This window comes from Zea mays, chromosome 1 (genome assembly GCF_902167145.1).
Source record: "Zea mays cultivar B73 chromosome 1, Zm-B73-REFERENCE-NAM-5.0, whole genome shotgun sequence".
Classification (NCBI taxonomy): Eukaryota; Viridiplantae; Streptophyta; class Magnoliopsida; order Poales; family Poaceae; genus Zea; species Zea mays.
In genome coordinates, this window is record NC_050096.1 from 184043361 (window position 1) to 184113376 (window position 70016).

General features: G+C 49.4%; 6 protein-coding genes and 1 long non-coding RNA gene across 7 annotated transcripts; 3 read left to right on the plus strand and 4 right to left on the minus strand.

The window, feature by feature from the left end:
* Positions 1-7023: 7023 nt before the first annotated feature.
* LOC100285810 (erg28 like protein) lies at positions 7024-10121 on the plus strand. The gene is given in 3 exon segments (NM_001158700.1): positions 7024-7317; positions 8956-9162; positions 9607-10121. Coding segments are annotated over 3 exon segments (429 nt in total). The 5' UTR covers positions 7024-7175; the 3' UTR covers positions 9687-10121.
* A 1043-nt stretch (positions 10122-11164) lies between these two features.
* Positions 11165-21392, plus strand: LOC118476085 (tubulin beta chain-like). The gene is made up of 2 exons (XM_035964156.1): positions 11165-11415; positions 20272-21392. The coding sequence occupies exons 1-2, from the start codon at positions 11398-11400 to the stop codon at positions 20656-20658; spliced, it is 405 nt and encodes a 134-aa protein (XP_035820049.1). The 5' UTR covers positions 11165-11397; the 3' UTR covers positions 20659-21392.
* Positions 21393-21465: 73 nt separating this feature from the next.
* LOC103640917 (uncharacterized) lies at positions 21466-22373 on the plus strand. Its single transcript, XR_559935.3, has 2 exons — positions 21466-21878; positions 22004-22373. It is a non-coding gene; the product is annotated as an uncharacterized lncRNA (long non-coding RNA).
* A 705-nt stretch (positions 22374-23078) lies between these two features.
* Positions 23079-26854, minus strand: LOC103640923 (receptor protein-tyrosine kinase CEPR1). The gene is made up of 2 exons (XM_008664372.4): positions 23986-26854; positions 23079-23890 (listed from the first exon to the last, which is right to left on the minus strand). The coding sequence occupies exons 1-2, from the start codon at positions 26603-26605 to the stop codon at positions 23499-23501; spliced, it is 3012 nt and encodes a 1003-aa protein (XP_008662594.1). The 5' UTR covers positions 26606-26854; the 3' UTR covers positions 23079-23498.
* A 6668-nt stretch (positions 26855-33522) lies between these two features.
* On the minus strand, positions 33523-35113 carry LOC100281378 (uncharacterized). The gene is made up of 4 exons (NM_001154296.2): positions 34743-35113; positions 34444-34620; positions 34055-34293; positions 33523-33966 (listed from the first exon to the last, which is right to left on the minus strand). Exons 1-4 carry the CDS (start codon positions 35052-35054, stop codon positions 33705-33707), a joined length of 990 nt encoding a protein of 329 aa, NP_001147768.1. The 5' UTR covers positions 35055-35113; the 3' UTR covers positions 33523-33704.
* Positions 35114-35929: 816 nt separating this feature from the next.
* Positions 35930-39323, minus strand: LOC111589236 (epoxide hydrolase A). The gene is made up of 4 exons (XM_023301309.2): positions 38705-39323; positions 38391-38567; positions 36404-36642; positions 35930-36315 (listed from the first exon to the last, which is right to left on the minus strand). Exons 1-4 carry the CDS (start codon positions 38987-38989, stop codon positions 36054-36056), a joined length of 963 nt encoding a protein of 320 aa, XP_023157077.1. The 5' UTR covers positions 38990-39323; the 3' UTR covers positions 35930-36053.
* Positions 39324-57439: 18116 nt separating this feature from the next.
* LOC100280549 (ubiquitin-conjugating enzyme E2 W) lies at positions 57440-61938 on the minus strand. Its single transcript, NM_001153468.1, is given in 6 exon segments — positions 57440-57801; positions 57896-57984; positions 61055-61118; positions 61218-61320; positions 61594-61697; positions 61814-61938. Coding segments are annotated over 6 exon segments (486 nt in total). The 5' UTR covers positions 61844-61938; the 3' UTR covers positions 57440-57705.
* Positions 61939-70016: the final 8078 nt, after the last annotated feature.

Sequence of the window (70016 nt, forward strand, 5' to 3'; positions counted from 1 at the left end):
CGTACGACGTGTTGTGAGACCCCCCAGTGCAGCTGGCCACCGTCGCCCGGACAGAGGACGGAATGTTGCACCCTGGCTGGGCAGCAGCAGTTCGCCTTCCCCGGCATGGCTGGAGGACGCCTCCTCCGCAGAGCTGGAGGATGGTTTCCACCCCAAGAAGCCGGAGGAAGAAGTGAGACACCAACCCACGCGAAGGCAGACCCCGGCTCGCCTCACCCTCCTCCCCAGCAAGGATGATGAAGATCCTTGAAGCTGAGGGCGGGGCAGAGGCTGCAGCCCGACTTGCTTCTCCCCACCATCGAGCTGGTGGTCACCGTCCTGGGTGACCACTGGTGAGAGGATGCAGCCGGGCTGCCTGATGAAAATCCTTGAAGTCGAGCGATGGCTGAAAGGTGCCAACCTCCACGAAGTTGCGCCCCTCCAACAGCAGCAAGATGAAAGCGACGCGGACGCTCCCCATCCGGGGGCTCAGAAGGCGGAAGAGCGCGATGCATGAGGGGAGTGCGAAGGCGTGGCTGCCACCCAAGGGGTCGATCCCTTTTTAAAGGCGACTCTCCCCACTCGCGTCCTCAGGCGTCACGGACTAAGTCTTCACCAACGCGCTCCAGGGTCCTCCCCCTACGACACGGGGGCTGGGTCCCACACGACATGCAAGCTGGCCTGGGACAGAAGCAGCCAGACCACCGCGCGCGGAGCGTGTAACCGCCTAGCGGTTACAAGCACTCCTCCATCTTCGCCTAAAACCAGCGGGTGAAAGGGCAGACCGCCATGCAGGTGGCATGCAACTGCACCACGGGGATGCACCCTTTCGACTTCGACGCATCTAGCATGGAGGCCCAGGCCCACACGTCATGTAACCGGTGCGCCGGTTACTACGTGCGAAAAACTGCACCGCCACTTACGCCAATGATGCGCCTCCTCGATTGCAGAACCGGTGCCGCGACTCGAGGCAACCCTGCGCACGGCCCAACAGTGCCAACCAAGCGCATTGGTCACGGGTCAGTCAGCCGCGGGAGAAGGCGCGACGGTCGATATGACCAAAAGTGGGCCGACAGTAATGGCGGAAGCAGCAGTCAAATCGTTTGCAGGCTCACGTCCCCTCCTGGAACAGCAGGGGAGCCCTCTCCCACGGCGTGAAGATGACGCGCCTGTGTTCCGTCCCTCGAACGGCTCGCGCAACAGCTGCCCCACGAACCACCCGCGCCGTCTCATTAACTCCGCGGCAGGGCAAGCGACACCTTTGGCAGGCGAAGCGGGCTACGCTTCACCTCCGCCATGATGACCACGTCAAAAAAGGTGCGCCACATCGTTCAATTTTGTATCCTTTTCCTCTTCCCCTTTCTCTCTCTTGCTACAGGGACCGGGAAAGGGGATACTCCGAAAGGGATCCTTCTCCGCGAAGGAAACGGGCCCCGAGCCCTCCTACTGCTCAGAGGTTCGAAGGCTGGCCCCTCGGAAGGGTTCGACAGCCGCCTCAGAGCACTCGGGCTCCGCGCCCACTACTGGTCAGAGGTTCGAAGGTTGGCCCCTCGGAAGGGTTCGACAGCCGCCTCAGGCCACTCGGGCTCCACACCCACTACTGATCAGGGGTTCGAAGGCTGGCCCCCCGAAGGGTTCGACAGCCGCCTCAGAACACGCAAAGCGAGGGATGACTCTGGGTACGTCCGATACATGGCCGAGGCTCGGGCTACGCTCCCGAGGTACCCTAGGACATTTCCGAGACCAGCAGGAGCGATTCTGTAATGGAATCCCATCAGAGGGAGGCATCGAGCCCTCGGACCCTATCAAACGGGTCCGGGTCCGGCAAATCACCTGCATGTACTTTTGGAGCGCGCCTCTGAGCCACTAGCCGACCTTTATCGAACAGGGCATGAGCGTCCACTCGGATCACCCGTTAGCAACTCGCTGGAGACACCATGTTCGGCGCCCTCCGAGAGCAACATGGCGCTTCCCCCCTCCTTGCGGAAAGGCGACGAAGGGGCGTATGATAAAAGCCGAGTCAGTCCTTGACCATCCTCTCGCTCTGTGCGGAGGCTCGGGGCTGCTCTCGCAAACCCGACTACGGCCAAACCGTTGACAGCGTCAACATACCAGCCCGAGAACTCGGAACCTGACCATGCACCCGGGCTACGATCAGATCGCATGAGGGAATAACCAGACCGGCCGAGGCGTCACGAAAGGCACTAAGACCTCGGAGGAGTCAAACCACTCCTCCGAGGCCTCAGGGGCTACACCCGGCGGGTGCGCTCGCGTGCACCCACCGGAACGAAATGTAACCGAGAAAGGCCGGTCCCCTTGCAAAAAAGTGCGACAAAGCCTCCAAGCGAGTACCAACACTCCCTTTGAGGCTCGGGGGCTACTGTCGGGGACCATAATTAGGGGTACCCCCAAGACTCCTAAACTCGGCTGGTAACCACCATCAGCACAAGCTGCAAAGGCCTGATGGGCGCAATACAGGTCAAAGCTCTGTCCACTCAAGGGACACGATCTCGCCTCACCCGAGCCCCAGCCTCGGGCAGGAACAATAGACCCAGGCGGATTCACGCCTCGCCCGAGGGCCTCCTCAAGCAACGGGCGCACCGTCGACTCGCCCAAGGCCCAACTCGGGCAGGCCTCGCAATGAAGCAACCTTGGCCAGATAGCCTCACCAACCGACCGTATCACAGGAGCATTCAATGCAAGGATCGCCTGACACCTTATCCTGATGCGCGTTCCTCAGTCAGCAGGGCCGAAGTGACCGCAGTCACTTCGCCCCTCCACTGACTGACCTAACAGGAAAAACAGCGCCGCCTGCCCTGCTTCGACTATTGTGCCACCTGCCAGGGTGAGGCTGACAGCCGCTGCGTCCAGCCTCAGGCGCCATAGGAAGCTCCGCCTCGCCCGACCCCGGGGCTCGGCCCCCGCCTCGACCTCGGAAGACGGTCTCCGCCTCGCCCGACCCCAGGGCTCGGCCCCCGCCTCGACCTCTGAAGACGGTCTCCGCCTCGCTCGACCCTAGGGCTCGAACTCAGCCTCGACCTCGGAAGACGGTCTCCGCCTTGCCCGACCCAAGGGCTCGGCCCCCGCCTCGACCTCGGAGGAGTCACCGCCTCGCCCGACCTTGGGCTCGGACCAACCACGTTACAGGGGGCACATCATTACCCTACCCCTAGCTAGCTCAGGCTACGGGGAACAAGACCGGCGTCCCATCTGGCTCGCCCCGGTAAACAAGCAATGATGGCACCCCACGTGCTCCCATGACGACGGCGGTTCTCAGCCCCCTACGGAAGCAAGGAGACGTCAGCAAGGACCGACAGCCCCGACGGTTGTGCTTCTACAGGGCTCAAGCGCTCCTCCGACGGCCACGACATCACATGAACAAGGCACTAACACCTCTCCGACAGCTCGGCATGTACATAGGGCTCTGGCTCCTCTCTGCCGGACACGTTAGCACGTTGCTACACCCTCCATTGTACACCTGGACCCTCTCCTTACATCTATAAAAGGAAGGTCCAGGGCCCTTCGTACAGGAGGTGGTCGCGCGGGAGGACGGGCGGACGGACAGTCTCTCTCTCTCCCTCTCCCTCGCGAACGCTTGTAACCCCCTACTGCAAGTGCATCCGCCCTGGGCGCAGGATAACACGAGCCGCAGTTCCCCCCTTTTTTCCCCCTTGTGTTCCATCTCGCGCCGACCCATCTGGGCTGGGACACGCAGCGACAATTTACTCGTCGGTCCAGGGACCCCCCCGGGGTCGAAACACTGACAAATACAAACTATGGCTATCCTTTACTGAATGAACAACATTGGTATGTAGCTAAAAAGGTCTTGGAGTTCCTTGAGTTGTTCTATGAGTCAACTGTTGTCTTGTCTGGTGTTTATTACCCCACTAGTCCTTTGGTAATCCATCACATACTTGAATTTGCTAGCCATCTGCATGAACATGAACATGATACTAATCTAAGTGCTGCTGTTGTTCCAATGAAAGCTAAGTTCATGAAGTATTGGAAGTCTATACCAATGTTATATTCCTTTGCATTTGTTCTAGATCCTAGAGCTAAAATGAGGGGTTTGTATAATGTTCTTGAACTGCTTTCTCAATCTAACAATTATAATTATAGTACTTATTTAGCTGATGTTAAGACTGAGTTGTATAAGCTATATGGCAAGTATGAAACTAAGTTTGGTGCTGCTAGGCCATCCAGAACCACACATCAATCAGGTATGACAGGTAAAAGGAAACATGCATGGGGTAAAATTTTTGGAGGAATAGGTGCTTCTAGATCCTCAACCGCATCAGGTTCTTCAGGTAGTAGTGGACCTGGTGCAGGTCTTTGTGAGCTAATTGTTTACCTTGACAGTGACAATGTGGCGGCCTATGAGGATGATTTTGATATATTAAATTGGTGGCATGAGCATAAACTAACCTATCCTATTCTTTCAATTATGGCTAGAGACATTATGTCTATTCCTGCCTCAACTACTTCTTCAGAGTCTACTTTCAGTTTGTCTGGCAGGATTCTTGAGGATCGGCGACGGCGCTTAAACGCAGAAACATTGGAGATGTTGGTGTGCATCAAAGATTGGGAGCTAGGCCAACAACGGGCACAACATGCTGCGGTGGACAATGAGTTAGAAGAGTCCTTCAAGGAGCTCTGGCTGGATGAAGAAGGATTACAAGGTGCTGCTGCTGCTGCTTGAGTTTGTATTGATCATGTGACTCTGTGAGGCTGTGAGCCTGTGACTGTGAGTTCGAGAGTGTAAAGTGTTTGTGATAACTTTGGCTTGTAATAACTTTGTACATTTGAATTATAAACTGAGCTGGTCGTACTCTTTTTTCCTTTCTAGGGTTTCTCACGAGGTGTGAGTTTTACCTAGAAAGATTTTTAATGAGGCGGCATTGCACTAACAGCTCAAAATTTGTGTATATTTTGTTGAACTATGTTGAATATTTGAATGTTTAAATTGTGCATACGAAATTCAGTTTGATCTTTGTTTTCTAGTTAAACTGTGGTGAATTCTGAGTTTTCTGTTACCGGGCTTCGGGCTGGCCCGAACCACTTTTGGGCCTGGGCTTTCCGGGCTGGCACATCCCGAAAAACGGCCCGAAGGGCCGTGCCTGGGCCTCTGGTCAGGCACGCAGGACTGTGCAGGCCCGGCCCGGCCGGCCCGTGTGCCTGGTCGTGCCGTGCCTATTTGGGCCGTGCCTGGCACGGGCCCGGGCCATGCCGTGCCGGGCAGCCCATTTGCTCATCTATAGATTCGACTAGAATCGAAGCCAAAACCAGGTGAACCGGTTTCAAGCAGGACCAGGTCTAAAGCCAGCTGAACCAGTATTTTTTAGAGAGCAATTTTTGTGAAGATAAACTTAAAAAAAGGTTGTACTACATATTTTCATTAAGGATTAACAAGGGTAAAATATAAGTTTTGGATCAAAGATTTTGAGCTTTAGTACCAACACCAACCTTATTTTTGGATCACCTTGATAATACAACGATTCCTATACTCAAGTTAAATAAAATTAATTAAGTAAACACTTTGAGTCATTGGTGTCTCATGTGTGATTTCTCTATGGCGTTGCTTCATAAAGATCACAATCATCGTTGTCTCACATTTTGAAGCAAACACAAATCAGGCCTGTGATTTGAACCATTTCACCATATATGAGCTCAACTCATGGCTTCAAGTCAACTTACTCATACATCAACACAATATAACTCTTTATAGCTGATTAGTTCATCGATTTAGTGTAAGTACTCTCTTCTTTACCTTAGCAATGGTACCTCGGTCCACAAGCCGTCGCTTGGCCTTCACCTTCGCTTAGTTCCTCCAAGCCCTTTCATTGCTATCTTCACCCTATCAAGCCATTCTTGAGTCACATCATATTGAGCATCCATTGAGGGATTCATTTATTTAATATTGTGAACCTTGCTTGAATGTCATCTAGATATAAATGTTAAGATCAATCAAGCTCTAGTTTGATTCTCATAGAAGCATATATGGACTAATAGTAATATGGTCAAGTCAATTCACGATTCCTCATATCTTATTCACTTTGGCTTGACCAATTCTCTTAATCATTTCAACCTCTATTCTGATCATATTTGTGCATAGTGATTCCTCAGGTCTTGTCCATAAATTCAAACCAATATAGATACCATATTATATCTATTTGCATTGTCTCACTGGTTATTTAACCTTGTGTTGAACCTTTGTTCACTGATCATTATACACTATTCAAGTATGTTCATCATGCCGAATTTCCTATTCAACACTTAGCAAACTTGTTAGACATTTAAATATGTTGTTATCCAAAAAAACAAAACCCACAAAATAATGAATGCAGTTTCAACGGGACAAGGTGACAGGATAAGGACACCAGAAGATCGAGCAGTACCCAAGAACGGATACGGACTCAAGAAGACCTAGCGTTATCAGCGCTATCCAACATATTATAAACTCTCCTAGGCCCACCTGCGAGGACCTGAACTCCCTTGTAATGTGTCTTCCTTGTACTATAAAAGGAAGAACATTTGCTCCGTAGTAGGGGAGGTCAATTCACACTCAGACTTTCGACTCTCTAGTACTCAAGCAATATAACTCACATTGGATGTATGGTTTTACGCTATGGCGGTCTGAACTACTGTAAACCTTTGTGTTCTTTTGTTCTTGTAATCCATCTAAGGGCTTGTTCGCTTTCCTCTCAATCCATATGGATTGAGTGGAATTGGATGGGTTTAAATCCCAAACAAGTCAAAATCCTTCATATTTTTTTCCAATCCCATCCAATCCATATGCGACAGGAATAACCGAACAAGCCCTAAAAGGTCAAGCAATTATCTGAGTCTACTCCTTATCAGGACGATGCATTTCGTCACCCGACCGGAGGATTCTCGCCTCGGAGACACACTATTCCAAAGAAAGAATACAAGATTGTTTGCGTCAGGACTCGCGAGTAATGTTTTGGGGACGAACCATGTGGCGTGGCTCTGTCGGCCCGTAATCTAGCATGACCCACAAGGCCCATGTCAGGGCCAGGCCCACTTGGATTTGGATCCACTTTGCCATCAGGCGCGCCTCGTTCTTTCTTCTCCGCCGGCTGCATCCACACCAGACACCACACCACGTTGCTCTCACCGGTGGAAGGAAGTGGAAGTAGAAGGCTGGAAGCGGAAGCATTCGATTTCCATCGTGGGGCATGGCGGCGGAGGGGAAGAGGAAGGGCGTCCCGGCGCTAGGGTGGTGGCTGATGCTAGTCGGCTCCCTCCGCCTCGCCTCCGTTTGGTTCGGCTTCTTCGACATCTGGGCGCTCCGCGTTGCCGTCTTCTCGCAGACGGAGAGTGAGTGCCTCCCTCAGTCCCTCACATCCACCTTCTTCCTTCCCTCTGCCTCTTGTGTGCTCCTGGACAGGGTCCATCTGTGTGGGGTACGGAATTACGGATCTCATGCCACCCGGTCACGGTTCTAGCCTGATCTGTGCCGCGCATTTTTTTATGAAGATCGGGAGATCCAACAAGGAGGCTCCTGTGTCTCCTTCCCGCGGGATTCATGAGTTTGAGCTGGACAAAGTCAGTTCGACGAGGACAGAGAATGGCCTGTGCTCTGATTTATACTTACTTGGTGAATTTTTTGTTTGAAGGCAAACAGGAGGGGTTCTATCCTCTGTCGTGCATGATTAAAAGATGCAAATAAAACCGGGTACAAAACTGCAAGAAACAAAAAAAAAGTTACAAAGAAAATGAGAAAGATTACACATAAGCTTCTAGCCATGGATCAATTTGGGGTTGATATTTTCTTTTTGCCCTTAGAATAACTAGAGTGAATTCGGCTTTGAAGATTAATTTGCAGCGACACACTGATGCAGAGTACTTACTTGGTATATCAGCGTAATGTATTGTGCAGCGGCACAACCACAGTGTCAATAACATATTTCGAGCTCGAATTTGACTGGCAGAGAAACTAAGCTGGTGGTTTTTATGCATCTGTGCTCATGAATATATAATATATACTGTTAGTCTGTTACTGGAGCGATACAGGATGACAAGATTAAGATCGCGCTTATTTCTGCCTGTAAGGCTGTAACACGTTTGTTGCATGCTGTCCTTCTGTTCTTATTTTTTACTCCAAGAATTAGTCAATGTTGACGATTTTTCTTTTTCAGTCAGTGAAGCGAGTCATAGAGTAAGGAAGGATTTCAAATCTTTGATTCGGACAGTTGTTAGTAGTCTAATGAGTGGGCTTAGTGATGCAGCTCATTTTGGGTTGAAGCAACACAACCACATTTCTGGATTTCTGAATTCTGATTCGTGAGGCTCAGATGCTTAGTATTTATTACTTATACTGAGTCTTCATGTCCTCAGAGAGTCAGAGGTCAGTCGTTTCTTAAGAGAAACGAAGAATCAAGAATGTTAAATGTTCACTAGGTCATGACTATTTGATTGAGATCACTGATCGCTGCTGAAGCCAGCTGTGGGGCTTTATTATTTTAAAGTTGAGCTCTGCAATCCTTATGCTGACACCATATAAATGAAAAAAGAAGTCTACTATAGAGGCATTGTGATGATCAGTTAATAAGTAGACCTTGGTAGTTTTTAGTTGCCCCTAAGCCCTAACTTTTGAAAGCACCATGTAGCATTATTATATAACCATATATACAAATAATGAACTGCTCATTTTGCTAACATAGGCAAAGAGAAGCAAGTTTGTATCTCGAATTTTACATTCTGCCAGAACAGTATCAGCAAACTTTGCTTATCTTTGCCAGCAGTTGTTCTTCCTAGATTGGTTGCATCAGGAAGTCCTGATACCATAGCTGCACTGTCTTTTGTATAGGCAGCTATAAGCTTCAGTTCATAATGGGTTTTGCTCTTGCAACATCTCTTAGGAAAACCCTCGTGCTAAATTACCAGTTTCTAGTTATGTGCCGTTATTCGTGAAAGAACTTCTAGTGTGATTTAACAAAACATTTTTACATGCAGTGACTGATGTTCATGGCCGTACTTTTGGTGTCTGGACTCTTTTGACCTGCACCCTGTGCTTCCTTTGCGCACTGAACCTGGAAAATAGGCCTCTGTACCTGGCCACCTTCCTATCATTCATCTACGCTCTCGGTCATTTCCTCACGGAATACTTGATATACCACACCATGGCTGCAGCAAATCTGAGCACAGTTGGCTTCTTTGCAGGTACTAAGCTTTCCTAGTGAGTGCACCATTCTTTTCGTTCACCTTTTACAAATTAGTTCTTCAGAACCTAATCAGCCCTTTTACTATCGCACTTGTTACAGTTAGGTTGATTTTCTGGTACTTTAATCGAAATATTCCTTTGATTTAGCTTTAGGAGCTATGCCTTTTTTTCCTTCCTATGCAGGCTTGTCATTTAAACCTTTTCAGGATCTTATCAGTACCTTACTTTTGCACCTTCTGCGATGCAATGCAGCATTTATCAGTTCGAGGCTTCCAGCTTTCAATGTTGCAAAATAGCTTTTTTTTGTAGCTTGACAAATGACAAGAATTGGGGACAGTTAAATCTGAAATTGTGATGGAGTACTTTGTGATAATGCTCCTTTTGTCTTAGTTGTTTGTTTGTTTAGCCACTCTGATCAGCGGCTCTCCAATTTCTTGACATAGGAACGTCGATAATATGGATGCTTCTGCAGTGGAATTCTCATGGGAACCCCCGGGGTTCCTATGCTGGGAAGCAGTCATGACTGATGCTCGGGTTGTTCGCTTGATGTGGTCTGGGCCCGCTAGGGGAAGAAGGATGGTTGAAGAAAGCTCGCTGGAAAGCCGCCTGATGATGGCTCTGCGTCATTTGTACTTCAGTTTTCAACTTTTCATCATGTTATTTCGTTGCATGAGACGTTCGTCCGACTGAGCAGGGAGATTTCCGAACAGTTATGCCACTGGCTGGGAATGAGAATTTTTGAACACTGAACTCCGGCTGAATCATGTAGTCAGGAGCTGTAATAGCATTCAGATAGTCACCGGTTGGGAGCTGAGATGCCAATAAGGCGGCGGGTATAGAAAAGAGGTGGGCGTATCATGTGCTTTCGTTGCAGCCAAAGGGTGTATGTACTCTGAAACTTTTGTTGTACTGATGCTGCATCTTTTGTTCTTGAAATAAACCGTACATTAGTACAGTAGAGTCGATAAAGTTTTTATGTATTGCGATGATTGTTCAATCACTTTATTTTTTTTTACCTCATGTTCAGTTACTTTTTTTATCTCCATGTTATTCGTACTATGCCATCCACTCAACATAAATTTGTTGCAAAATAATGCTTCATTCGTTCGTACTATGCCATGATATACTTTCGGTAATTGGTAGCAGTATTGACGACGAGAACGGGCTATCTTCTATTCTTCTGCACATTTGACGCTTAAAATTGAGTCAGGTGTGCAGTAGCCACATATATTAGGCATCGATCATTACCATTAAAAATTAGGCTACCATTTGCATTTTCATCACTCAAAAGTCAGAATGCTGAGATGACACTGTCATGATCGAAACAGTATCTGTCGATGGCCACCGAATTTGCAAGATCTATGTAGGGAGCTACTACTGCTACTTAGCACAGCAAGCAAGCATGCGCTGCTCCCACTTGTAGACTAGTGATCCTCCTTTCCTATTTGCCACTACACGTCTGCAGCATGGCCACCTTTGATGGCTCACGAAAGAAACGCTCAAGCACACTTAGATACCTATGCCACACTTTCCTTGCAAATTGACAAGCTCACATTTTTTTCCCATTTGTAAACGAAAATTATTGCACTAATTGCGGTTGCTGTTGTTTTCGTATGTCATTTCATATTGCCTTTTCCATTGTATTTTTTTTTCTGTTTTAAGCGCTAAATATTTGCTCCGAGTGAAGTATAATCCATGGTAATCTGAAAGACGAGTATCCACACTGTCAATATATGATGAGCTTGGCTTCAATTCCAGCATCATCAGGGTGTCAACGGTGTTTCATAAAGTTTGAATGTAAAACACATCAGCACGTGGGTTATGTATTCTTTCTTATTAAAACCCGCTGGAGTTTCCAGCCTCCTCCGCGTTTCCGGTCATCCGGTGTACTGAGACGCTCGCGGGTGCGAACACGTGGCCAGTCTCTATAGCCACTCCGGATCTCAAACCTTCATCTAAATTCCCTATGAGCTGACGTTCGATTCCGCTTTGTCTCAGCCTCTCTCTCCCGTACTGCTTCTCCTCTACCTCCGCCGCCAGCCAGCCACTGCCTCGATTCGCTCCCCTCCGGCCCTCCTGTCGCGCGCGCTCTGCCTCGCTGGCGCCACGGTCGCCCGCGCCGGCAGGCTCGCTGATAGGCTCGAGTCCCTCGACGCCATCGCCTAGATTGTCTACTAGCTGGCCCCCGCTCGCCGCGAGGTGGTGCTTGCGGAGGTGGCGGCGATCGTGCCTGCATGGTGCTCGACAAAAAGGTTGAAAGTCGCCTAGGGGGTGAATAGGACGAAACTGAAATTCTCAAAAATAATCACAACTACAAGCCGGGTTAACGTTAGAGATAAAATCGAGTCCACGAGAGAGGGTGCAAAACAAATCGCAAGCGAATAAGGAGTGAGACACGTGAATTTGTTTTACCGAGGTTCGGTTCTCGCAAACCTACTCCCCGTTGAGGTGGTCACAAAGACCGGGTCTCTTTCAACCCTTTCCCTCTCTCAAACGGTCCCTCGGACCGAGTGAGCTTTTCTTCTCAATCACTTGGAACACAAAGTTCCCACAAGGACCACCACAAGATTGGTGTCTCTTGCCTCAATTACAAGTGAGTTTGATCGCAATGAAGAATCAAAGAAAGAAGAAAGCAATCCAAGCGCAAGAGCTCGAAAGAACACAAGCAAATCTCTCTCACTAATCACTAGGGCATTGTGTGGAATTTGGAGAGGATTTGATCACTTGGGTGTGTCTAGAATTGAATGCTAGAGCTCTTGTAAGTAGTTGAAGTGGGAAAACTTGGATGACTTGAATGTGAGGTGGTTGGGGGTATTTATAGCCCCAACCACCAAACTAGCCGTTTGGTGGGGCTGTCTGTCGCATGGTGCACCGGACAGTCCGGTGTACACCGGACATGTCCGGTGCGCCAGCCACGTCACCAAGGCCGTTGGGTTCCGACCGTTGGTGCTCTGTCTTCTGGGCCCGCCTGGATGTCCGGTGGCACACCGGACATGTACTGTAGAGTGTCCGGTGTGCCAGCGCGTGCGTGCCTGACTTCTGCGCGCTTCTGGCGCGCATTAAATGCGCCTGCAGGTGACCGTTGGCGCGAAGTAGTCGTTGCTCCGCTGGTTCACCGGACAGTCTGGTGTACACCGGACAGTCCGGTGAATTATAGCGGAGCGAATTCCCGAGGCTGGCGAGTTCCAGAGCCGCTCTTCGTTGGGGCACCGGACAGTCCGGTGAATTATAGCGGAGCGCCTCTGAATTTTCCCGAAGGTGAGGAGTTCAGCGTGAAGTCCCCTGGTGCACTGGACACTGTCCGGTGGCACACCGGACAGTCCGGTGCGCCAGACCAGGGCACACTTCGGTTATCCCTTTGCTCTTTTGTTGAACCCTGTTCTTGGTCTTTTTATTGGCTAAGTGTGAACCTTTAGCACCTGTATAACTTATACACTAGAGCAAACTAGTTAGTCCAATTTATTTGTGTTGGGCAATTCAACCACCAAAATCATTTAGGAAATAGGTGTAAGCCTAATTCCCTTTCAATCTCCCCCTTTTTGGTGATTGATGCCAACACAAACCAAAGCAAATATAGAAGTGCATAATTGAACTAGCTTGCATAATGTAAGTGCATAATTGAACTAGCTTGCATAATGTAAGTGCAAAGGTTGCTTGGATTTGAGCCAATATAAATACTTATAAGATATGCATGGATTGTTTCTTCAATTTTTGGCATTTTGGACCACGCTTGCACCACATGTTTTGTTTTTGCAAATTCTTTTGTAAATCCTTTTCAAAGTTCTTTTGCAAATAGTCAAAGGTAAATGAATAAGATTTTGCGAAGCATTTTCAAGATTTGAAATTTTCTCCCCTTGTTTCAAATGCTTTTCCTTTGACTAAACAAAATTCCCCCTAAATGAAATTCTCCTCTTAGTGTTCAAGAGGGTTTTGTTATATCAATTTTGAAAAATTACTCTCTCCCCCTGGTGAACACAATGAGATACCAATTTGAAATTTACCAATTGAAAATCCTTAGGTTTTTTTTTAAAAAATAGGTGGTGGTGCGGTCCTTTTGCTTTGGGCTCATGCTCTCTCCCCTTTGGCATAAATCGCCAAAAACGGAATCATTAGAGCCCTTAGAATTACTTTCTTCCCCTTGGGTCATAAATAAATGAGTTAAGATTATACCAAAGTGGAAGAGTGATCTCTCCCCAAAGATGGAGAGTTGCTCGGAGTGTCGGTGAAGGATGAGTTACGGAGTGAAAGCCTTTGTCTTTGCCGAAGACTCCAATTCCCTTTCAATTGTCAATATACCTATGACTTGGTTTGAAATTTACTTGAAAACACATTAGTCATAGCACATGAAAGAGATATGATCAAAGGTATACAAATGAGCTATGTGTGCAAATCAACAAAAGAAGTTCCTAGAATCAAGAATATTTAGCTCATGCCTAAGTTTGTTAAAAGTTTGTTCATCAAGAGGCTTGGTAAAGATATCGGCTAATTGATCTTTAGTATTAATGTATGAAATCTCGATATCTCCCTTTTGTTGGTGATCCCTTAAAAAGTGATACCGAATGACTATGTGCTTAGTGCGGCTATGCTCAACGGGATTATCCGCCATGCGGATTGCACTCTCATTATCACATAGAAGAGGAACTTTGGTTAATTTGTAACCATAGTCCCTAAGGGTTTGCCTCATCCAAAGTAGTTGCGCGCAACAATGGCCTGCGGCAATGTACTCGGCTTCGGGGGTAGAAAGAGCTACGGAATTTTGCTTCTTTGAAGCCCAAGACACCAAGGATCTTCCCAAGAACTAGCAAGTCCCCGATGTGCTCTTCCTATTAATTTTACACCCTGCCCAATCGGCATCCGAATAACCAATTAAATCAAAAGTGGATCCCCGAGGATACCAAAGCCCAAACTTAGGAGTATACGCCAAATATCTCAAGATTCGTTTTACGGCCGTAAGGTGAGCTTCCTTAGGGTCGGCTTGGAATCTTGCACACATGCATACGGAAAGCATAATATCCGGTCGAGATGCACATAAATAGAGTAAAGATCCAATCATCGACCGATATACCTTTTGATCGACAGATTTACCTCCCTCGTCGAGGTCGAGATGCCCATTGATTCCCATGGGTGTCTTGATGGGCTTGGCATCCTTTATCCCAAACTTGCTTAGAATATCTTGAGTATACTTTGTTTGGCTTAGGAAGGTGCCCTCTTGGAGTTGCTTCACTTGAAATCCTAAGAAATACTTCAACTCCCCCATCATAGACATCTCGAACTTTTGTGTCATGATCCTACTCATTCCTCGTGAAGTTGTTGAGCTCCTCTTGCATCGCCACCACCCAATCTGAATCTTGTAGTGCTTCCTCTATTCTGTGTGGCTCAATAGACGAAACAAAAGAGTAATGCTCGCAAAAATGTGCAACCCGAGATCTAGTGGTTACCCCCTTATGAATGTCGCCGAGGATGGTGTCGACGGGGTGATCTCGTTGGATTGCTTGGTGGACTCTTGGGTGTGGCGGCCTTTGCTCTTCATCCTCCTTGTCTTGATCATTTGCATCCCCCCCTTGATCATTGTCGTCATCTTGAGGTGGCTCATTTGCTTGATCTTCTCCTTCATCAATTTGAGCTTCATCCTCATTTTGAGTTGGTGGAGATGCTTGCGTGGAGGAGGATTGTTGATCTTGTGCATTTGGAGGCTCTTCGGATTCCTTAGGACACACATCCCCAATGGACATGTTCCTTAGCGCGATGCATGGAGCCTCTTCATCACCTATCTCATCAAGATCAACTTGCTCTACTTGAGAGCCGTTAGTCTCATCAAACACAACGTCACAAGAAACTTCAACTTGTCCGGAGGACTTGTTAAAGACTCTATATGCCCTTGTGTTTGAGTCATATCCTAGTAAAAAGCCTTCTACAGTCTTAGGAGCAAATTTAGATTTTCTACCTCTTTTAACAAGTATAAAGCATTTGCTACCAAAGACTCTAAAATATGAAATATTGGGCTTTTTACCAGTGAGGAGTTCATACGATGTCTTCTTGAGGATTCGGTGTAGATATAACCGGTTGATGGCGTAGCAGGCGGTGTTGACCGCCTCGGCCCAAAACCGATCCGAAGTCTTGTACTCATCAAGCATGGTTCTTGCCATGCCCAATAGAGTTCTATTTTTCCTCTCCACTACACCATTTTGTTGTGGGGTGTAGGGAGAAGAGAACTCATGCTTGATGCCTTCCTCCTCAAGGAAGCCTTCAATTTGAGAGTTCTTGAACTCCGTCCCGTTGTCGCTTCTAATTTTCTTGATCCTTAAGCCGGACTCATTTTGAGCCCGTCTCAAGAATCCCTTTAAGGTTTCTTGGGTATGAGATTTTTCCTGCAAAAAGAACACCCAAGTGAAGCGAGAATAATCATCCACAATAACTAGACAGTACTTACTCCCGCCGATGCTTATGTAAGCAATCGGGCCGAATAGGTCCATGTGTAGGAGCTCCAGTGGCATGTCGGTCGTCATGATGTTCTTGTGTGGATGATGGGCACCAACTTGCTTCCCTGCTTGGCATGCGCTACAAATCCTGTCTTTCTCAAAATGAACATTTGTTAATCCTAGAATGTGCTCTCCCTTTAGAAGCTTATGAAGATTCTTCATTCCAACATGGGCTAGTCGGCGGTGCCAGAGCCAACCCATGTTAGTCTTAGCAATTAAGCATGTGTCGAGCTCAGCTCTATCAAAATCTACTAAGTATAGCTGACCCTCTAACACATCCTTAAATGCTATTGAATCATCACTTCTTCTAAAGACAGTGACACCTACATCAGTAAAGAGACAGTTGTAGCCCATTTTGCATAATTGAGATACAGAAAGCAAATTGTAATCTAATGAATCTACAAGAAAAACATTGGAAATAGAATGGTCAGGAGATATAGCAATTTTACCCAATCCTTTGACCAAACCTTGATTTCCATCCCTGAATGTGATAGCTCGTTGGGGATCTTGGTTTTTCTCATAGGAGGAGAACATCTTCTTCTCCCCTGTCATGTGGTTTGTGCACCCGCTGTCGATAATCCAACTTGAGCCCCCAGATGCATAAACCTACAAAACATGTTTAGTTTTTGACTTTAGGTACCCAAATGGTTTTGGGTCCTTTGGCATTAGACACAAGAACTTTGGGTACCCAAACACAAGTCTTTGACCCCTTGTGCTTGCCCCCAACATATTTGGCAACTACCTTACCGGTTTTGTTAGTTAACACATAAGAAGCATCAAAAGTTTTAAATGAAATGTCATGATTATTTGATGCATTAGGAGTATTCTTCTTAGGCAACTTAGCACGGGTTGGTTGCCTAGAGCTAGATGTCTCACCCTTATACATAAAAGCATGGTTAGGGCCAGAGTGAGACTTCCTAGAATGCATTCTCCTAATTTTGCTCTCTGGATAACCGGCAGGGTACAAAATGTAACCCTCGTTATCCTGAGGCATGGGAGCCTTGCCCTTAACAAAATTAGACAATTTCTTAGGAGGGGCATTAAGTTTGACATTGCCTCCCTGTTGGAAGCCAATGCCATCCTTAATGCCGGGGCGTCTCCCTCTATAGAGCATGCTTCTAGCAAATTTAAATTTTTCGTTCTCTAAGTCATGCTCGGCAATTTTAGCATCTAATTTTGCTATATGATCATTTTGTTGTTTAATTAAAGCCATGTGATCATGTATAGCATTGATATCAACATCTCTACATCTAGTACAAATAGAAGTGTGCTCAACGGTAGATGTAGAGGGTTTGCATGATTTCAATTCTACAACCTTAGCATGCAATATATCATTTTTAGTTCTAAGGTCGGAAATTGTAGCATTGTAAACATCTAATTCTTTAGCCTTAACAAGCATTTTTTCATTTTCAATCCTAAGGCTAGCAAGATACATGTTTAATTCTTCAATCTTAGCAAGCAAATCATCATTATCATTTCTAAGATTGGGAATTGAAACATTGCAAGCAATAGAGTCAACCTTAGCTAATAAATTAGAATTCTCATTTCTAAGGTTGTCTATAGTCTCATGGCAAGTGCTTAGCTCACTAGACAATTTTTCACATTTTTCAACTTCTAGAGCATAAGCATTTTTAACTTTAACATGCTTTTTGTTTTCCTTGATTAGGAAGTCCTCTTGGGAGTCCAAGAGATCATCCTTCTCATGGATGACACTAATTAATTCATTTAATTTCTCTTTTTGTTGCATGTTTAAGTTGGCAAAAAGAGTACGCAAATTATCTTCCTCATCACTAGCATTATCATCACTAGAGGACTCATATCTAGTGGAGGATTTAGATTTAACCTTCTTCTTTTTGCCGTCCTTTGCCATGAGGCACTTGTGGCCGACGTTGGGGAAGAGAAGTCCCTTGGTGACGGCGATGTTGGCGGCGTCCTCGTCGTCGGAGGAGTCGCTAGAGCTTTCGTCGGAGTCCCACTCGCGACAAACATGGGCATCGCCACCCTTCTTCTTGTAGTACCTCTTCTTCTCCTTTCTTCTCCCCTTCTTGTCATCGCCCCTGTCACTGTCACTAGAAATAGGACATTTTGCTATAAAGTGACCGGGCTTACCACACTTGTAGCAAACCTTCTTGGAGCGGGGCTTGTAATCTTTCCCCCTCCTTTGCTTGAGGATTTGGCGGAAGCTCTTGATGACGAGCGCCATTTCCTCATTGTCGAGCTTGGAGGCGTCGATGGGTGTTCTACTCGGTGTAGACTCCTCCCTCTTCTCCTCCGTCGCCTTAAATGCGACCGGTTGTGCTTCGGACGTGGAGGGACCGTCAAGCTCGTTGATTTTCCATGAGCCCTTGATCATAAATATAAAGCTCACAAAATTCCCGATTACTTCCTCGGGGGTCATTAGTGTATATCTTGGGTTGGCACGAATTAATTGTACTTGAGTGGGGTTAAGGAAAATAAGTGATCTTAGAATAACCTTAACCACCTCGTGGTCATCCCATTTCTTGCTCCCGAGGTTGCACACTTGGTTCACCAAGGTTTTGAGCCGGTTGTACATATCTTGTGGCTCCTCCCCTTGGCGAAGACGGAATCGACCGAGCTCCCCCTCGATCGTTTCCCGCTTGGTGATTTTGGTGAGTTCATCACCCTCGTGCGCGGTCTTGAGCACGTCCCAAACTTCCTTGGCGCTCTTTAATCCTTGCACCTTGTTGTACTCCTCCCTACTTAGAGAGGCGAGGAGTATTGTTGTGGCTTGGGAGTTGAAGTGCTCGATTTGGGCCACTTCATCAATATCATAATCTTCATCCCCTACGGATGGTACCTGCACACCAAACTCAACGACATCCCATATACTTTTGTGGAGTGAGGTTAGATGAAATCGCATTAAATCACTCCACCTAGCATAATCTTCACCATCAAAAGTTGGTGGTTTGCCTAACGGGACGGAAAGTAAAGGTGTATGTTTAGGAATGCGAGGGTAGCGTAGGGGGATCTTACTAAACTTCTTTCGCTCATGGCGCTTAGAAGTTATGGAGGGCGCGTCGGAGCCGGAGGTGGAAGGTGATGAAGTGTCGGTCTCGTAGTAGACCACCTTCCTCATTTTCTTTTTCTTGTCGCCACTCCGATGTGACTTGTGAGAGGAGGCTTTCTTCTCCTTCCCTTTCTTTTTGTTGCGGGACTCTTCCGATGAAGCCTTCCCGTGGCTTGTAGCGGGCTTGTCGCCGGTCTCCATCTCCTTCTTGGCGTGTTCTCCCGACATCACTTTGAGCGGTTAGGCTCTAATGAAGTACCGGGCTCTGATACCAATTGAAAGTCGCCTAGAGGGGGGGGGGTGAATAGGGCGAAACTGAAATTCTCAAAAATAATCACAACTACAAGCCGGGTTAGCGTTAGAGATAAAATCGAGTCCACGAGAGAGGGTGCAAAACAAATCGCAAGCGAATAAGGAGTGAGACACATGGATTTGTTTTACCGAGGTTCGGTTCTCGCAAACCTACTCCCCGTTGAGGTGGTCACAAAGACCGGGTCTCTTTCAACCCTTTCCCTCTCTCAAACGGTCCCTCGGACCGAGTGAGCTTTTCTTCTCAATCACTTGGAACACAAAGTTCCCACAAGGACCACCACAAGATTGGTGTCTCTTGCCTTAATTACAAGTGAGTTTGATCGCAATGAAGAATCAAAGAAAGAAGAAAGCAATCCAAGTGCAAGAGCTCGAAAGAACACAAGCAAATCTCTCTCACTAATCACTAGGGCGTTGTGTGGAATTTAGAGAGGATTTGATCACTTGGGTGTGTCTAGAATTGAATGCTAGAGCTCTTGTAAGTAGTTGAAGTGGGGAAAACTTGGATGACTTGAATGTTAGGTGGTTGGGGGTATTTATAGCCCCAACCACCAAACTAGCCGTTTGGTGGGACTGTCTGTCGCATGGTGCACCGGACAGTCCGGTGCATACCGGACATGTCCGGTGCACACCGGACATGTCCGGTGCGCCAGCCACGTCACCAAGGCCGTTGGGTTCCGACCGTTGGAGCTCTGTCTTCTGGGCCCGCCTGGATGTCCGGTGGCACACCGGACATGTACTGTAGAGTGTCCGGTGTGCCAGCGTGTGCGTGCCTGACTTCTGCACGCTTCTGGCGCGTATTAAATGCGCCTGCAGGTGACCGTTGGCACACAGTAGCCGTTGCTCCGCTGGTTCACCGGACAGTCCGGTGTACACTGGACAGTCCGGTGAATTATAGCAGAGCGAATTCCCGAGGCTGGCGAGTTCCAGAGCCGCTCTTCGTTGGGGCACCGGACACTGTCCGGTGTACACCGGACAGTCCGGTAAATTAGAGCGGAGCGCCTCTGGATTTTCCCGAAGGTGAGGAGTTCAGTGTGAAGTCCCCTGGTGCACCGGACACTGTCCGGTGGTGCACCGGACAGTCCGGTGCGCCAGACCAGGGCACACTTCGGTTATCCCTTTGCTCTTTTGTTGAACCCTGTTCTTGGTCTTTTTATTGGCTAAGTGTGAACCTTTAGCACCTGTATAACTTATACACTAGAGCAAACTAGTTAGTCCAATTTATTTGTGTTGGGCAATTCAACCACCAAAATCATTTAGGAAATAGGTGTAAGCCTAATTCCCTTTCAAAGGTGCTCTACGAGACGACATCTGCTTCCGCGCGCACAAGCTCACCATGCACAACTTCGGTGACGTTTAGCCACCTCATCTCCGCCACCATGAGCGGCGTCACCTGCTGCCTTTGCTTCTCCGGTCAGCTCAACTCCGATCTCCGTAGGCTAGCCGTCAACCTGATCCCATTCCCGCGCCTGCACTTCTTCATGGTCGGCTTCGCGCCGCTCACCTTCCGGGGGCTCCTAGAAATATCGCGTCCTGACTGTGCCAGAACTCCCAAAATAGATATGGGATGCCAAGAACATGATTTGCATCGTGGACCCGCGCCACGGTCGCTACCTGACGGCGTCCGCCATGTTCTGCGACAAGATGAGCAGCAGGGAGGTGGACGAGCAGATGCTTAACGTGCCAAACAATGACTCCTACTTCGTGGACTCGATCTCCAACAACGTCCAGTCCACGGATGTGCCTCTTTTGAGAGTGAATTATACTTTTACTCAATTAGGATATGTGTTTCTTTGGATCTTTGTTTGATTAATGATTTTTTTGGATGAGAGTGTGGCTACAGGATGAAGCAATGCAGTTTTTGATGGAACGCACATGTGCAGTATACAAATGGACCATCAGGTTGCGGGTATGTTTTTCGGACAAATTATTCCATTTTTTTCTATTTTGTTGTTCCATCGAGTCTAATTGGATTGGGAATGCACATGCTAACTATACCACTAGAACATTAGATCATGTTGTTTTTGGACAAATTATTTTATTTTTCCGTTCCAAATTTCTCCCATTAAGTCTAACTGGATTCAAGTGTGATATTAGAAATCACCAAGGGACAAATCATGGTGGCATTTGAGGTTGTTCTTTCTAACTGTCATGTTATTTTTGTTGGGACTTAATTATAAAGATTGATGTTTCATAATGATTTTCAATATTGGTCCACTCTGTTTAAGTACTATAGATGAATTAACAATTTTAATTGTCTTAGCCTGCTGCTGATGTCATCTTTCTATAGCCTAATACTATTTCCCTCTTTTGTATCGAACTAGAGCAAAATACCACCCCTACTTGTTACAGAATAGACTCCTGTCAGCATAGCTTCGCCATATTTTGCATCTATGCAAAAATGATTGTTTGTATGTTTTAGGGAAGAAATTTCTAGCTTTATTTACTTTTATCAAACAATTAGTATAAGTATCACAGCATACTGAATGAAACCTGCTGGATTTGCCAAGAACCTGCAACTTTGAAAGTGCTAAGGATATACCCATGTTCATTTCTGCTAAAAATTAGCTTCATATGCATCATTGAAACTTCATAAATCAGTTCATCATCTACAACCATTCAGCACACCCTTGCCAACATTCATGACACAGAAAGTTAGTGTAGAAATATATGGCAGGGCTAGACCATTTCAGTTATACTACCAGGTACAAATACACAATTATTTTCTCTTGTCACTAACATGTGTTAGTCACTAACATGTGTTACAGAACAGTAACCATTTATTTTACTTTACAATATTTTCTTATGCACAATATCTTTGACGCTACTGGATGGCTCGCATGCTCAATTTACAGGCATTAGAAATTTTTTAGTGCATTCCAATTCTATCAACCTACACGTAACCATTCTTTCCTTTTCTATTTGCATATATGTAGCAACCCACTTTTCTATTTGCATATATATGTAGTGTGTCTTCAGATATATTGAATTGTGGTAATATTATTATTATCCTTTTCGTTGCAGAGCATTCCATTATTCCAACCTTATTCCAGAGTAGTTCTGTGCACTTTAAAGCCTAACGTTTGTGGATCCAGAAAAGAAGCAAATTTTGTATGTATATATGTGTAGATCCAGGTGATCGCTATTGTTAGCTTTTGTTTACAATGGTTGCCACCCAAAAAAGTTGTAACTCGCTCATTTCTAGACTTGTGAATAATGTTGTTAGCACTATGTTTGCTTTTGCAGTGACACTACCTGACGCTTGTAATGTTGTTTGGTCGTGAACTGTTGCCGCGCTATGTAAAGATCTAGACATAACCACTTTGTTTGCATGCTTGTTGACTCCCATAACAACTTTAGATTAGTTTGCCATTTATTATATGTGTTCCTTTTTTATTTGCGTGCCAAATTGATGGGATGATTATTGTTTTGTTCAAGTAGTTGACAGCATCCGGTTGCAACTGCAGGGCGCGTGAAGCGCGCAAAATGATCTAGTAGATTTAATGGGCACACTGCCGCAATGGCCATACACAGTCAACACTAGGAGAAATTTAAAAGGGACAAATTCACAAACTTTTCTGTAGCCAACAGTTAGAGATGTCCAAACGGGCCGCCCGGGCCCGGTGAAGCCCGGCTCGTTTTGGGCCCGGCCCGCCAGGCACGATTAGAAAACCGGGCCGGACCGGCTAAGCACGCGGACTTAATTTCTTGTCCGAGCTCGGCCCGCAACGGGCCTAAACGGGCCGGGCCGGCCCGTTTAGCACGAAAAAAGCGGACCGAAAAGCGGGCTATGCGGGTCGAAAAACACGTTTTAGTGTAAAAAAAGCGGGCTTAACGGGCTTAGAGCTAAACAGGCCGTGCCGGGCTAGCCCACCGTGCCTAATTTCCTGTCCGAGCCCGGCCCGCTTATTCGTGTCGGGCCGGCCCGGGCCCGCATATAACCGGGCCGTGTCGGGCTCGGACCGAGCCCAAACAGCGGGCTTCGTGCCGGGCTCGCGGGCCTCGTGCTTATTGGACATCTATACCAACAGTCATAATAAAGAAAGGCTCCACCATGCTTCCATGTCATGGATCCAAATAAAGAGAAAGGGACACTTGAAAGCTGAATGCTTGCGCCAATATATTTGCTTCCATTCAAATATATATATATATATATATGATATACGTATAAATAAATATATATACTTGTCTTTCCCGTCCACTCAGTCATCGGAGCATCAGATTCTGCTTAAACACCAAGCAGTGTGGAGACAATAAAGCTGCCTAGCTAGCTATCCTTCCCCTTCCTATACATCTCTCTCTCTCTAGCTACTAGTGCAAGAGCTAGCGAACAATCTTTGCAACTTGCATGCTGGCTCTTTATCTTTATGTAACTCATCGCCTCATAATTAGTATATATAAATATTTATATATATAATCGGCTGCTTAGCACGTACACAGCTAATGATGTGTGTTAAGTCGAGATCGCACTTGTACTCCGTTCGTCGTCGTCGTCGTCGTTGCTTCAGTTCAATCAATTCTAAGGAGCAGGAGCATGATGATGATGATCTGCTACGAGTACTTTGGAGTCGTCCTTGGTCGTCCGGCCGGCGGGCGGCCCGGCCTCGGCGAGCATCTGCACGACGTCGGCCATGGTGGGGCGGAGTCCCGGCATGCTGCAGGTGCATCGCACGGCGACGCGCAGCGCCTGCAGCATCTCCTCCTTGTAGGGGCTCCACGCGAGACGCTTGTCCAGCGCGTCCGCCTCGGCTCCGGCGCCGGAGGCCACCTTGCCGGAGACCCAGTGCACGATGTCCCTCGTGTCCCCGAACTCCGGCTCGATGGGCTTCCTCCCCGTGGCCAGCTCCATGAGCACCACGCCGAAGCTGTACACGTCGCACTTGGTCGTCGCCTTGGACGAGTAGGCGTACTCTGCCATGCCATCCGTCTAAAATTTAAAAAGCGAAAGAGAGGGAAAAGAAATGGTTCATGCATGCATCATGCATGCATGTACTTCCCATTCCTACCTGGCGCCAGGTAGCCGTAGGTGCCGGCGATGGTGGTGGTGGAGGCGTCTCGGTCAGCGCCGCCACGCCCGCGCGCCTGGAGCACCTTGGCGATGCCGAAGTCGGCGACCTTGGGCTCGAAGTCGGCGTCGAGGAGGATGTTGGAGGACTTGATGTCGCGGTGGACGATGGGGAAGAGGAGGTCGTGGTGGAGGTAGGCGAGCCCCTGCGCCACGCCGAGCGCCACGCGGTGGCGCGTCGGCCAGTCCAGCAGCAGGTAGCAGCCGTGCAGCGCCTCCCATAGGTTGCCGTTCGGCATGTACTCGTACACCAGCAGGTTGCAGTCGGCGCCCGAGTAGCAGCAGTAGAGCTTCACGATGTTCTTGTGCCGGATGCTGCCCAGCGTCTCCACCTCCGTGCGGAGCTCGCGGTCGCCCAGCCATCCGCCGTCGCTGTCTCCGCTGTTGGTGGTGGTGCTGGTCACCGCCGCCCAGTCCACCTGCTTGCTGCTCGGCCCACGCAGCCGCCGCTTCGACGACACCCACAGCTTCTTCACCGCCACCAGCTCGCCGCCGCTGAGCTCGATCTTGTACACGGTCCCGGAGCCGCCGTGCCCCACGATGTTCTTGTCGATCAGCGCCTCCAGGATCTCGTGCTGGTCGAAGCTCAGCTTATGGAAGCTCGTCACGTCGTACGACTCGCTCGACGCCGGAGACGACGACGCCAGCCCCTTGTCCTGCCCCGCGTACCGCCGCGCCCGCAGCACCCACCGCCGCGCCAGCGCCAGCGTCGCCACGGCGCACGCCAGCGCGCACACGCCCACCACCCACACGTCTCCGGCCAGCCCGCGCCGCAGGCTCGGCCGCGGGCACAGCGGCAGCGCCGGGTCCGTCAGGTTCAGCCGGAACGCCACGCACAGCCCCGGGTTCCCCGCCACGCTCTCCAGCAGGCCCTCCTTGATGAGCTGCAGCGGCACAGGGCCCGACAGGTTGTTGCTGGAGAAGTCCAGCGAGTTTGGAAGCAGCTTGCACAGCGACTCCGGGATCTCGCCGGACAGCGCGTTGTCCGACAGGTTGAGCACGTTCAGCGTCCTGAGCCCCGCGAGCGTCTCCGGGATGGACCCGTTCAGCAGGTTCCCCTGCAGGGACAGCTGGTTGAGCCTCGACAGCAGGCCCACGGACTCCGGGATGGGCCCGGCGATGAGGTTGTTGCTCAGGTCGACCTTCACCAGCCCCCACGCGCCGGCGATCTCCGGCGGCAGCTCGCCGGACATCCGGTTGTTGGACGCGAACAGCGACGTCAGGTTCGCGGCGCCCGCTACCGTGGCCGCCACGGCGCCGGTGAAGTGGTTGTAGCTGAGGTCGAGGATGGAGGCGTGCGGGAGGCCGAAGATGCCCGGCGGCACGTCGCCCTCCAGGTGGTTGTTGCTCACCCGGAACCGGAGCAGCGGCGTGCACTCGGCGTACGCCGGCGGGATGGGCCCGGTCAGCAGGTTGCTGAGCACCAGGATGTACTGGAGGTGGCCGTTGGCGCAGGCGTACGGCGGCAGCGGCCCCGTCAGCTGGTTCTCCGACACCTCGATGACGTTGAGGTCCGAGTAGCGGCCGAGGTCGGCGGGGATCCCGCCGGTGAGCTGGTTGCGGTACAGGGAGAGGATGCGCAGCTGCGTGGAGTTGCCGAGCACGGCCGGGATGGGGCCCGTGAGGCGGTTGGTGTAGAGCTGGAGCACGCGCAAGCCGCGCAGCGCGCACAGCGACTCCGGGATGGGCCCCGTGAGGCGGTTCTCGGACAGGTCGATGTCAGTGAGCTGCGTGAGATTGGCGAGCTCGGCGGGGATGCCGCCCTCCAGCTCGTTGTAGTAGAGCTCCAGGAACCGCAGGTTCGTGAGGCGCGCCAGCGACTCCGGGATGCGGCCGGTGAGGAAGTTGCCGCTGAGCTCCAGGTCGGTGAGCGACGTCATGTTGCCGAACCACGCGGGGACGCCGCCGCGCATGGAGGTGGTGGAGAGGATGAGCACGCGGACGCGCCGCAGCGGCAGGAACAGCGACTCGGCCGGCCGCCACACGTCGAACCCGGGGTTCTCGTTGAGGTTCACCACCTCCAGGCTGGTGACGTTGGCGACGGACGTCGGGAACGCGCCGGTGAAGAGGTTGTTGGACAGGTCGAGCACCCGCAGCGCGCGCAGCGGGGACAGGTCGCGGGGCACGGCGCCAGACACGCCGGAGAAGCTGAGGTTGAGCACCTCCAGGGAGGTGCAGTTGAGCACGCCCAGCGGGAACCCGCCGCGGACGTCGTTGCACGCCATCCGGAGCTCCCGGAGCGCGGGGAGCGCCGCGCAGACGCCCGGCGGGAGCCGGCCGACGAGGCGCCACGACGTGACGTCGATGCCCGTGACGTTGCCCGACGGGTCGCAGGCGACGCCGCGGAAGCTGCAGTAGTCCGGCGCCGGCGACGTGAAGTCCCACCACCTCGACATGCCCGGCCCCGGGAACTCTTCCTTCATCTTGGCGAGGTAGGCAGCCTGCGTGTCCAGCTCCAGTGCCGCCGCGCGACCGCCATCATCGCCGGACGCGAAGGAGAGGACGATGGCGAAGAGAAGGAAGCAGGGCAAGGGTGGAGGTGAGCAAAGAGTGGACACCATAGCACCGTACCCACCCAACAGCTGACCCAAACTCAGAAGAGGAGGAAGAAGAAGAAGAAGAACTGTATTGTATGAGCAAGCCTTTTCTTTCTTGTGCCTGCAAAGCTAGCTTTGTTGTTGAAAGGAACCTTTGTTGCAAGCGCGAAACGGAATGGGGTGTTATGGAAAATGGTGAGGAGGAGCTATCAGGAAGGGAGAGAGAGTATATGAGTGGAGTGGGAATCTGTTGCCGAACTGGTGAATGGCGACGAAATAAAGGAGAGATGCATGGCTTTTGCCGTTGGGGATATATGCCCTCCTGCCCCCAGCTGCTGCTCAGTGCTCATTCAGTCATTTGCCAATCAAAACTAAACTGATTGGTACAGGTAACTTCAGCACAGTGCACTACACTAGAAGTAAACCATGCTTTTCTTTTCACATATACATGAAACAGTCAGTGGTCAATGAGAAGAGTACAAACACCATCATGCAAGTATATCGGTATCTACTATTGCATCCAGCAGCACAGTATTGATTCAATACATGGCCGGCCGTCAGTCAGTATTTGTTGTCTGCTGAAACCTGATATCACTAGTAGTCAGTATATGATCACTCACACTGTCACACAACGAGTCGGTCAGTCGTGAAGTCACAGCCCCTGCTGTGAATTGTGAACTGAAGACGCTAGCTAGTGAAGGCATAAAGGACAGTGCAGCAGAACTGCAGATCAGCTTGCAAGCAGAAGCAGCAGCAGCAGCAAACAGTGCAAGTGTGCAACTGCTAATCCTGCGATCTTCATGGGGAACAAGGACAAAGCCTGCCTCTAGTGGACGCCAATCCCAACCAATAATTGCTCACACTTTAGGAGGGTCAGCAGCAAGCTGAAACCTGAAAGCCTCTTCCCTCTCCTAAAAAGCAGCGAGTCAGAGCAGCAAATAATAATTAAAAAACACACACACACACACAGCGAGTGAGTGAGCGCTGCTCGATCAGCTGCAGATACTTCTTCAGTAGTGGCCTCAATGATGCCATGCTTTACCTGCCAGTAGCTTGTTCGCAATGTGTGTGTGCATACGCCAATCTGCATCTTTTTTCCCCTGTTCAGCCAGCTCGGTGCTTAGCAGTCTAGTACCTGAACCAGTACTTTAGTTTGCTGTATTATATTCTCTTAATTAATGGAGCAAAATGCCACGCCTGCTGATAATTGCTATGCAAACAGTGAGCTTGGGTTTGGCTGAAGACCCCGTCAGTCAACATTATTCAGTCCCGACCTGGGATAACTAAGAACTTTCAAATGGAATTTTAGGCAGCTCCCCATTACTAGCGCTAGCTAATGCAACCGTAGGCTAATGCAACCGTAGGCCTTTCTTTTAAAAAAAAAAAGAAGAAAGAAAGAAAGAAATGCCACGGGAGTGGAATGCACGCGTGTGCTCCGATGTTTTCCACTTCAATTTCCACCAGCGCCGTTTTGGATAGCACCGAATAAAAACCTCCATCCTTATTGTACTGACCAAAAAAAATGTCCTCGAAAGAACAGCATGAACATAGGAGAAGTCACAAATTTCAGTTTCTTTTTTATTTATGAGTTCCTCAATAAAAAAAAGGAATGAATATTTAAGAACAATACCCGCTCGCTCCGTTCCAAAATAAAATATATTTTACCTCTTTAGTCGATTCATACAATAATTAATATATTTGTTTATATATGTGTGTTTATATTTATCGTCATCCATTCGATTATTGATATAGAAATCGAGAGTTAAAAACGACTAATATTTTAGAACGTATAGAATATAATTTCAGTGGAGGTGGTGGTGGGTCCCCGTGGAGGAATCCATGGCGGATAACGAGCTGTGGCGGGAGAGGTGGTGGTGATGCATAGATGCTCACTCAAAAGGGGTCGTGCACTTGCCATTATAAATAAAAATAAAATGCAACTCACCCAGCTGGTGGCATGAGAAAGGAGACCGTTGCAAGTCCAACCAATCTTTTTTTGCACATGCATGCAGTCACGCATCATCATGTGTTTTTCGGCTCTCCAGTATTGGCCAACAGCGTTGTTAGCCAACCGTTGTAAGAAAGAGTGCGTAATAACGCACGGTTCGCCACATATGCAAGGAAATAGGGCTGATCGGGCCCGATAACTCGATTGGTCTGTCTCCGATTTTCCCATCTATCTGAGAATTTTCTCACGTTTACATTTTAGGCTACACACGAGTCCTTGTAGCCTGATAAAAAAGAGCAGGGTTGATTATCCTCAGGCAGTTTATATTGTTGTAATGCAGTTTTTAGGGTTTAAAATTTCAAACATGGCTTGATTCATATGCGCAACCACGGACGTAGGGCCCAATATCGCTCAGTATTGTTTGAGCAATACCATAGCCTAGCACAAGAAAGGATCAACAATAAAAAAATTCTAATGTCCGTCTGTTCACTTGTGTGCTCCCGTACTCCCCCTCTACCGAGCTCCACCGCCAAGCGAGTCGCTGACGCATTGTCACCGGTCACGGCCATCGTGTCGCTGGCGCAGCGCTGGAGAACGGCCACCCAAGCTCTGCGTCGGGCCGCCATAACTTTATGGCCTATTTTGCGTCCGCTCTAGCCGTCGGACACACGTACGCACTCCCCCTCTAGGCTCCGGCCCACTATCGAGCCACCGACGCTCCTGTCCTATCGAGCTCCGGCCAAGGCTGCTGGTCGAGCTCTACCCCGCGTGGTCGCGCTTTCTCCTACGTCGAGGCTGAGCTTGTCCCGACTCCTGTTGCTTCCGGTCAGCCACATAGGTCGTGCTCCACCAACGCCAAGGCCTAGGCACCTAGCTCCGCTAGCCTTGGCCGTGTTCCACCATATGTGCCTCCGCACTGTAGTCTATCTGCGCCTACGCCAAGCTCTACAACTCTGATGCTCCGCACGATTAATCAAACATAGGGAAAGAAAGTAATTTTTCCACATTTATCACTTATTTTGTAGATATGAATTGCTTTAAACTGTACTGTAAATTTTCTTTTGTCGTCGCGTTAGCAACACCTCAATTTTGGTGCGTCCTCCGCCACTGTGCACAACAAGAGGTGTTGAGAACCGAAGATATTAGCGTTAATCCGACTGCGACTGTGGCTTCTATAGTATTTGTCTCTATGGATTGCAGCTGCAACATTCCGAACAAAGTTGCTGGGGCTCGTTTGGTTAGGCTGACTCCAGCGAATTAACCAAAATTTACCCATATGCACTGTTTTCGCACGGTAGATTGTACTATTCGTATAGTGGAATTTGAATATAGGTATGAGGATGGTTAAACCGTAAACTGCTGGAGATAGTCCTAGAAGGGGGAATGTGGGTGATTAAGAGGCAGTGGCGTAGCTAGGATTTTTTCATGAGGTATGCCATAAAAACTTCAAGTTTACCTAAAAAATCTTTTAAATAACTAAACATCATGAATCAAAATTGCAGAGAAAAACTTAGGGTTTGCTACAAATTCACCATCTCTTCCTGTAAGCTCAGGGCTGAGGTCTAAGAGGGACCGGAGGAGAGCCGGACAGCAGCGCTCACTAGCGACGATGGTGGGGGCGTGTCACGCACCTACCACCTTGTTGTTGCTTTTATTTTTGTGATGATCTTCCATCAGGTGGCGGCTTGACTGCTGGTCTCCCACTCTCATATACTCGTATGGACTATTGGTGTCGTATTGTCTTTTCTAGACTCGTGGTCCAGTAGGCTGGCTAAGGGTATGCCATGGCCCACCAGGACCACCCACCAGCTACGCCTCTGTTAAGAGGGAAATTAGTGTGTGCACACGTGCATGTGAACATGGGCATGACATTAATTATGCATTGGAAGAGTTAGGTAATACTCACTTTTACCTTCACTATGAAAATAAAAAAAGGAGGACCGCCGGTTAAAAGATATGAATAATCTTTAGTAAAAGAGGAAATGATTACAGGCCATTAACAATTCCTAAGGTGAAAACACTGTCATATGGCATTAAGCTTTGTAGTGGGCGGGGGAATGAATACTCCTTTTGAAACAAGAGTGCTAAGGGCGCGCATGCATGCTCGCCACAAAGCTACGTCGATATTTCAATCACTAGCCAGTCAACAACAACAACTCGGCAAATGTTGCGTTGCAGATGTAACAGACATGCATTGAATCTCTTCTTTTATTTAGGATAAAAAACTATGTATGTATATACGTAGGTATGCTGGAGGAGGAGGAGGAGAGGTTTTGATATTTGGAATATGCCTTTTCCAGATTTGACACCTCTATCACAATGACACGTAGAGTCCGTGTGAGTCATTGACACGTGGACTAGGATGTCAAATTTTTAAACTGCATGTGAATGGGGTCCTAAATCTTGGAATTTCTCATGCTGGAGTAGTGCCTACCTTGCTTTTGAAACTCTAGGCCCGGTTTTGTTTTGGTGCAAATTTAGGTGCAAAAGGCCCAAAAGAAGCAATGGATCCAAGACGACCCCAAACGATCCATGCTAGGACTAAATTGTGAACCAAGTTGGGTCACGTTTGGATTAAATTGTGAACCACCTATTCTGCTTGTCACGGCCCCACTATAGATGGCCAAATAAACCGTATCTGACGGGCTGACTCGAAGCACAACCCATTTAATAGTGCTGGGCCAGGTCCGGTGCTTCGGCCCGGCCCGGCACGATTATATTTTTTAAATTTAAAAAAAACATAGTATATATATATATATTTTATATTTGCTATTTACAACAAATGTACTAGAGTTCTACTTAGTTAGCCTCCTTCATGTAGTGTTTTTAGCCTTATAGAGGGAGGTCGTGGGTTCGAAACCTCACTCTCGCACGTTTTCTTTTTTGCTATTTTTCCAATTTAATGGAGGGAGGTCGTGGGTTCGAAACCTCACTCCCGCACGGTTTTTGCTATTTTCCTCGATTTAATGGGACAACATGGACATGTTAACGGGCCGACCCGACACGGCTACCAGGCCGGCGTGCCGTGCCTAGGCCGTGGCTACGGCAGGCGGGCCAGTCGGGCACAACCTGATTAGCCGTCGGACCTAACGGGCCCGTACCGGGCCGGGCCGGGCCAATCGCCCGTTTGGGCAACTATACGGCCCACGAAGCAGGGATTGTTTCAGGCTAGTGCTTCCAATCCAACCCCCACAAGAGGCTAGTGCTTCCAATCCAACCCCCACAAAATTTTTTGCATACTGACATAGAATTGTCCAATTGACTAGACAAGGTCTGCTTTGCTTCAGCTGCGCACGTTTTTTTTTTTTTGCTATTTTTATTGATTTAATGGAGGGAGGTCGTGGGTTCGAAACCTCACTCCTGCACGGTTTTTTGCTATTTTTCCTGATTTAATGGGACAACATGGACATGTTAACGGCCAGCCCAGCACGACTACCAGGCCGGCGTGCCCGTGCCTGGGCCGCGGCTGCCACACGCGGGTCGGTCGGGTACGACCTGATTTGCCATCGGGTCTAACGGGCCCGTGCCGGGCCGGGCCAGGCTGCCCGTTTGGCCAACTATACGGCCCACGAAGCACGGATTGTTTCAGGCTAGTGCTTCCAATCTAACCCACAAGATCTTTTGTATACTCGTTTTTTTGCTATTTTTTCTGATTTAATGGAGGGAGGTCGTGGGTTCGAAACCTCACTCTCGCACGATTTTTTTTGCTATTTTTCCTAATTTAATGAGACATCATGAACATATTAACGGGTCAGCTCGACACGGCTACCAGCCGGCGTGCTGTGCCTGGGCCACGACTGCAGCACGCGGGTCGGTCGGGCATGGCCTGATTAGCCGTCGGGCCTGACTCGTGCACGAATCAGGGATTGTTTCATGCCAGTGCTTCTAATCCAACCCCACAAGATCTTTTGCATACTGACACACAGAATTGTCCAATTGACTAGACAAGGCCTGCTTTGCTTCAGCTGTCACTGGATCTCGCCGTCGTACTCGTACATACTGCCTCTTGCACGATCGGATTCTCCGGCTGCAAATCCAGGACCAGGACGACAGCTGCTATTAATTCATCTTCCCGATCGACCATCCCTTCAACTTCATCCCAAAGCCACCCCCAAGTACAGTACATACAGCTGAGGTGACAAGTTCAGATTCAGAAAGAACCCCCGTCGTGTACGCAAATTGCATCGACTCAGAAGCTATCTGATGTCGTCCTTCAGTATATTTATAAAATCAAACATCTGTCCACTGAATCCAGAGAAAAGCTGCTAGCTTCAGGCGCCGCAATGGCAAGCGGGCTACGCAGCGGCGAGGCCAAGCCTCGGCGGTTTGATCTCACCATGTCAAGGAGGACGAGGCGGCCAGCGGCAGCAACCGTGGAGCGACTGGGATTCCTCCAGCCGGTGGTGCGGCCGGAGGAGCGACGGAGTCCAGATGGCCGCCCGTTCTGCTTGCCGGGTCATCCGCAGCCCGAGGATGCTCACCAAGAGCACGAGGCGTCAGAACCCTCGACGGAGGAAGAGTGTCAGGACCGTCGTTTCTCGCTGCAGGAGCTGATCGAGGACGAGGCCGTCGACGGCGCCGCCACCGGAGGCACCACGGAAGGGAACACTCCTGCTGCTGGTGTTCGTGAATTTGCACAACTACAAGGAGCTGCAGCAGGCGAGGCAACGCGGCGGGCTGGACAGGTGCCGGCGGGACGGAGGGTGATCGGAATGGTGCGCCGCTACGTGAAGGTCCGGTCCATCAAGCCCAAGCGTGCGTCGCCGTCGGCGGAGAAGTGCGCTTCACCTGTATGCTGACGAGGCTGAACTGTTCCCGTTCGCCTTTTTATGGACTGTGTAAATGAATTGGCTCATCTTGTGCAGTTTTTTTTTTCTCTGTGCGTTTTCCCCGGTTGTGTAAAAGAAAACTTTTGTGCGCTGCAGATGATGTGTTCTGCACTTCTGCTTAGTTGTTCGTTGGCTGGCATGTAAACAATGTTGAGACTTGCGAGTATATGACAGAAGTTTATTCGTTCATAAATAGTTTTACATGCAAGCTCTTTATTTTTTTAATGCAAGCCAACAGACGGCTATCGATCTGAGCTCTCACTTTATTCAATCATAAACCCTCGGATCATTCGGAGGCCATCTTCCTCTCAGGAGTCCGGGACTGGCTGCAAACAATAAATAACAATCACGCTGATCCTCCCTCGCTGGGAAACTTGCCAAGGAAGGAGAGTATTTCCGAATTCACTGTCCCGGCCTCTTCCTGCTGGACGAAATGGTGCCCCTCGATGATCGAAATCTCAAGGTCTGGAACGTTCTCCTTCAGAGCGCCACTCTTGACGTACTTCTCGGTTCCGAAGGACTGCAGGCCGACGTCGTTCTTGCTGAGTATGAATTTCGCAGGCACTGTGATTTTCGATCCACTCCAAGGTGCAGTCAGTCTCCAGTTTCTGCAAATTAAGGCCACATTACACAGTAACAGAGGGGTATCGGTATCTGTATCAGTGCGAGAGGGAGGGCAGACGGTGTGGAAATTACGTTTCAAGCATGCGGTAGTAGTTGAGGGGTCCTGTGAAGCCAGTCTTCTCGAACTTCTCGGCGTACCGTCCCAGTTCTTCGTCTGTCATCCAGGGAATCGGCGAAGAAGGTGCCTGGAGAAAGTCTATGATCTCCACTCCAGGAGGAGCAATCATCTCGTCGATTTTCAAGGCGTAGAACTTCTTTAGGACCGTCGCAACATCGTAGCGAGCAAATGCCCTCTCGGCTCTTCCTGGCTCCTGCAAGCACAGATCACCATTACAAGCGTGTACTGCTTTAGCATGCACTAGCTAGTTGCATTGCATACTGATTTCCATGATGTAGAGAAGATTCAAAAGCCAAAAGAACTAAATAATTGGGCCAGCCAGCGAAAGGAAAGAGATCTCCACCTGGAACTGATTGATGTAGAATCCATCGCCGAGCTTGGCAAATGAGTCCGTCATCGGGCGAGGGCCGCGGGGGAAGTAGGGGATCCCCAGGACAACAGCGGCGCGCACCCGGTCCGGCCGGAACAGGCAGAGGTGCCACGCCACCATCGCGCCCCAGTCGTGCCCAACCACGAACACCTACAGGTCCGCCATCCATCCATGGCAGATTGCCAGATTACGGCGCGCGCAGCGGTTGGGTCACTCACGATCGTGACGTGGAGTGCTAAACAAGAGCGCGGCCGGGGGAAAAAAGGCGGCACCTTTGTGAGTTGGAGGTGGTCAAGGAGCGCGACCAAGTCGCCGACGAGGTGGAGGATGGAGTAGGCGGCGGGGTCGGTGGGCACAGACGAGTCGCCGTAGCCACGGAGGTCGGGAGCCAGCGCGCGGAAGCCGCGGGCGGCGAGCGCGGCCATCTGGTGGCGCCACGAGAGCCAGAGCTCCGGGAAGCCGTGGATGAGGAGGACCGCCGGCGCGTCGGCGGCGCCGCGCTCGGCGACGTGGAGGGAAATGCCGTTGACGTCCGCGGTCCAGTGCCGCACCTGGCCCTCGGCGGCGGCGGCTTCGGCATCCATGCTTTTCGCTGCTCTGCTCGCTTGACGCGCTACCTGCTGCTCAATGGCTGTTCTCACTTCCAGAAATACAAATCATCTCAACCATAAATACTAATCATCTCAACCACCTGGCTCGTTCTGGATCACATGTTCCATAGTGCACGCGTCGATTGCACCTTCTGCCTACAAGACTGCAAGGCTGCAATGACTAGCAGAAGCAACACAAGCACGCAAGCTTTGAGCACCAAGTTTTTTTTTTGTCACGTGCTCTTTTTATTCGTACAAGTAACATCAAGCCAGCAAATGCCTAGCTCACACTTAATTTGGGATGAAAACAAAACAACCCCTATCTTGTTTCGGTTGCCACATTATATCATCGGAAACAGAACCGATTCTAGAATAGTCGGGTACGAAAACGGGAGCGGAATAAACAGGTGTACGAAAATGAATGAGAGCGAAAATATTAAGCAGAAACTCGTAATTTAATATAGACACACATATGATATTGATAACTGACTAGCAAGGCAATAACATAAAACAAATAGATATAAAAAGATAACATTTAATTGTTGTTTGATTATTAGCGGTGTACATATAGCTACGATCGATGTTGTTTGAACTTTTAGACCACTTATTATTGAGGAGAGCCGGTGACTAGAATGACCATTTATGTTATAATATATAACTTTAAAATATGATGCTTTAGTTTGTAAACTAATACATATTGGGTCATCTTGGTTTCTTGAATACGGAATAAATATGGGTTAAATCTAGAAAAAAACGGGATTCCGCAAAAATGGTCGGGATAGATCCTCTCTCGTTTCTGTCCTATTTCTAGATTTTTCCACAAATACGAAAACGGACGGGTCAAATGTGGAAAACAGTACGGACGGGACTTCCATCCCTTTTCAACTCTACTCACACTTTATTCGGCAATTCAAGACCTTTTCAGTTCAGAAAGAAATGGAGTCCCATCGCACATCATTTTTTTTCTGGTCAGGTTCAACTGGGAGCAAAGCATCAAGATGATGCCTCCTGGCTAGTAAACCTGACGAGGTAGGAAATTATCTCCGAATTCACCCTCTCGGCCTGTTCTTGCTGGAGAAAATGGTGGCCTTCAATGACCGCGACTTCAAGATCTGGGACAGTGGACTTGAATTCCCCACTCTTGATGTACTTCTCAACCCCAAAGGACTGGACACCGATGTCCTTATCACCAGCTATGAACTTGACGGGCACTGTAATCTTGGCCTCGTTCCAGGGTGCAAGAAGTCTCCAATTCCTGCAGTTACTCACAACTACATCACATACTACAGTGTGTGTAAGGCAATAACAAGACACAAGGATAGGATACAAGGTGAGGAAATTACGTCTCCCACATGCGGTAGTAGTTGAGGGGTCCAGTGAACCCAGACTTCCGAAACTTTTCGGCGTACTGGCCCAGTTCTTCCTCGCTGAGCCAAGGAAGTGGTGATGGAGATGCCTCGAGAAAGTCTATGATCTCCACTCCAGGAGGAGCAGTGAGTTCATCTATTTCAATGGAGTAGAACTTCTTTAGTACAGTTGCAACATCGTATTGAGCGAATGCGGCTTCAGCTCTTCCGGGCTCCTGCAAATATGAATCTGGAACTTTCAAACAGAGCTCAGCCGTAACCGCAAGAGACAGACCCTGGACTTGAAAGGTTTGAAGCTACTAGAGCAGACCAACTTGGTGTTTGGAAAAAATATTGAAATAACTGGACCTATTTTATTTCCTAAGAAGATGAGCTGCTGCTTCAATTTTGAGAACATAAGGTAAACCTTTGCGTTCAAGAAAAGAGAATATAAGGTAAACCAGGATTCAAAGTGAAATTTTGCATTTCCCCCAATGGCTGAGCTTAAAGAATTCTCTCAAGCATAGGCACAATAATCATATCTAACCAAACACGCACACACCAGCACACCCTTGCACATCATCTTACGTCAAATAAAATCATATTTGGGACAGTCTGGATCCCTTCGTCTCGAAGGAATTTGAATCTATTAATGGAGTAGGCTATTTGGTTTGAAATTTGGCATTTCATAACCTTTTAATGTTTAAATTGTTGACGCCTTTTCGGAGGCGCCAATTACTCAAGAGAACCAGCGGCGGTGCCCTCTGCACAGGGGCGGACGGTCCGCGCGCAGGGGCCGGACGGTCCGCGGCCTGGTGCGAGGCGCGGTGGTGCTCTCTGCGCAAGGGCGGACTGTCCGCGGCCTAGGGCTGGACGGTCCGCGGCCTGGTGCAGGAGCTCGGGTTCCCTGCCTGACGACCGAACGGTCCGCGCCCTAGGGCCGGACGGTCCGCGCGTGCGCAGGGGCGGCGGAAGATCGCCGGCGGCGCCTGGATCTCGCTCCCGGGAGGGACCCGTCGGGGAGGAGAGATCCTAGGTGGTGTCTAGGCTCGGGCCGGCCGACCTAGACTCCTCTAATCGGCGTAGAGTCGAAGAGAGACGAATAATTTGGGGATTGGAAGACTAATCCTAAACTAGACTAGAACTACTCCTAATTGTACAGGAAATAAATGCGAAATAGAAGTTGTATTGATTCGATTGATCCTTACAAATCGGCCGTAGACCTCTCATTATATAGAGGAGGGGGGCTGGACCCTTTACACGACTGGATTCCGGGTTAATTCCGCAAATCTAGCCAACAAACATAGCACAAAACTCGGAACCCTAAACTACTCTGCGCATGCGCGGACCGTCCGGCCCACAGGCGCGGACTGTCCGGACCGCGGACCGTCCGGCCTCAGGGCCGGACCGTCCGGCCGCTCAATATGGTGCTCAACATAAATATATAAGTCTATCATTAATTTATCGAGTGAGAGATGAAAATTAATTCTATAAATGCTCATGCTATGTTTTTAATGTGCAACTTATACCACACTTTTGGACTCACTTCCCTGTAGCAGAAGTGCAACACATAGAACAACATTCCTAATTAATTTGTGTCTAAATTATGATTATTAGAGTAAAATTCAATTCCAAAGATAGCCTATGAAATTAAACCATTTTTCTATCTATTAATGAAATGACACACAGATCATGTTCGAGAAAAATAAAATAAATTCATATGATCAATCAAATCAGAGCACTTGCAGAAAATCAATCTTATAAATCTCTGCAGTTACTGTTCAAATAGCATGAGGTAAACTGCTACTCAAATCTTCAGCGGCTTCAAATTCTGTGTTCTATATTACTCTATCAGAGCAAGAGTTTCAGTTCGGTGCAATCCAGCAACGACAAAAAAAATATTTCGATTTACTGATGGATGCAAAATTGCTAGTACAAAATCAGCCAAAGTAGATGACATGGTTGAGGAAGATCGGGTCAGCACCTGAAACTGATTTATGTAAAAGCCATCGCCAAACGCCGCGAAGACCTCCATGATGGGGTGAGCTTGTCGAGCGTAGTACGGTATTCCTAGAACGGCGGCGGCGCGCACCCGGTCCGGCCGGAACAGGCAGAGGTGCCACGCCACCTGCGCGCCCCAGTCGTGCCCCACCACGAACACCTACGGATCCATCCATATGGCAGATGGTGGCGCGCGCAGGCACAGCCCAAAAGGTTCAGTCACCCACGTCCCACGATCGTGAGGTGAGAAACAAGAGCACGGCAGGGAAAAAAGGCGGCACCTTTGTGAGTTGGAACTTGGAGGTGGTCAAGGAGCGCGACGATGTCGCCAACGATGTGGAAGATGGTGTAGGCGGCGGGGTCGGACGGCACGGAGGAGTCGCCGTAGCCGCGGAGATCGGGAGCCAGCGCGCGGAACCCGCGGGCGGCGAGCGCGGCCATCTGGTGGCGCCACGAGAGCCAGAGCTCCGGGAAGCCGTGGATTAGGAGCACCGCGGGCCCATCCTCGGGGCCCCGCTCGGCGACGTGGATGGAGACGCCGTTGACGTCCGCGTTCCAGTGCCGCACCTCTCCCGCGTCCATGCTCTGCTGCTTGCTTGGCTCGTCGGTCGCCGCTTTGTGTTCCTCTGGTTGCTATGGCGGTCAGTCAAATGTGCTCACTATCCACGTTGAGAAATTTGGGTTGAACTCTTGAGCAAGAAGAGAAATGGCCAAAAGCAAATGAATGAGTATTTAGATTATTCCGTGAAATTCGTTCTTCTGCACCATGGGAGACCATGTCATCCTTTACAAGTCAACTCTAGCATTGGATTAAAGCCAATTGTTTGGATTAAGGCTAGTCATTTGATTGTTGTAGCTGCTATTTTATGAGAATATATCTGATGTACAAGAAAGTTTGGTGTACATGATGTATATATTAAATCATCATCACTCATCTTAGATCTAACGTCTCTAGTTGTTCGGTATATTTTGCTAAGGACACCCTCCGAAGTGAGGTGTAGTGGTGGAAGGTGTTATTTATAAATTATAATGATCAACTAGAGACTAGGGCTAGAAATGGATGTCTAGAAATCTGAATTATTCGTATTTGTATTCACTAAAACTACTAATATGGATATCTGTATCCGTATTTAATTTCAATATGGATGTCAAATAGAAGTATTCGAATTCGATTTATAGTAATTTTCTCTATCCGATTCTACATTCGAATAAAAAAATCATGAAACATCCGATACTATCCGTATCCGTAAGAAATCTGAATTATTCGTATTTGTATTCACTAAAACTACTAATATGAATATCTGTATCCGTATTTAATTTCAATATGGATGTCAAATAGAAGTATTCGAATTCGATTTATAGTAATTTTCTCTATCCGATTCTACATTCGAATAAAAAAATCATGAAACATCCGATACTATCCGTATCCGTAAAAAAATATGTTCTATGAAACCATTTAAAAATAACTTTATCACTAATTACTAATTAAAAATGATTTTAAGTTTAATAATGTCGGTGTTTCGGACCCGGGAGACCCTCAACCGGACCGACTAGTGAATTTGTTGCTGCGTGTCCCTACCCAAATGGGTTGATGCAAGATGGAACACAAGAGGGAAATAAGGCTTATGTTATCTTGCACCGGGGTGCTCGTAGTAGGGGTTACAAGCGTTGCGGGATAGCGAGAACGAGGGAGAGAGAAAGAGAGGGTTCGGCCTTGAGGCGAGCTGTCTGGGGTTGCCTCTACCGCGTCTCTCCTACTCTGCCTGGCTCCGCTCGTCTGTGTCGTGCGTCCGTGTATTCATACGTCGCGCATTTTGTCCCCCCCCCCTCCCGTGGGGCCCTGGACATCCCTTTTATAGATGTAAGGAGATGCCCAGCTGTACAATGGGGGTGTAGCTATGAGCTAACATGGCTGGCAGGAAAGTGCCCTGAGCCCTGTACATGTAATAACGTGGCCGCTGGGGAAGTGCCTTGAGCCCTGTAGATGTACCAACGTGGCCATCGGAGAAGTGCCTTGAGCCCTGTAGAAGCATAGCTGGCGGTGCGGCAGGGATCCTGCTGACGTTTCCTTGCTTCCGTAGGGGGTTTGAGAGCACCCGACGTTACGGGCGCACGCGGGGAACCATCATTACCTGTTACCGGAGTAACTTAGATGGGACACCGGTCTTGTTCCTTCGTAGCCTGAGGTGGCTAGCTAGGGGTAGGGTAATGATGGATCCCCAGTAGCGTAGTTGATACGAGGCCGAGGTCGAGCGAGGCGGCGACTCCTCCGAGGTCGAGGCTGGGGTCGGGCGAGGTGGATCCCTTCTCCCAAGGCCAAGGTCGGACGAGGCGGAGTCCTTCTCCCGAGGCCGAGGCTGAGGCCGAGGCCTGGGGTCGGGCGAGGCGGAGCTCGCTGTTGCGCCCGAGGCCGAAACTCGGGGAAGGCCGCAACTGTTGTTAGTCTTTCCCTGGTGGCTAGCACAGTTGCCGGAGCGGGGTGAACAGCGCTGTTTTCCTGTCAGAACGGTCAATAAAGGGGGGTGAAGTGACTGCGGTCACTTCGACCTTGCCGACTGAGGCACGCGTGTCAGGAAAAGGTGTCAGGTGATCCCCGCATTAAATGCGCATGCGATACGGTCGGTTGGTAAGGCGATTCAGACGAGGTTGCTGTACGACAAAGCTTGTCTGCGCTGGACTTCGGGCGTGCCGAGGGTGTGTCTGCTGAATGAAGGGACCCTCGGGCGAGGCGTGAATTCGTCTGGGACTACTACCCTTGCCCGAGGCTGGGCTCGGATGAGGTGGCGTCCCTTGGTAGACGAAGCCCGCGCTTTATCGGTTGTTTATGGTTTGTTCTGAAGATGTTTTCCAGCCGGATTAAGGAGCATTGGGGGTACCCCTAATTACGATACCCGACAGTAGCCCCCGAGCCTTCAAGAGAGTGTAGGTACTCGCTTGGAGGTTCTGCCGGATTTTTCGCAAGGGGACCGGCCCTTCTCGGTTATGCTTTGTTCCGGTGGGTGCGCGCGAGCGCACCCGCCGGGTGTAGCCCCCAAGGCCTCGGAGGAGTGGTTTGACTCCTCTAAGGTCTTAATCCGTTTTGTGATGCCTCGGTCAGCCTTGTTGTTCCCTCGTGCAGCCTGGCTGCAGCCCGGGTGCACGGTCAGGCTCCAAGTTTTCAAGCTGGTTTGTTGACGTGGTCAACGGTTTGGCCATAGCCTGGTGCGAGAGCAGCCCCCGAGCCTCTGCACGGAGCGAGAGGACGATCAAGGACCGTCTCGACTTTTATCGTACGCCCCTTCGTCGCCTCTCCGTGAGGAGGAAGGGGGGAAAGCGCCATGTTACCCTCGGAGGGCACCGAACATGGTGTTTCCGGTGAGCTGCTAACGGGTAATCCGAGTGGACGCCCAAGCCCCGTTCGATAAGGGTCGGCTAGTGGCCCAGAGGCGCGCTCCAAAAGTACCTGCAGGTGATTTGCTGGACCCGGACCCATTCGATAGGATCCGAGGGCTCGATGCCTCCCTCCGGTGGGATTCCATTACAAATCGTTCCCACTGGTCTCGGAAATGTCCTAGGGTACCTCAGGAGCGTAGCCCGAGCCTCGGCCATGTAACGGACGTACCCAGGGTCATCCCTGACTTTGCGTGCTCTGGGGCGGCTGTCGAACCCTTCCGAGGGGCCAGCCTTCGAACACCTGATCAGTAAAGGGCTCGGAGCCCGAGTGCTCTGGGGCGGTCGCCGAACCCCGGAGGGCACAACCTTCGAACCCCTGATCAGTAGGAGGGCTCGGGCCCGTTTCCTTCGCCGAGAAGGATCCTTTTCGTAATATCCCCTTTCCCGGTCCCTGTGGCAAGAGAGAGAGAGGAAAAGGATATAAATTTAAATAATGTGGCACACCTTTTATGACGCGGTCATCATGACGGAGACGAAACGGCGCCCGCTTCGCCTGCCGGAGGTGTCGCTTGTCCTGCCAGGGAAATAATGCGACAGGACGGGCGATTCGCGGGGCGTCTGTTGCACGTGCACGAGTCTTTCAAGGAACAGAAAAACCATTTCACCTTCGAGTTTGAATTCCGCGGCGGGTTTGGGCGAAGCCTTGGGTGGACCTCGCCTGGGCCTTTATATACCCGGAAGAGGGGCCGGTGGTGGTTCTTTACCCTGCCATTTGTGCTTGCCTTCTGCTTTGGTTTCCGCAACCTAAGAGAGCAGCTAGAGAAAAGGAAACCACACACCTCATCCCTTCCACCTCCACCACCTCCGTTCGGTGATGGCTGACAAGGTGACCGTCATTCCGCCACGTGACCCGTGGCCTTTCTCCACTGTCGCTGTGGAGGATCTGGAGGCCCTCGTTGCCGATGGTCTGCTCCTTCCCCTCTTCGATGAGCCGCAGCCGGAGTGGATGGCCCCCGTGAGCAAGGCTGACCCGACTCCGCCGCCGGGGTATGTGGTCAGTTTCATCCCCTTCCATGAGCGGGGGTTTGGAGTGCCAGCGAGCCGCTTCATACGGGCGCTCCTGCACCACTACGGGGTGGAGCTTCATAACTTCAACCCCAACTCTATCGCGTAAGCGGCCATCTTCACGACGGTTTGCGAGGGTTTTTTGGGGATTGACCCTCACTGGGACCTGTGGACCCATCTCTTCTCCGCGGAGTTCTTTGCCGTGACGACGGAGGCGAAGAAGGTCCGTATGACGGTGCGGGCCGGTGGCTGCACCCTCCAGCTGAGGCCGGGGCGCGCGCAGCAGTACATCCCTGCCTCCCTCGCATCTTCGAACAAGGGGTGGCAGAACCGGTGGTTTTATCTCCGGAACGACGGCGGGATGCTTCCGCCGTTTTCTCAACGAGTGGTGACCGCCGCCGACACTAACTGGCACTGGGGGGCCACGCGCGAGAACCAGGAGAAGCTCCAGCCTATTCTGTAGGCCTTGCAGAAGTTACGAGATGCAGGCCTTACCGCTGCGGGGGTCGTCGCTGCTATCCATCGTCGGAGGGTGCTCCCTCTGGCAGAGCGGCGGTTGCGGCTTGCGAAGATGAAGCTGGGGGCCAATTTGGGGGGCACGCGGATGTCCTCGTCCCCCCTCTCCGCCGACGACCTCCTCAAGCGGGTAGCAGGTATGGTAGGGAGGCCGGATGCTGGCGCCCTTAGCCAGCCCGCGATGTGTCCCGACCGTGGGTATGTGTCCCTGGTAAGCGCCCGGTCCTTCTCCTGTTTTGCACCGAGTTTTATGTGCCTTCGATTCTTACTGTTGGGATTTTTGTCCGTCCCCAGGGGTTGAGGATTTATAAACCCGTCCGGCCACCGGTCCCAGAGGATGCGGCGGGCCGAGCCGCGCGGAGGCTTGCCACAGAGAAGGAGAAGGAGAAGAAGGACGCGGAAAAGGCCCGAGCTCGAGAGAGGATGCTAGCTCGGGAAGCCTTGGAGAAGCGTCGTCGGAGGCAGGCGAGGGATGGGCTCCCGAGGGAGTCGTCACCGGAGACGCCTGACGACGACTATGATGACAATGATGATGACGACGAAGATGACGACATGGCGGCCCGTCTTGGCCTCATCCCAGACCTGAGGCTGGGCCAGGGGTCGCTGAGCCAGCCTCCAAGTGGGCTGGCACCATCAGCGCCTGGGGTCGGGACACCAAGGTCCCAATCCGAGGAGCAGGGGCAGGCCGAGGGGGTACTTGACCCCTTGGCCGAGACGGTTGTTGTGACTCTAGGGGGTCAGGCCGATTCGCCTGTCCCCCAAAAGCAGGTGCCCGCGCTAGCTGCACAGAAGGCAGGTCCCTCGGCCGTCGTGACGACGCCTAGGCCGACCGCTCCCTCGGCGCCTTAGGCGTCCGAGGCAGAAATGGTGCCGAAGCCGGCGGCAGGGCAACCTTTGGCAGCGCCTGCGGGGATAGGGGCCCGAGGGGCCTCCCCTCAGGCACGATTGGCCTTGCCCCGGAGCGGGTAAGTATCTGAGGGTACCTCTATTTTGGTTCTTTCATTGTGTGTCTTGAACTTGTCGTCTCTCTCTTTCAGCAAGCGAAGGCAGGGCTCGGCTGGTCTGGCCCCCACGAAGGCCCTTAAGACGAAGCCGGCCTCAGCGGCCGGTGCTGCGGCGCGCCATGCCGGTTGGTTGGCCTCCGCACAAGGCGCCCTCCAGCGGGGGGCCCAGGCAACGCGAGTTGCCATGGGGCAAGCCTCTCAGGATGACCTCCCCCTGTTGGAGCAGCCATCATGCCGGGGGAAGCTGCTGACGTGGCCGCGGCCCCGAGTCCTCCTGACTTGTCGTCGGCGCCGGCATCGACTCCCACCGGGGCAGTCGCTGATTCGCCCGCGGAACCGCCCGTCGCTGCCAACGTTGGGATGGTTGAGGTGCCACCGCCCGTGGTCATTCCCGACCTCCCCGTTCTCGGCCACGAGGAGAGTGCGGTCATCGTTGCCGAGACTAGTGATCGGAGGTCCGCCACCTTAGCCGAGGAGAGGCCCAGTACGTTGACGGTGGTGGTACCTGACGCGTCGGCCGCAGGGGGACCCGATGCCTTGGTGGACGAGCGTGTAGAACCGTGGCCTGTCCTGGGGAGCAGCGACCTTAACCCTGCACAGCTCAATCCCAATGAATGGTGCGGGCAGCCGCTCCGGTTTTGGGGCCGCGGTACCACGGAGCCCCTCCTCCTCCTTAACGATGAGTTGGAGGAGAAGGCTCGGGATAGTTTCCGCGAGTATACTGAGGCGGCGATGAGGTCGCTTCGGTCGACCATGGAAACCCTTTCCAGGGACGTTCCCAGGGTTTTCCAGGTAAGGACTTTGACGTACGCCTTACGTGACCAGGGCATTTTTTGTGACATCTCATTTTCCTTCCTCATGAGCTCACGGACGTGAGCACCGCCAAGTCGCTGTTCATTCGCCGCAAAAGCGACGTTTGGAGGTCGCTGCGATCCCAGCAGGCCACGCTTGCCGAGGCCAATGAGCGCCTTGCCCAACGGAGCGCCGAGGTGGCGGACCTTCGGTTGCTCTGCGACGAGCTGAAGTTGGAGGCAACAGCGGCGTGGACAGAGGCAGCGTCGGCACGAGCGGAGGTTTTGTCGGCCCGGGAGCAGGTGGCTTCCCAGGCCAAGGAGATGCGGCAACGGCAGCTGGAGCTCGGCCAGGCTATCGGCGAGCGGGGCCAGTCTTGGAGCCAAGCTGCCGAGGCCGTGAGCCGGGCTGAGGCCCTTGGGGGTCAGCTGGCTGAGGCTACGGAGCGGCTAGCCGAGGCGTCCGCTCGGGCCGAAGGTATGTTTTGCCCGCTTTGCGACTTTGTTTTTGTCTCCATTGTTCTCCTTGCATCTGAAGAATGTTGCCTGGCTGTCTGCAGCATTCGAGACGGCCTTTAACGAGTCCGTCAAGAACTGCAAGGCGCTTGCTGAGGCGGCTGAGCGGAAGGAGGCCGAGCGCGTGGCCATGTCCGAAGCTATCTCGGCTTTCTGCTGGGCCTTTGGTCTCGACGATGTCCCCTTGGGTAGCTCCCCCCCAGAGTCACCTACGGGCCTTGGGCGGCCATGTGCGTAGCAGACTCCGCGGGGCGCTGCACCACGGCGTTAGGCGGGCCTTCGCCGTACTCGCTTCCCACTACGACGTGGATCTGGAGAGGGTCAGCGAGGGGTACTGTTTACCCGACGATGAGGAGGCTGCCTTAGCCGAGGTCTAGAGGCTTGACGCGGCTGTCGAGGGCCCAAGCGCGGTGCTGGCTTCCTCCTTCGAGGTGGAGATCCTTCCGCCCGAGTCGCCATCTGAGGCCGGGCCAGATTCTGCCGAGGGTGGAAATGACGCCGAGCGTGCCGCTCCCCCCTACCGATGTCTGAGCCTGCAGGAACAGTTTATTCTAAGTATTGAGAGCACCTAGAGGGGGGGGGGGTGAATAGGTGATCCTGTGAAACTTAAAACTTAAGCCACAAAACTTGGTTAATCGTTAGCACAATAATTGCCAAGTGGCTAGAGAGGAATCTCAACAAAACACAATAACCACGAGAAGTCAATCACAGAGATGGCACGGTGGTTATCCCGTGGTTCGGCCAAGACCAACGCTTGCCTACTCCACGTTGTGGCGTCCCAACGGACGAGGGTTGCAATCAACCCCTCTCAAGCGGTCCAAAGACCCACTTGAATACCACGGTGTTTTGCTTACTTTTTCTCAATCCCGTTTGCGAGGAATCTTCACAACTTAGAGCCTCTCGCCCTTACACTTGAAATTCACAAGAAGCACGGAGCAAGGGAGGGATTAGCAACACACTCAAGACAAGAAATCACAGCAACACCACGCACACAAGTCGCAACGAGAGCTCACAACACAACTTAATGAGTTCACCACTCAACTAGAGCTCTAATCGCTATCGCAAAGAATCAAAGGCGCGAAATCGATGTCTTGGTGCTTATGAATGCTTAGGAGATGCTTGGTGTTCTCCTCCATGCGCCTAGGGGTCCCTTTTATAGCCCCAAGGCAGCTAGGAGCCGTTGAGAGCATTCTTGGAAGGCTGATCTTGCCTTCTGTCGACAGGCGCACCGGACAGTCCGGTGCACACCGGACATGTCCGGTGCCCGATTTCTTTCCATAAACAGCGCAGTCGACCGTTGGCAGCCTGGGAGCCGTTGGTGCACTTGACATGTCCGGTGCACACCGGACAGTCCGGTGCCTTCTTCTAGCTGTTGGCTCGGCCACGTGTCCCGCGCAGATTGCGCGGCCGACCGTTGGCCCGGCCGACCGTTGGCTCACCGGACAGTCCGGTGCACACCGGACAGTCCAGTGAAATTTAGCCGTACGCCGTTGATGGTTTCCCGAGAGCGACGAGTTCGCCTGTGAGCGGCCCACCGGACAGTCCGGTGCACACCGGACAGTCCGGTGAATTTTAGCCATACACCGCCGTCGAAGTCCCGAGAGCAGCCACTTTACCCAAGCCAGCCTGGCGCACCGGACACTGTCCGGTGCACCACCGGACAGTCCGGTGCACCCAGACTGGGCAGACTTTGGCTGCTCGAGCCATCTCTTCTCCAACTCGATTTTTTCTGTTTCCAGCACTTAGACACAATACATTAGTCCATAAAACAATGTACTAAGTCTGAGAAACATACCTTTATCCTTGATTTGTACTTTGTCCACCATTTTACGATTAGGCACCTGTGTTGGGCACTAAATCACCAAAATACTTAGAAATGGCCCAAGGGCACATTTCCCTTTCAAGTATGCGTATGTCTTTTGCGGCCGCTGAGGCCTAAACATTATTGTTGTCGGATTATAAAGCTGCGTTTTCTTTCCTCTTGTTTCGTGCATTAGGACTTGTTCGGTAGCAAAATCGCTTATCCGAGCGTGAGTTACTTTTCGCAGAAGGTGACGAGTGAGGTATCCGTATCCTAAAGGCGTAGGAGTCCCTCGGCTCGGTCAGCCTTGCAGATTACGTGTTCTCCTGTCGTTTTTAGGATTCTGTTATCGATATAGTCGAAAAGCACGAAAAGTTGTTTTGGTAGAAAAGTTTTTCGAGCGTTAGGACTTGTTCAGTAGCAGAATCGCTTATCCGAGCGTGAGCTACCTTTTCATAGAAGGTGATGAGTGAGGTATCCGTATCCCGGAGGCGTAGGAGTCCCTCGGCTCGGTCGGCCTTGCCGCTTACGGTCTCTCTTGCTCGTCTTTAGGATTCTGTTATCGACGCAGTCGAAATGCACGAAAGAAGTTCTAGCAAAAGACTTTTTCGATAGCCCCCGAGGGAGGGTCGGGCTTTGCCGAGGCAAGGCTGATCCTTCCTTGATGGTTAGACTTTATTTATGCATGTAAAGAAAGCAAGATACATGAACGACTTGAAACATTTTAAGGGTAAAAGCGACGTAGCTGTTCGATGTTCCAAGCATTGCTGTAGACCTCGCCTTGATCGTTGGCCAGCTTGTATGTCCTGGGCTTCAAAATCTTGGCGATGATGAAGGGACCTTCCCAGAGAGGGGTAAGTTTGTGGCGCCCTCGGGCGTCTTGTCGCAGCCGAAGTACCAAGTCTCTCACTTGGAAGTCTCGGGGCCGAACCCTTCGGGCGTGGTAGCGTCGTAGGGACTACTGATACCGCGCCGAGTGTAGTAAGGCCATGTCCCGAGCCTCTTCCAGCTGGTCCAACGAATCCTCTCGGCTGGTCTGGTTGCTTTGGTCGTCGTAAGCCTTTGTCCTCGGGGAACCATATTCCAAGTCCGTGGGTAAGATAGCCTCGGCCCCATAGACTAGGAAAAACGGCGTGAAGCCCGTGGCCCGGCTCGGCGTCGTCCTCAGACTCCAAACCACCGAGGGTAGTTCTTTCATCCACCGCTTGCCAAACTTGTTGAGGTCGTTGTAGATCCTCAGCTTTAGTCCCTACAAAATCATACTGTTGGCGCGTTCCACCTGCCCATTTGTCACTGGGTGCGCTACGACGGCCCAGTCCACACGGATGTGGTGGTCCTCGCAGAAGTCTAGGAACTTTTTCCCAGTGAACTGCGTGCCATTGTCGGTAATGATTGAGTTTGGGACCCCAAAGCGATGGATGATATTTGTGAAGAACGCCACCGCCTGCTCGGACCTAATGCTGGTTAAGGGTCGGACTTCGATCCACTTGGAGAATTTGTCGATGGCGACCAGCAGGTGCGAGAAGCCCCCGGGTGCCTTCTGCAAGGGACCGACGAGGTCCAGACCCCACACGGCAAACGACCAAGTGATAGGTATTGTCTGCAAGGCTTGAGCAGGCAGGTGCGTCTGTCTCACGTAGAATTGACACCCCCGGCAGGAGCGTACAATCCTAGTGGCATCGGCCACTGCGGTTGGCCAGTAGAAACCTTGTCGGAAAGCATTTCCCATGAGGGCTCGAGGTGCTGCATGGTGACCACAAGCCCCCGAGTGTATTTCTCGTAACAGCTCTTGTCCTCGGGCAATGGGTATGCACCGTTGGAGGATGCCTGAGGGGCTGTGGTGGTACAACTCCTTTTCGTCACCCAGTAAAACGAACGACTTGGCGCGCCGAGCCAGTCGCCGAGCCTCGGCCTTGTCGAGGGGCAGCTCTCCTCAGAGGAGATATTCTAGGTACGGGGTCTGCCAGTTTGGGACCAGTGTGACCTCATTCTACTCCACCTCGACACGCAGGGCCTCACCCTCGGCAGCCGAGGGTACCTCAGGCTGGACCGAGGCCTCCTCGGGCTCGGGCGCGTCGTCGAGTTTGACGGATGGCTGATATATATCCTTGGAGAAGACGTCTGGGGGAACCGTCATTCGCCCCGAGGCTATTTTCGCCAGCTCATCTGCGGTTTTGTTGTACCGTCGAGCAACATGGTTGAGTTCCAGCCCATAGAACTTGTCTTCCAAGCGCCGAACTTCGTCGCAGTAGGCCTCCATTTTTTTGTCACGGCAGTGGGAGTTCTTCATGACTTGGTCAATGACGAGCTGCGAGTCGCCACGAGCATCGAGGCGCTGAACCCCTAGCTCGATGGCGATGTGTAGGCCATTAACCAAGGCCTCGTACTCGGCCACGTTGTTTGACGCCAGAAAATGGAGGCGCAGTACGTAGCGCACATGTTTTTCGAGGGGTGAGATGAAGAGCAAGCCAGCACCTGCTCCTGTTTTCATCAACGACCCGTCGAAGTACATGGTCCAAAGTTCGGGCTGTATTGGGGCCGTCGGCAACTGGGTGTCAGTCCATTCAGCTAGGAAGTCGGCCAAGACTTGGGGTTTTATGGCCTTCCGAGGGGCAAATGAAAGTGTTTCGCCCATGAGTTCCACTGCCCATTTTGCTATCCTACCCGAGGCCTCTCGGCTCTGGATGATTTCTCCCAGGGGGAAAGATGACACCACAGTAACCGGATGAGACTCGAAGCAGTGTCGCAGCTTCGTCGTGTCAGAATCACTGCGTATAGCAGCTTCTGGATTTGCGGGTAGCGGACTTTGGTCTCGGATAGCACTTCGCTGATGAAGTAGACTGGCCTCTGGACGAGCAGTGTGTGCCCTTCTTATCGCCTCTCAACTACGACCGTAGCACTGACCACCTGAGTGGTTGCGGCGACGTAAATCAAGAGGGCTTCTTCCGCAGCGGGGGGCACCAAGATGGGCGCATTAGTAAGGAGCGTCTTTAAGTTTTCGAGGGCTTCCTCGGCCTCGGGGGTCCAAGTGAAGCGCTCGGCCTTCCTTAAGAGGCGGTACAAGGGCAATCCTTTCTCGCCGAGGTGCGAGATGAAGCGGCTCAGAGCCGCAAGGCATCCCATGACCCTTTGTACTCCTTTTAAATCTTTGATGGGCCCCATGTTGGTGATGGCCGCGATTTTTTCCGGGTTGGCTTCGATGCCTCGTTCGGAGACGATGAACCCTAAGAGCATGCCTCGGGGGACTCCGAAGACACACTTCTCAGGATTGAGTTTTACGCTCTTCGCTTTTAGGCAACTGAATGTTACCTCAAGGTCAGAGAGGAGGTCGGAGGCTTTCCTTGTTTTGACGACGATGTCATCAACGTAAGCCTCGACTGTCCTGCCGATGTGTTCTCCGAACACATGGTTCATGCACCTCTGGTAGGTGGCACCTGCATTCCTCAAGCCAAATGGCATTGTAGTATAACAATACATGTCAAAAGGTGTGATAAAAGAAGTCGCGAGCTGGTCGGACTCTTTCATCTTGATTTGGTGATAGCCTGAGTAGGCATCGAGGAAAGACAGGGTTTCGCACCCAGCAGTGGAGTCCACAATTTGATCGATGCAAGGCAGAGGGTAGGGGACCTTCGGACATGCTTTGTTTAGACCAGTGTAGTCCACGCACATCCTCCATTTCCCACCTTTTTTCTTTACAAGCATAGGGTTAGCTAACCATTCGGGATGGAATACCTCTTTGATGAACCCTGCAGCCATCAGCTTGTGGACCTCCTCGCCTATGGCTCTGCGCTTTTCTTCATCAAAACGGCGCAGGTGCTGCTTCATGGGTCGGGCTCCAGCTCGGATGTCCAGTGAGTGCTCGGCGACATCCCTCGGTATGACTGGCATGTCCGAGGGACTCCATGCAAAAACTTCGACGTTTGCATGGAGAAAGTCGACGAGCACTGCTTCCTATTTGGGATCGAGTTCGAAGCCGATCCTGACTTTTTTGCTGGCGTTGTTGCTGGGGTCGAGAGAGACAGACTTGACTGCCTCAGCTGGCTCGAAGTTGCCGGTGTGCCGCTTCGTGTCGGGCGCCTCTTTGGAGAGGCAATCCAGGTCGGCGATGAGGGCTTCGGACTCGGTGAGGGCCTCGGTGCACTCCACGCATTCCACGTCGCACTCGTAAGCGTGGCGGTACGTGGGTCTGACGGTGATTACTCCCTTGGGGCCAGGCATCTTGAGCTTGAGGTAGGTGTAGTTGGGGATGGCCATGAACTTGGCATAGCATGGTCTCCCCAGCACCGCGTGATAGGTTCCTCGGAACCTAACTACCTCGAAGGTGAGGGTTTCCTTTCGGAAGTTGGAGGGAGTTCCGAAGCAGATGGGCAAGTCAACCTGTCCGAGGGGCAGGATACGCTTTCCGGGTGCAATCCCGTGGAAGGGTGCTGCACCAGCCCGGATCTCGAACCGATCAACCCCCAAGAGCTCCAGGGTCTCGGCGTAGATGATGTTGAGGCTGCTGCCTCCGTCCATGAGGACCTTGGAGAGCCTAACGTTGCCGATGATTGGGTCGACGACGAGCGGGTACCTTCCTGGGCTCGGCACGAAGTCGGGGTGGTCGCCTTGGTCGAAGGTGATAGGCTTGTCGGACCAGTCTAGGTAGACTGGCGCTGCCACCTTTACCGAGCAGACTTCCCGGCGCTCCTGCTTGCGGTGCCGAGCCGAGGCGTTCACCACCTGTCCGTCGTAGATCATGAAGCAGTTGTGGACCTCCGGGAACTCCTCTTCCTTGTCGCTCCCCTGGTTGTTGCCTTGGTCTTTGCCACCTTCTGCCGAGGGTCCAGTCTTATTGAAGTAGCGCCGGAGCATGTCACACTCTTCAAGGGTGTGCTTGACGGGACCCTGGTGATAGGGGCACGACTCCTTGAGCATCTTGTCGAACGCGTTGGCCCCTTTGGGAGGCTTTCGAGGGTTCCTGCGTTTGGTAGCAGCAACAAGATCCGTGTTGACGGCATTGCGCTTTGCTTGCGTCTTCTTCTTGGCCTTCTTCTTCGCGCCACGCTGGGCGGACGCCTCCGGGGCGTCTTCCTTCTGTCCTCCCTGAGGCTGCTTGTCCTTCCGAAAGATGGCTTCGACCGCCTCCTGACCAGAGGCGAATTTGGTGGCGATGTCCATCAAATCGCTCGCCCTGGTGGGAGTCTTGCGTCCTAGCTTGCTTACTAGGTCTCGGCATGTGGTGCCAGCGAGGAATGCCCTGATGACGTCCGAGTCGGTGATGTTGGGCAGCTCGATACGCTGCTTTGAAAACCGCCGGATGTACTCCCGTAGGGATTCCCCGGGCTGCTGGCGGCAACTTCGGAGATCCCATGAGTTCTCAGGGCGCACGTACGTACCCTGGAAATTTCCAGCGAAAGCCTTGACCAGGTCGTCCCAGTCAGAGATCTGCGCAGGAGGCAGATGCTCCAGCCAGGCCCGGGCAGCGTCAGAGAGGAAAAGGGGGAGGTTGCAGATGATGAGGTTGTCATCGTCCGCCCCTCCCAACTGGCATGCCAGCCGGTAGTCCGCAAGCCACAACTCCGGCCTTGTCTCCCCTGAGTACTTGGTGATGGTAGTCGGGGTTCGGAACCGGGCCAGGAACGGCGCTCGTCGTATGGCCCGGCTGAAGACTCGCGGACTTGGTGGCTCGGGCGAGGGACTCCGATCCTCCTCACTGTCGTAACGTCCCCCGCGCCTGGGATGGTAGCCCCGGCGCACCTTTTCCTCGAGGCGGGCTCGACGGTCTTGGTGGCGCTGATTATCGCCAAGGCGATCCGGGGCCGTAGGCGTCCCGTCTTGTGTGCGCTCAGTGTGGACCGAGGCCTCCCACATGTGTCGGGAGGGCGCTGCGCGATGCTCCGAGGGGTCTCCTCGCCTCCGGAAGGCAGAGCTCTTGGCTTGTCGGACAGCGGCGTTTTCCAGGAGGCCCTTGAGCTCGCCCTGGATACGTCGCCCTTCGGTGGTGGATGGCTCCGGCATCGTTCGAAGCAACATTGCTACTGCGGCTAGGCTCTGGCCGGCCCCGTTGAAGGCCGGGGGTGGCATTGCCCTGGCATCGTCAACAATGCGGCGCTGGACGTCCTGGGCCCGATGACGCGCTCCTCCGGCGAGTGCCTGGCCTGCCCATTCCTGTTCGATGTTCTGCCGGAGCTGCACAAGTCGCCCAGCTTCTTCGTCGAGCTTGGCCTGCATCTCGCGGAGTTGCTCAAGCTGTGTGTCTTGACCCCCGCAGGGACTTGGACCACAGCTAGCTCCCGCGGGATCTCAACGTGAGTCGCAGGTGCAAGGGTGCCGTCACTTCCTGGCATGCCAAGGTGGTTTTCTCCGTCGTGATCCTCCTGGTCGATGTGGTAGCACTCGCGAGTTGGGTCGCAACCCTTGTCGTCAAGGCTGTGACCATCATCAGAGCAGCCGGAGAGGCAGTGGTCACATGCAGACATGAGGTCGCGCATGGCACTAGGATTACAGAGTCCGGAGAAATCCCAACTGACGTCGGGGTCGTCCTCTTCCTCGGAACCCGCGGGTCCGGAGGTTGAGACGGCCGTCAGTCGGTCCCAAGTTGACCACATATGGTACCTCGGAAGGTTAGGATATGCCCTAGCGAAAGCGCTCACCGAAGCGGGGTCGCTAGTCGCTTGGCGGATCGAAACTGAATCTAAAGGGAATAGGGTGAAAAATGGATGGTACCTCTTGGTTGATGGACGGTGGCGAAGTCGCATCAGGGACGGACTGCACCGTTATCTCAGGTACGAGACTAACGCCCAACAAGTCCTTTATGAGGGTGCTGGCGTCATCAGTCCGCTTGGGGTTGGCACGTTGCGGGGAAGCGATGCCCGTCGTTGTCTCAGGTGCGAGGACGACACCTGACATGTCCCTCGCAGGGGTGCCGGCGTCGTCGACTCACTCTGGCCCAACAGCCGACGAGGTGCCGCCTCCTGCCTGGCCACGGTTGCCCTGTCTCCTCCTCCTCCGGCGAGGAGGGTAGCGGGACAAACCCGGGTGTTCCTCTTCCGCCACGGGAGGAAGTCGTCATCGAGTTCGCCTTTGCCGGGCGAGCCAACGACCATCGTTGTTCTCGTGTCGCGAGGGGAGGAGTACCATGTCGTAGCTGCCGTCCAGGGACAGGAACTCGAGACTCCCAAAGCGTAGCACCATCCCAGGCTGAAGAGGCTACTGAAAGCTACCCATCTGGAACTCAACGGAAAAGTATTATCAACACACAGCGGTCCCCTATCTGGCGCGCCAACTGTCGGTGTTTCGGACCCGGGGGACCCTCAACCGGACCGACTAGTGAATTTGTTGCTGCGTGTCCCTGCCCAGATGGGTTGATGCAAGATGGAACACAAGAGGGAAATAAGGCTTATGTTATCTTGCATCGGGATGCTCGTAGTAGGGGTTACAAGCGTTACGGGAGAGCGAAAACGAGGGAGAGAGAGAAAGAGAGGGTTCGGCCTTGAGGCGAGCTGTCTGGAGCTGCCTTTACCGCGTCTCTCCTACTCTGCCTGCCTTCGCTCGTCTGCGTCGTGCGTCCGTGTGTTCGTACGTCGCGCGTTTTGTCCCCCCCTCCCGTGGGGCCCTGGACATCCCTTTTATAGATTCAAGGAGATGCCCAGCTGTACAATGGGGGTGTAGCTATGAGCTAACGTGGCTGGCAGGGAAGTGCCCTGAGCCCTATACAGGTAATAACGTGGCCACCGGGGAAGTGCCTTGATCCCTGTAGATATACCAACGTGGCCGTCGGAGAAGTGCCTTGAGCCCTGTAGAAGCATAGTTGACGGTGCGGCAGGGATCCTACTGACGTTTCCTTGCTTCCGTAGGGGGTTTGAGAGCACCCGACGTCACGGGCGCACGCGGGGAACCATCATTACCTGTTACCAGAGTAACTTAGATGGGACACCGGTCTTGTTCCTTCGTAGCCTGAGGCGGCTAGCTAGGGGTAGGATAATGATGGATCCCCAGTAGCGTAGTTGATACGAGGTCGAGGTCGGGCGAGGCGGCGACTCCTCTGAGGCCGAGGCTAGGGTCGGGCAAGGCGGATCCCTTCTCCCGAGGCTGAGGTCGGACGAGGCGGAGTCCTTCTCCCGAGGCCGAGGCTGAGGCCGAGGCCGAGGCCTGGGGTCGGGCGAGGCGGAGCTCGCTGTTGCGCCCGAGGCCGAAACTCGGGGAAGGCCGCGACTGTTGTTAGTCTTTCCCTGGTGGCTGGCACAGTTGCCGGAGCGGGGTGAACGACGCTGTTTTCCTGTCAGAACGGTCAATAAAGGGGGCGAAGTGACTGCGGTCACTTCGACCTTGCCGACTGAGGCACGCATGTCAGGATAAGGTGTCAGGCGATCCCCGCATTAAATGCGCATGCGATACGGTCGGTTGGTAAGACGATTCGGACGAGGTCGTTGTACGACAAAGCTTGCCTGCGCTGGACTTCGGGCGTGCCGAGGGTGTGTCTGCTGACTAAAGGGACCCTCGGGCGAGGCGTGAATTCGTCCGGGACTACTACCCTTGCCCGAGGCTGGGCTCGAATGAGGTGGCGTCCCTTGGTAGACGAAGCCCGCACTTTATCGGTTGTTTATGGTTTGTTCTGAAAATGTTTTCCAGCCGGATTAAGGAGTATTGGGGGTACCCTTAATTACGGTACCCGACAAATAATATACTAAAAAAACGATATATCATTTAAAATGTTTAAAAATATTTATATTATAAATAAATAAATATATCAAGCTTATATTTCTAGTGATATTTAATAATAAAATTCAATAGTTTCATAAACATGCAATTATAACTCTCCACTTTACTATATATAGATAAATTTCTTTATGTTTTCATTTAAGTTTTGATAGACATATTTATACAGGACATTCATTCATTTTAGAACGAAAAATTTGTTTTTCTTGATACATTTACTATTTTATATTAATTTTAGTTTACTTATATTTGTACAAATGTCACTTATTAAATGTCACGTGTTGTTGTTTAACTTTTGTTACATGATTCGATAGTTTAAAAATATTATTTATATAGATTTGTTGACTTGGATATAGAGGATCACGAGAAATCTATTTTAATTTAAGTTTGTTTTGACTATCTATAAACTTGTAGTTAAATAAAAATCCATATATACATATGTTAAATTTTAGGGTATGCTGTTTGTGTTGAATTGAGTAAATATCCGAATAAGAATTCGGATTCGACTATCGGTTTTGTATTCGTATCCGAATTCGAGCTAAAATATGGTAAACTGTAACATTCGAATTCGTATCCATGCGTATTCGATCAGTTTTCACCCCTACTAGAGACATTAAATCTGAGATGAATATTTATGATTTAATATGTGCACATATGCACTAAACTTCCATGTACACCTGCTCGCTATTCTTATAGACAAAACACATTATAGAAGCAGATACGGATTGAAGCAAAAAAAAACATGAAGTTGAGTTTTAGACCTAAAGGATTTAGGTGCATGTGCAAGTGTTTTCCGTGCGCGATGGAGCTTTCTTGTTGGACAAGGTGCGAGCTTAGACAGTCGGAACATATGAAATTAATGGCGCTAGCAAACAGTATGAAGACTGACTTCAATTTCTACGAAACTGTAGCACTATTTTTCCTCTCGAAGCAATCTATGAATGGAATAGAATATTTTCATTTACGTTTTGAAACTGTAGCCATGAATTCTGCAGCCAAAACTTCCATTGGCAGCATACTCTACAGAGGATCTCGAGAATATACACCATTGCAGTTCAAACTCAGCGTCAGGCTACCCCCACTTCACACTTGATTTCAAAACATCCATAAACAGAGACTGAAAACTGGAAATACCAAATCCATGAGCACACAGATAATTTGTGACTAGTTGGAACTATCACAGTAGCAGCAGTACAGCACTACAATGAACAAATAGGCAAATGCATAAGCAGACTGCAGACTGATACGAAGGCACATTGACCACAACAAATCATAGTCAAACCTGCACATTACTTTTGAGCTCGTTTCAGTGACTTAGGCAGGGTACAATCTTGCTTTATTCTATATTATATCATTGATGGTGATAACACATATTCCCAGACTGACACGTGAGCAACTCATTTACATACCACCACAGCAAGGTAAGCTTCGCAATCCAATAGAGGGCTGCTTAGAAATAGGCCTAAATCATCTCATCTCCCCCTTGAAGAGATATATCACAGTACAGAAGGCTGACAGGCAATGCCACAGAGATCATTACACCGTGTCGTCATGGAACCACCATCTAGTCTCCTTTGGCGACCTCCCGTTGCGGCAGTTCCTAACATAGCGGTCATTGTCCGCCGGGCGTTGCTGCAAACAATACATTCTAGCTAGTTAGAGTCTGGCTATGGAGTGAGAGCACCGAGGTTTGAATAGATCAAGTAGTATGATGACTAAGTGTCACCTTTGCTGGCGAACTAGACAACATAGACAGGATACTGATACAGACAGAGCTCACGGTCATCGCTGGTGACCACGAGTCATACAGAATATCTGCAGACAAGAGTAACAGCAGGAATTTGTTAATCACAAACCATACAGTAAACTGTAATCCACATCCATCAAGGCTCCACAAAAATTGTTTACGTTCCATTCAATATCTCAGAGAACTCATGAGTAAGTGGACAGTGGATTAATGGAAAACAGAAGAGAGTAAATTCTCCAGACGCAAATGTAAAGGGTATAAATACTTTGATGTAGGCTTTAGCTATTATACAATTTACAAGGCGATTGTAGACCATGGTTGACGGGGCTCCAAGGTCATTATTTTCATCTCATTCACAAACTGAGAAAAATCCACCAAGGTCAACAAAGAACTTGTGAAAACAAGTCCAACAGGGTATATGCTTCCTTTCACACTCAGTATAGATTTTCTAATGTAGAATAGTAAGGTGATAATTGGTGCCGCTACGCTGCTTTTTGAACCATTTTCAGCTACATGAATTTCAGATCCATTGGTTACATCAACTTAAAATTGATCTCTGGTAGACTACATTCAGTACAGTAAATCATGAGATATGGCAACCAATAAATTTAAATCCTGGTGAAACATTATTTTGGTGCTCAATATTTTATTAGTCATGTCTCCTCCATAAGTTGTATGTCCATAAAAAAACTACTCCCTCCGATCAGAAATATAAGTTCATAATTTTAGGTTTGTCCTAAGTCATTTTCTTTAAACCTTAAAAATGTAAATAGTTTTTTAACACAAGATTAGTGCTACTAGATATTTCATGATAAGTAATTTTATAACATATAACTTTCTATTTAAAATATTTTTTACAGAAATTAATGGTTAAAGTTTCACCTTGCCTATATCCTGAACTAAGTTTTTTTTTATCAGAGGGGGTATTTAAGTTTCTCACCTCACTTCAGAGAGGGCACTAGGTATATATTTAACAGACAACTAAACTGGAATTTTAGAGCATTTTGCAAAGCTGAGTAGGTTATTGACATAACAGATAACAAAGGAAAACTGTGCAAGAGTCACTTAGCAACCACTGCTGAGAGGCACAGATTTCCATTCACATCTAGGTGTTGATGTTTAGAAGTGTTGTAAAGAGGGATGGCTCCAATGACAAAGCTCATAATTCTCATTTTCTACAATAGCAGCTATAACAGGACTGACATGCATGTCAAGAGAACTACTAAGTACCGGTGGGGAAAATATATGGCTTAGTCGCATACTATTGGATCGATCATTGAAATTATGGGCACAAGAGGGAAAACATTGATATAAGCAATACAGGGCATGCCATTAGTCCATTATGGAGAACTGATATTCAGGATTGCACTTACAATTACCAACAGCTAACTTGTAGTTAAGATTTAGTAGCTACAATCTGTATAAGAAATGAGACAGTAAATGACACCATTTAGCACAGAAACAGATGAATAAGAATCTCCTACTAACAAATAAACAAGTCCATCCATGAGACAATCTATCTAATTTCACATGCAGCCTGGTCACTCTGCATGTGATGGATTGAAATAGTATATGTGTATGTGTATACCATATCTTGTTCCCTTTGACTTGCTATTACTTGAAACAATATATACATAGAGCAAGGAACCGAGGACATAACCTATGTGGATACATTAAATAGTTAAATGAGAAGAATAATGCCAAAAACAACCTTTTCACATAGTTACTTGAAGTGTTTTATATGAAATTATGAATAACTGTTCATTTATTCCCCAATGTACTAGCATCTGCTTTCATAGAATGTAAGTAACGATGGAACCTGAATAACAAGGATTCAAGCCATATAATAGTTAGAAGTAAACTAAAGAAGTGTTCTGTAATTAATTCTCAAACTATATCTTCACATTAAGATGTTAGTCTGTCACAAACTTTCCAATAAGTTAATTTGCTGAAGACGGCTGCAATGGCCAGCCAACCTAACATGCTTCCCTACCTAACACATTATCCCCTGCTACATTCTGCGTTCTGCCTACATCTGCACAATTAGATATTCATATCCAGGCTCATAACTCATAGTCATAACTGGATGCTCAAATGACTTTTTAAAGAAGGTACTGAAAATTCTGACTTTACTTTTTCTTCATGTTTAGAACTCTCTACTGTCATCAAGGAACATGACAAAAAAAAAAAACATTTGGCGCGAAATAAAAAGGTTGTTTTTTATGCACACATGCATAGTACTATAACAGTATGCTAATAGGAATTTTTTCTACGGGTTAATATGAGATAAGATGGAATATATTCTCCAATAAATAACCAAGAAAAAGGAGATTTAGCAACAATTTTCCAATAATACACAATTATCACAACTCACAAATCTAACAAACTGACAGACAACAATGCGTGAAGTCATAAACAAGAGTAGCATCTAGACACCTCAAGTAATCATTTTTAAGGGAAAGGCTGTAGGGAAAACCCCTACAACACGATTTTATCAAACCCTAATCAATTTCAGAGGCAAGAAAGATCATGAGGTTGTTAAAAGAAGTTATAACTCATGATGTAAGGATAGATACAAAACAAGACTTTAGCTACTATTGTGCTAACGACTAGCTGGGAATTTAGCCACTATTGTGCTAATGACTAGCTGGGACTTTAGCCACTATTGTGCTAATGACTAGCTGGGACTTTAGCCACTATTGTGCTAATCACTAGGTGGTACAGATGCATAGGCGTAATATGATATGAGCATGATAAAAGAACAACTGGACAAGCCACCAGCATCCAGGCATTAAGATAACTTTAGAAGGCCAAATACAGAACTCCTGAACATAGCAATTTCACACACATATGGCAATCCAATCAAGATCCTTTTAGTAACAAAAGGAAATGTGTGTTGAGGCATCTCAGTCGTGAGCCTACTAAATAGCACTATAAAAGCACAATTGGTTAAGTTGGCAACTTTCTTCTAACAAATAGAATCTTAGCACCTAACTGACAGCTAGATGGAACATTATTAGGTCAGGCAAAGAACATTCCCATTAGGCCACCGCCACAAAGCTAATGAAAAGCATTATCAAACATGGAGTCATGTGCAAATGTTCTCCATCAGACAAGATGGCTAGGAAGCAGTTTTACCTAAGCAGATGTGCCCGTTGCTGTAAATGTGTGGATGCATTGGCGCTGGATTGAGAAAAATGACCTGGAAAAGATGAGTCCAATCAAATGAAATGGAAGGAACAGAAGAAATGAGAAGACAAACAATCGACTAAAGGTGCAATCTTTGTCGAGAAAACCAGACCTGAGGTGCCTCCATAGGATAATGCTCAGGGAAGTCAACCTGCAACTGGTAAGCCTCGCCGGCGTAAAGGGTGCCCGCCGCTCCGGTGACCTCAATTACCCACCTGTTCAGTTATCCAGAGAGAATTATCCTATCAGGCAGGTAGTCCAAATCCACCTCCACAGAGAACGACTGAGATCAAAGAAAAGCCCTAGATATCAAGAGCAAATATCAACAGAAGAAGAGGGTTCTTGAACGGTTGAACCCACCCAACTAGATGACGGCAACAAGGCTAAAGAAAAAAAATACCCACATAAATACGAAAAAGAAAAGACAAACACAACAAAAATGAGGAATTGCAGGGAGGGCGGGAGGGATACGATGAGAAAGGCGGCACCTTTGGAGGTTATCGGAGACCTTGTGCTTGAACCCGACGGGGGGGTTTTGCTGCCACTCGGCGAGCTCTTTCTGCAGCCGATTGCAAGCGATCTTGCTCAGCGCCTGCACAGGCGAAAAGGGATCGATCGAATTGTTAGCCGAATCGGGACGGAAAACCAACCGCCTGGGCGCTCCCCGGGCGGCGAATCCGATGGATTGGGGGGGAGGAGAGCACGTACCTTTCTGGAAGGAGAGGAGGAGCTCGTCATGGTGGGGGGCTGGGTTCTTGGTTTCTTGGGAAAGGGAATCGAATTCTAGAGGAAGTCGGAAGGCGGAGACGAAGGCCAAGGAGAAGGAACGAAACCGCGGCGCAGTCTGCTATTCATCCTCTTTTATATCGATTTCAGACTTGGATGCTTCCGTTTTTTTTCTTTTCTTTATTATTCTTTTATTTTTCTGCGTTCATCAAATCCCTACTAATTATTAAGACTGTAAGAGTAGTCTGTCTCCGATTCTACCTCCCTCCGATTCTACCTCCCGTGTTCTGCCCACCTCGATCGTGGATGATGGGCCCCTGCGTTAGTGTCTCCGTTCGTCTTCCCGTTAGTGTCTCCGTCCGTCTCCCCTCGAACGATGCTCGCTCGCAAGTCGCAACGCAGCAATCGCTCTACGTCTTCTGCCAATCCGCTTCTACTCTATCCCGATCCCTAACCCCTCTGCTCGCAGCCGCCACCTCCATGGTGGACGCCTCCACTCAACCGCTCACGTCCTCCTCATCTCTCTCAAATGCTCCCCTCTCTTTCATGCCCCCGTGTCGCATGACTCTCTAGCGCTCGACTCCCTCCCCGAAATGGCGACGCCTTAGACCAACTCCAGCAGTGCTGGCTCCGAATCCGTATCCTACGGAGTGGCAGGCGTGGATACGGAGGTACGTATGAAGGGTGGTTTGCAGGAACGCTCCGTATTTACACTCCCTATTCACATGCATGCAGACTATGACAGCTGGGTCCCGCGAGCACAGGCTTTTAATTGCACCATTTCTCAGACTTGTGCGGAGAGGAGAGAGAAGACGTGGCGAAGGGGAGCCTCCGTACACGGCGTGCTTTTTAGGGTGACGGATACGGAGTCCGCTGGACTGATAAATAGTGTGCTGCGCAGTGCAAAAAGGAGATACGGAGCCACATACGGAGGCTGCTGGAGTTGGTCTTAGGCCGTCGGCGCCGCGTGCCTCCTCCTCGCGCCGCCTCCTCGTGGTGGCACCAACGCGTGTTGCGCCAACTGCGTTGCGGAGCTGAGCAGGTAGGGTCCCACGCCGCACCCACTGCCAACCGCGCTTCGGGCGTCCCCGCTCGTGCCCGACTTCCTCGAGCCGCCGATCGTTCCCATGGGTGGAGCCAGCATCGACGCCACCGCCCGTGCCCAATGCCGATCTGGAGGATGTCATTCTCGAACCTAAAGGTCGAATTGTGTTCAAGTATTATCACTATGAATTGTTGTACAATGCGATCCAATTCTATGCATTTGTACCGGTACCCCACAGGAAATCTTGAAATTTTGTTTCAAACTTTTGGCCTGTTTATGCTTTTTCGTTTTCTATCACGCTTTCTGCTATCAGTTAGAATGGGGGTCCTTTGTCATTACCTCATTGGTGTGTCTGCCTTTGCCTCTCTGTCTGCAGGCGATACTGTTCTGCACGACTTGGAAGGTTGTACAAGTCTCTCAAGTTTTTGCATGGCCGAGGTAAATATAACAAAAGGAATATAACCGAGTCAATAGTCACAAATGTGAGGTGTGGTCCCTTCTGCTGATAATATGCTATATAGCATGTTGCTTTTCTTCATAATTCTCTTTGCAGTCTTATATAAACCTTGTCTGATGTTTTGAGCAAGGACTATTACAATTTGTTTGAACCTAGAGAGGACTTCATGAAGCAATTTAACATGTGAGAGCAGGTTTCTCCATGTAGTGTTTTATATGGCCGAGCGAGCATGGAGTCATGCCATCGAGAAGAAAACTTCTGGTACAAATGCAAAAACAGTGTATCTACATGTCTGGTCGATTTCGGAAAGCAGTTAAATGGGCGTCACTTTTCACAATTATGTTTTGTAAAAGGAGATTCTAGGAAATCTCTAGAAGCTGACGTATATTTTCTTTCACTTTCTATCAACTGTATTTTTAATAGTATTTGAACTATTTTGAAGACAAATCTAAAATATTTTCACCAAAATGCAATTGTTTCTCAGGCATATGCTTCATATATGAAAGGTGCTTTGTTTTCTGAGCAAGACAAGAATATAGATGCCATAATAATAAATTTCAAGAATACGAGGTTTGTGTAATTCTGCTTGTTTTGTCAGAATATATGATCATTACATCCTGTCGTTGTTTATCGTGTGGATATTTTTATTATTGTTCCTTTTTGAATGAGTAATTAGGGTGAGTTTTTTAATGATTTTGAGTAATCTATTACCTATTTCTCTATAGGGCTATATATGAGGAGCCTAGGAAGTATGGTAGTATAGAAAATGAACTTTTATGCTATCAGTGCATCGAAGAAGTGGAGCCTGCTAATGATCTTCTCAATGAAGATGAATGTATTTATTTTGTTACTGCTCCTCTGACTTACCTTGATTTCCTTTTAAGAGTAAGTTAGGGGCTCTCACATATTGCAATGGACCATAAACTTAAATGTTAGTTTGATATGGTTTTATATTGAAGAGTCATTTTTTCAGAATCAATTTTCTTATCATTCTTTTAGTGGTTCTGCATAGGAGCTACAAGGTTGGAGAGAAGGGATTTTATACTTGCATAGGAGTTGCGTTTTTTTACTTGCTGTTTGAGGATTGCACCCATTTTAGGAGCAAGCTTGCCATATTTATAAGCCACAACTGTTTTACTATGTATCTAGACATAGTGCATATTTAGCTGCATAACAAAATCTATGAACCTTGAAAAGACAACGACTTACGATTTGGAACATAGAGTACATTTTTGAACCTTTTGAGTTTTATCAGGCCCTGCGATCCACAAAGTTTTATTGGAAGTGCTTTTCTATATAAGTCATGTTCATGTATATCATGTTTGTTGCAATTTCTTGTTTAGCGAATCATCATGTTACCATTTTTTTCAAAATTGCATGCAACTGCATTTGTAATTTTTTGATATTCAGTCAGCAGATGGGCTCGAGGGTTGTGTGCTTCTTGGACATGTATATCCTCTCCTCTCCCCCTCCCTCGTCTCGCGGTGGTAGCGACTACTCTCCCACACACACATACACCATACCTTGGGTGTCTTCATTGTATGTCACCATGAAACTGGTTAAATTGTCTTGTTTGTGGGCCTTTTGTGCCAGTGATTCAGTCGGCAGTTTTACATCCTCACCAGCTTGCCCTGAAAACGTGTGAGCTGTGACTTGCTATCAGTTGCATGTCTCGTTCAAACTATCTGCCAGTTCCGCCGTCTCCTGGTGTAAGTTGACCCAACACCAAAATTCCATCAGCACACTGGCCCAATGTGTTTGACCCACTTTCCCACTTCGGGAAACAGAAAGAAATAGGAAAGTGAACCATTACAAACTATAAGGCGCAGAGTGTTAGTTCCTTGGATTCCATATATGCTATCAAATAATTTCTGAATTCATATATGCAACTACACCTGTAAATGACAGGTGCATCCCGCCCCCACGTGTCATTGACACAAGCAATGTCATCTATGGATTTCAAGGACTATTCCATGGTACATGCAGAATTTCACCAAAATAGAAATTCTTCATCATGTACTTAAACTCTAATGCACTTTAGTGTACTTAGCTTTAGTGTAGTGTTTTATCATTGTATTTGAGCCAATAGTTGGTTGGTTTGTGTTGGTTTTCTTCAGCATATACTTAAACTCTTGGGAAACCTGTTTTATAGGCCCACAACCTCATTGGGTGTTGCCTTCAGCTATATATGAACCAGAAAGAAGTGGTGGACACCCTATCTCTCCAGGCAAAAAATGCAGGTGACTATACCAGAAGGATCCCTTTCCAACCTAAATCTAAGATAAATGGTGTTCAAGAATACTAATGTGTGTACATGAATGGTTTTACTATTTAGATTGAGTCATGATTTTTTAGTGTGTTTGTGTTTGTTGTTTCCTTATCTAGCTATATGATTTTACCTATCTATCTGTTGTGTTGAATACCTGACAAGCTCTATGAGAAGTAGATAGAGTGCTCTATGATAAGTATATTTGTTGTGTGCATATATTGATTTCGGAAGAACTGATCATTAAAACTGTTTTAAGTTTTGCCAATCTAGATGTTGTGGTCCCTATCCTAATCCCATCATCAACTGATATATCACAGCTTCTTTCTCCTCAAAGAAAATAAGTTTATGTAGTTCAGCTCTCAAACTCATTTGGTGTAGCCATCATTAGTTATTTAAATATTGATTCTATTCAAATCAGGTGTGACCATTGGTGCATTTAGTTTGCTTCCTGTCTAGACATCAATTTTAAGTCTGATGCACTTCCTCTTTCCCCTTTCTTTTCTGTCTACTTTGTTAGCACATGTTTATTCTTAGTTCCCGAGAAGTCAAACAGTTTCAACTTAAATAAAAAATATATAAGAAAATATTAAAATTTATGATGCATAATTAGTACCGTTAGGCTGCCACTTAAGCGGCGTCTGTTTTCAAGTGCATCATAGCTTTGTAGCGTAGAAGAAATCGATCACACCATGACTGTCTTTGTATCATCCATATTTATCAAACACAACTAGCTATTAGCATTATTATACCTAATGACTTGTTGTGTTGATATCTTCTGCCTTTCTGCAGATCAACAAAAAAGCTCACTATTGTCACACCCGGTTTTGGAAGGCAAACCGAATGCAAACCATGTACGTGCCAGGATCAGAAACTCACGTACACAGCGATTATATAATTGGACATCATCACACAATGCTCGAAATAAATAGCGGAAAGATACTTGATTACATCAAGATGTCCAAGACATCCACAGAGTCTATTACATAACCATTGTCTTTAACATAACTATCAAAGTGCGGAAATACGAAACGTAGAAGCTAAGCCTACACAGGCAGCTGACTGGGGGTTGCCACTAAGTAAACTAAAACTCGTCATATTCCTAGAACTCCTCGAAGTCATCCATGTTGCCAGCATCACCTCCTGAGCACTGAGTGCAGTGGAAACAACCTAGGGTGGGGTGGTTTGTAAAGCAAGGGTGAGTACACATCAACGTACTCAACAAATGTCCCGTTTGACTAAAGTAGACTAGCTGTATGTGAGGTTGAAGTTAAGCAGTTGCTTTTAGTTGGTCAAGTATTTATTATTATTAGTAGAGCTAAGTTTTAGTAATAAACCCAGTTATTACCCAAAAGTACTCCCTCAAAAGAGGAAATACCAGAGATCAGATTTTATAACATCATTATTAACCATCATCATAAAAGTATCCAAAGTTCTTCTAATCAAAGAGGATCCCAAGGCTGCTCTTAACCGTGAGCTCGGCTGATATACCAATTTCTAACACTCTGCAGATGTTGTACACTTTATCCACAAGTCATGATCCCTTTATGCCTCGAGTCGATCAAACCCTCAAACACTACCAAGGTGAGTCGATAAGGTTTCACTACGTAGCCTTTACAAAGACTCCCCTGGTGCATAGCTGCTCGTTAGGTTTCGCTGGTCGTACAAACGCAGTACACCTCCCCAAGGTGGGTGACTAACAAAACCAAATCGAATGAACCTCTGCACTCCAATTGAAAGTTCCCTTTACCCGGGAACAGGATCTAGATGTCGCCTAGAGGGGGGGGGGGGTGAATAGGCGAATAAAAATTATCACTTTAAAACTTTAGTTCTTACTCTACTCAAAGACCAGATCGCAGTGGAATGAAAGATCCTTCGAGTAGGTTGCAGCGGAATAGAAGATCCTGTCTCAAAATGCCCTGCACTTCAAATATAACTTGTACCACAGATAAGTGTTGAAGTGCAGATATAAAAAGTGAGTAAGACAGAGAGTCAACACACAATACAGAGCGAAGCACATAGATACAAGAATTTATCCCGAGGTTCGGCCAAGCCTGAAATGCTTGCCTAGTCCTCGTTGGAGTTAGCCACACCTGGGCTTGGAGTCTATTTCAACTCCTTCCTCCGTTTGCTCAGATCTGTCAGTATGACAGATATAGCCTTCCACTATGTTGAGTTGGGTTACAACAAAGCCGCGGCTTCTTACAATCTTCTTGGCAGCACTCCGACAGAGTAACAATGCGCTCAAGACTTTGCTCTAGCTCTTTGCATCACCTCTCCACTCTCTAAAGGCTTATTACTTTGCCTTCACACAAACTAGAGAGATATACACGAGAGTGAGAGAGAGAATCGATCTGAGTGATGTATACAATTGTTGGCTGCACTTGTGTACTTGTTTGAGGCGCCTAGGGGTCCCTTTTATAGCCCCAAAGGGCCTAAGAGCCGTTGGAGCTTCATTTGGAAGCTCCCAGCCTTCCCTGGTTGCGGGTGCACCGGACTGTCCGGTGGCGCACCGAACAGTGAACAGTAATGGATCTGATTGACAGTTTCCTTCTCTGGAACAGCTAGCCGTTGGTGCACCGGACAGGTTACTATTCACTGTCCTGTGCACCGGACAGGTCACTATTCACTGTCCTATGCACCGGACACATCTACTATTCACTATCCTATGCACCAGACATAGTTACTATTCACTGTCCTGTGCACCGGACAGAGTTACTATTCATTGTCCTGTGCACCGGCCAACAGCACACTAAGTGCTTTTTCCACCGTTCTTTCTCCGTTTGACTTCAACTTTTGGGAGGATTTTCCTGAGACTTAAACAAACACATTTAGAGTATAATCCAATTGATTTAGTCCTAGAAACTTACATCTTTCTTATTCTTCTCCTAGCTTTTTCTGTTTCTCCTCCAGTAGAGCTCAGAATGGTACTTTCTCTACAGAAAGAGTTAGAGAGCAAACCAAAGCACCAAACTTGTAGTAAGAGGTGTATGCAAAATGGTTGAACACTCAAACCTTACATACTTAACCTTTTTCATCGTTTTACCCAATTTGGCTTGTTTGAGGTCGATGTTGGACTCTAAACCATCAAGTCAACTTGACTTGATCTAGATTGACATATCTGAGCCCCAACCCTGTTCACTTCTCGAGCTTGATCTTGAGCCTTATGACTTACACCACATAATTGTAGATGTTACCTCATTGGTTGTAAGTCATGTCCTTATGTAGTGATCCTTGATGCACCATAACTTTTCTTAACTCGATCAACCTTGACTTTGCAAGTCTTCTTCTTCACCCCTGGCTTTGGGTTCCTGGTCTCCTTGACCTTCTCCCGTGCACTCGGTATCTCGAAGCTCTTCTTGCCTCCATCCTTGGCTTGATCGGTTGTCTCTGAGTTACGCACACCGAGTCTCACTTAAGCAATGTCCATCTTACTTGTGATGTCCATTATCTATAGATAATCCAGTCTTTGGACCATCACACTTGTTCACTTGTGTTGAACCCTGTTAGCTTTGCATTAAGCACCTCTTCAACACTTAGCACACTTGTTAGTCTTTTAATTGGGTTGTCATCCAAACCACCAAAACCCACAAGAGAGCTTTGTCACACCCGGTTTTAAGGAACAAAGCCGGGTGCATCTCATACATGCGCCAAGAAGACAACATATATAATAACAGAGTGTATAGAGATAAATGTCACAATAAAATCAGAGTACTTTATTACAAAGCGGAAGTCTTATTACAAAATAAAAGATAAATATAAAACGAACTAAGGATCGTCGGCGCCAATGTCAATTGAGAAACGCCACCTAGATCAAGTCGAAAGCCTCGGTGTTAGGCGGCTCCTCTTCGACCACCTGTTCTTCTCCTGTGGGGGGTGTGAGACAGCAAGAGTGAGCTCACATACGTTCATAGCTCAACAAGTCGTGGGGAATAATGTGACATGAACTCACCAAAGGTGGGAGTTCATGAAGTGTAAGGCTGATCAATGAAATAAAGGCTGAAGCTGAGCATTGCTTTTATAAGTTAGTCAAAATTTTATTAGCAGTTACTAAGTGTAAGTGAATACCAAACCATAGTAATAATAAGTAAAAGTAATTAATAAAATAATCCCAAATGCAATGAGATGACAAATTAAGTTTAAGTTCCATAAATTAATCATGTGAGTGTCCGAGTCGCTCATGACCGTGAGCACGACTAGTATACCAGTTTTACACTCTGCAGAGGTTGCGCATCTTTACCCACAAGTCGTGTTACCCATTTGCCACGGAGTTGATCAGACCCCATACACCTCTACCAAGGAAGCGAGGCTGGGTACCACTACGAGGCCTTTACAAAGTTCCACTAGCTTCAAACTACCCGCTACAGTTTATAGGAAGCTCCAGTGCAGGAATCCCTCGCCTGACCGCCATCGCAGC

What these genes read in the sequence shown, in the direction of transcription:
- LOC111589236 (XM_023301309.2), bottom strand. Translation starts at nt 38,989, where the DNA reads ATGGACGCGGGAGAGGTGCGGCACTGGAACGCGGACGTCAACGGCGTC. An exon ending in CGCTCCTTGACCACCTCCAA is followed by an intron (nt 38,568 to 38,704) that starts GTTCCAACTCAC and finishes ATGGATCCGTAG; the next exon opens with GTGTTCGTGGTGGGGCACGA. An exon ending in TTTACATAAATCAGTTTCAG is followed by an intron (nt 36,643 to 38,390) that starts GTGCTGACCCGA and finishes TCATATTTGCAG; the next exon opens with GAGCCCGGAAGAGCTGAAGC.
- LOC100281378 (NM_001154296.2), bottom strand. Translation starts at nt 35,054, where the DNA reads ATGGATGCCGAAGCCGCCGCCGCCGAGGGCCAGGTGCGGCACTGGACC. An exon ending in ACCACCTCCAACTCACAAAG is followed by an intron (nt 34,621 to 34,742) that starts GTGCCGCCTTTT and finishes GCGGACCTGTAG; the next exon opens with GTGTTCGTGGTTGGGCACGA. An exon ending in TACTACCGCATGCTTGAAAC is followed by an intron (nt 33,967 to 34,054) that starts GTAATTTCCACA and finishes CTTAATTTGCAG; the next exon opens with AAACTGGAGACTGACTGCAC.
- LOC103640923 (XM_008664372.4), bottom strand. Translation starts at nt 26,605, where the DNA reads ATGGTGTCCACTCTTTGCTCACCTCCACCCTTGCCCTGCTTCCTTCTC. An exon ending in CTACGGCTACCTGGCGCCAG is followed by an intron (nt 23,891 to 23,985) that starts GTAGGAATGGGA and finishes ATGGCATGGCAG; the next exon opens with AGTACGCCTACTCGTCCAAG.